The following is a 64,197-nucleotide window of genomic DNA, read 5'->3' as shown; positions in this document are numbered from 1 at the left end:
TTCTAGTCTATAACTTTTGATTGAGAAGTCTGATCGAAAAAATACGAATTGTTTTGGATTCTACGCACCAAAATTAATAAGAAAAAGTGTTTTCCCGAGAAATTTTGGTGCAGTCAATTTTTGGTAAAAAAGGAAGGTTATATACACTGCCTTTTTTTAAACCCCGAAATAAAAATTGTGTTTTCCCGAGAAATTTTGGTGTAGTCGATTTATGGTAAAAAGGGAAGGTTTATACACTGCCTTTTTTTGAGCCCCGAAAAAAAAATTGTTTCAGATCGACCCGGAAAAAAAATTTGCTTATAGAATGTGGCCTGTAGAATCCATAATTTCAAACAGTTCCAAGATTAGGCTACTAGTTCAAAAGTTACAGCCCTTTGAATTTTCTTTCGAAATTGGTTTCTAGTCTATAACTTTTGATTGAGCTGATCGAAAAAGTACGAATTGATTTGGATTCTACGCACCCAAATTAATAAGAAAAAGTGTTTTCCCGAGAAATTTTGGTGTAGTCGATTTTTGGTACATACTTTCCAACGGGCCATTATGATCTACAGGCTAGGTGGCAATCGCCACCCGCCCCCCCGTGCCAGTCCGCCCCTGAATTTCGGTTAAAAAATGCGCTTTATTTGCACAAGAGTTGTGCACAATTTATACTTGTTTCTAATATACGTCGTATATGGAACATATAATCACGTACCTACGTTAAGTTTGGAAAATTGTATAACAATCACCACACGCCCACTAAATACAACGGTTTTTTCATTATTTCAGTTCTTTTTTAAATTTTGGACAAATGTTAGACATTACACCTAGGTTCCTCAGAAATAATAACTATAATAAATAAAATATGAGAGGAGGATGCGGATTTATGATTATGATGAATCCCATTCAACAGTACATAAACCTCTAAAGCAGATCTAAAAAAGCGTCAGAGCATGACCTAGGTGTGACCCTATTTTCAATAGGTAGCATAAGGTCACCTGTGCCGAATTGGCCCAAGCGTTGGGCAGTTATCGTGTTGACGTGTTCACGGACACCATCGACTCCCCTATAAAGCTTCAATCGCTTTGCTCTGCCGCTTAATAAAGCGACAACAAATTCTTTCTTTTCTTTGAGTGTAAACCTGCGTTATAGCACAGTCAGTTATCCCACTCTGGGTATTTTATTACAGTTCATAGGCGTCTTAAGTAACAATTTAAAAAACCAAATTATCGACAAGTGACAATTTTATAATTGCAAATGACCCATTATATCTACGGGACCTTGGGATCCAGGTTCATTAATATTAATATAAATGATCAACAACCTCTATGTATACTAATGATATTAAATTCGTCTATTAATACCTACTACAAGAATAAAATTAGGGATGATTGTTTTAGAAAGTGGAAAATTGGTATCCATCTCAAGATTGTCTTGTTTTAATCGTTGGAATCAAGAAAAAGAAGATTAAAGGTACTATGATTTTTATAATGTCACAATGGAAAAAATACTAAGAAAGACTTAATTTATATCGTACAAATCGACACGCGGTTTAACGGTAAGCGGAAATTTGAGGCGAGGAGCAAGGTTTTAACTTAAACGGTAAGAATTAGATTAGCTAAGAAACAGTCACTTCCATCGGCACTCACTAAGTGCTTCACTGTAAGTTTTTAATACTCCCGTTACATACAACCCTTATATTGAGAAAATATGTCAAACAATTGACACATAAAATAAGACAGGACTTTTCGCGTTTGGCGGATTCAAATGCCAATACTCCGCTCTTTAGTATAATACAAGGCGATGTATCTAACACCATCTACACTTTAGTAACTGAGAAACGGGACCTCCCAAAGAGGTGTTAGATTTCCTTATTAACGAGCTCCTAGCGAGTTTATAATTTTGTTGTGTCTGTCCGTCCGTCCGTCCGTTAGCACGATAACTCATAAACGAATGGACCAATTACGATGAAATTTTGCAGGTGGATTCTTTATCAAATTTGTAGATCGGAGTTCGTGAATTGGCAATGTAGCCCAAAAAATAAAGTAGGCCCTTTTGACATCTCCGTTAGTTATGAACCGAATTGCATGAAATTCAATATGCGCATAGCTTTAGCCATATAAAACACAATTCCAAAAGTTAAACCTAATCGATCAGCATTCACAGTGGCCTTTGCGCATCTCGACCATCTACAGACCGAATTGCAAACTTTCTTATTTATGAAGGTATTTAAATGAAATTTGATACATAGCCACTTGGAATAAAAGCAAATTTAACGCCAGTTTCAAAATTTGGTTTTGCGCATGCGCAGTGCCAACTTTCTTATTTTGTAACGAAGCACCCGGAATTTCTGCATTTAGTTTACCGTTTTCCCTCTTTAGACCACCCTGTATAGTAAGGATTGGTTTGGGCTTCGTTACGCAAGAAGACCGCGATATTTTTGTAACCACCGAAGGATGTTGTCCTGGCGAAGATGAGGGACAATTAATATTCTTTGGTTTCAGCGCCGTTAATTATTTATAAGATGTTTTAGATTCCCATAATAAGTAAAATCAAGGATAGAACGAGTTCAGATTGAGCTGTTTACAAGTTTTGCAGCCCCGTCCGTTATGCCTGCATGTTGCGATAAGAGTGTTAAAGCGATAGCGCCGTTTGAGAAGAAAAAGTCCAAAGGAGCTAGTTGCAGATTGGAGTGATGAGTACTTAGGTTTGATTACGCTTAATTAGGTAAGCGCTGTAACCTTGTCAAAAACCGTCGAGAGAGGTGTCTACAGAGGCGCTGTAATTTTTCTAGTTGTTTGCAAGTTGTCCCAGATTTTTAAGATAATCACAGGAGCCGCAATTAATTAAAAACCGAATTATTTTCTACACCGCTCGGTACGAGCACCGCCCGGCTTTGGAAATTCCATGTTCCACTTCTACCAAAATAGGTTTCCTTTAAAAGGAAAATGCTCATTTTGGGAGGGATCTTTTCTGCTTCATACTTTCGAGTTGTAAGTACGCCTTTTGATTTTTCTAATTTGCGAAACCGTATCATTCCGAATCCACCGAAACCCTTTTGTTTTACCGTTTTCCCTCTTTAGCGACCGTAAGTCAAGCCGTTGTCCTTTCCTTTTCACTACCGTTTTGAGTTTCCCTTGTTTGCACAACCGTAACCTTTTGCCACCGTTCCGCTAAACTTCATTATATTCTGTTTCTTTGCTTTTCCGCTTTCCTTTCCCCTAGACACCGCTAATTGATTTGTGCTTTATTGCTTTATTCCCTTTAGGAAATTAACCGTCCGGGCCGTCGGCCATATTTTGTTTTAGATAAGCCGGAAGTGACCGCCGCCATTTTGTGGTGAACTCTTACCGATCCCTGGTAGATTCCGTTCTCCACTAGAGGATACCCGGAGGCTTTCCACCCCGTCCGACAAGACCGCCCCTTTCCCAAGACTTAGGGGTGCAGATTAAGTCTTGGTGGCGCCCGAGAGACCGACCGACCGTCTACTGTGTGATCATTGAATTGTACAATTATATTATTGTTCGACAATTAAAGGAACTTGAATTAATTGTACTTTCATCATTTAAGCTACCGTTGGTGCACGAGCTAAGGGGGAAGTTCGTCGCAATTTATGGAGGGATTTAAATAAAATTTGATACATAGCCACTTGGAATAAAAGTAAATTTTACGCCAGTTTCAAAATTTGGTTTTGCGCATGCGCAGTGCCAACTTCCTTATTTATGGAGGCAATTAAATCAAATTTGATACATAGGCACTTGGAATAAAACCAAATTTTACGCCAGTTTCAAAATTTGGTTTTGCGTATGCGCAGTGACTACTTTCTGATTTATAGGGGGATTTAAATGAAATTTGGTACATAACCACTTGGAATAAAAGAAAATTTAACATCAGTTTCAAAATTTGGTTTTGCGCATGCGCAGCTAATTTATGGAGGCATTCAAATGAAATTTCATATATATACACTTTAAATAAAATTCAAAATAACATCAGGTTTAAAATTTGGTTTTGCACATGCTATAGCCATACCCACGAGCTCGTTTGCTATATTTGTTTAATTTATTATATTTCCACTTTCAAAATGGACACACTATAATCCATCACGTAAGAAATTATGGAGTTCCGTAAATATCCCGAAAGATCGAGATTGAAATCACGTTCCCCTTTTTGGGGTCAACCTGTTTTGAAACCGATTTTAATTTTAAATTTGTACCGAGAGGTGATGTGGGGAAACTTAAATCGTCGTGTAGTGTAGTGAAACGAAATGAGGCAGAAGAAAGAACCACGGAAAAGCGTGGACAGGGTGTGCAAATATGAATTAAAAATCCGACGCAAGGCAAGCGTTCGTAAAAACAAAATCAAATCTCAACGCGAAAAATGTAAAGAAAAAATAAAATTCAAAGAGAAGAAAATTAAAATGAGGTAAAGGATTTAGATGAAAGAAAGTTAAAAATTCAATTTTTAAATACAAAATTAAGAAACAAACGGCATATGTCAACAGTAGTATGCTACAGAAAAATTGGAGAGCTATAAAAGGAAGGCGCTGGAGGTAAGTACTGAAGGTGATCAAAATGTAGCTAAAAAGTCACCAGATATCGAGATACTCAAAAAGATTTAAAAAAACTCGGCGAAAGAAAAATCTGAGAAGGGATGGTGTTTTAGAGGAGCTCTTCAAAGGGAAAGCGGCGAAAGAACCAGATAAAAAGTGAATTATTTCATTATATACATGGCTCCAATTGATTACAATTGCAATGATAACTTGCTGCCAATATAAAATCACTGTTCACATTTTAATTAAAGAGTAATTAATGTTTCTCAAAACCGCAAAGTAGGCACTGCAACAAATTTTCTTCGTTTCTTGTATTTCCAGCTGGTATCACTTAATTTGTAAGGTTACTTACGAACATTATACATAATAATCGTTGTTGGGTGAACCGAAATTAAAAGTTTCTTTTAAGCGATGTGTTTACAATCACAAGTGTTAACGTCTTTACAGCCAATACGATGTACTTTAGGTACTTTATTAAATGAATTCGCTATTTGTACTTGATTGAAGAGTTTGAAGTAGGTTACTGATATCACAGATGCTTAGTACAAGTTGTTATGATTGAACCAAGTGTTTGATATTAATATTTACATTGGTATTGTGGTAATGGTATTTGATGGTAATGGTGAATGGAAGGGAAGCGGCGACAAAGGCAAATATTTCGCAATCCTACGTCCAAAAAGCGAAGAAGAGGGCTGGATTAAGAAGTTTTAAGGCTCAGATAGTGCCGGAATGCCAACCAGAATTTGGAACACCAGGACGCACTCGAGGAAACTGTGCGCAAATGTGTTCACCAACGAATGTGTGGTAATGGACGACGAAACGTACTGTCTCCAGTTTTCCAACAAATTCCTGGGCAGGAATTTTATACCTCGGTTGACGGGAAGAGATTTACAGTTGTGAACTGAAAAGCAAAATTTTCGGTACTTCTGGGACCATGTATCATCAGGTGGATTGTCTGGATGTAATTGCTTGTTACATTGAACTATGGAAAATAAAACGCATTTTTAAACCCCAATAAGATTTTCGTGTTCGGATTTTTACGTGTTCAACCTTTAGACAGGGTGTAGATCCAATTTATTTAAGATTAATGTACAGGATGTTGATATAATTTGAAGTATCCTGCAGGGGATGAGTGGAACTTTTACACGTTGTAGCATTTGTATAGAAGGGCGACTTTGAATTCAATTACGATGATGTTATCGGCTTGCACGATGGATCGGAGGTTTCTGTTTGTTGTATGTCGGGGCGTCAAATATTTATTGCCATCATCTAGTAATTGATGATACTTTTGGTTGAAATGTAGCATGATTGGTTTTCGAATCAAAAATACCTCTGGCCGCCCTGGTTTGCCTAGTACTGATGCGATTCAGACAAACGAACAGGGTATGTGGGCTGAGAATCGTTCCCCCCTGGGTTGTCGAAGCGACTCACTAGGTTTCTTGGATCATTTTTTTCAGACCCCTCTGTTCGAAAATCTTGACCAGCCGAAAGAAAGCCTCGTCAGAAACTTTAATGGTCTTGATTGACTGATTGAGGCCCATAGAATTTAATACTTCAAGATTGCTTTGTTCTTGTTTATGATTCTATTGTAATTGTACACGATTTGCACCTCACTATGGAACTGCCAACGTCGTCGTCTGTTTGTCTGTTGGTATGTTTTCCAAATATTAAAAATGATCAACATTATATACAAGGTGCGACAGCATAACTTCCTTTTTTCAAAACCCATTGTATGAATCAGGAAATGTTTATTGGTTTTTTATAATGTAAGCGCTTGCCTAAAGTTTTGTTTTGGCTATATACACTGAGTAACCCGATTTCTGGCGTTTGCCAGCACAGCAAGCGTTATATTGGCAATTTCTTCTCAGTTGTTGGTGTTCAAACCTTGTAGGATTGTTGGACGGTTCAAACAAGCACGGGATTTTTAAAAAACCATAGAAAAAAAATTCGCAATGGGCCAAATCGCCCCTAAATGACATGAGGCGCTCTGGGAAGCACTCCCTCAAAACAGCCATCGATGCTCTTGAAGTGTTGTGCGCCTTTGCATCGTCTTGTTGGATCCAAATGTCCCTTAAGCTGTGAGAAAAAATTACTGTAACATGTTTACATACCAGGCCGAATTCACTGTCACTGGGACTTCATTTTCCTCAAAGAACAAGGGACGAATAAGTCCAGCTGAAGAAATTGCACACCACCGTTACCTTAGGTGAATGCAAAGGACTTTGATGTCATTCCAGAGGATTGGTGCTCATCTTTTGTTTGTTTACGGCACCACACACATGAAAATGGGCTTCATTGCTCAAAAGAACAATGCGTTCATCCGAGAATTGAAGTCGTGTTCAAAAACTTACTGCACAATCCTCATCTTGTAGGGATGGAAAGGATGGTAAAGAATTCTCCTCACATAACGATCGGACAGTCCAATGGCAGCCGCATAGTTGCGAGCTTCTGATCGCGACACCGAAGCTCTTGCTGCCTCAATGTTCTCAGGTGTTCTAATGGGCGGAGGGACTCAAGTTCTTCGTTTGGTCGTACTTGCGGTTTGTCCAAACGTCCACATAAGAATTAATTTCTGGTCCAGGTGACGGGCTAACGAAGGGTGCGCTGGGTTGCGATCACAGAAAAATGGGGCGGTGAGGAGAGCAGTTATTTCATTCACCTATAAGATCTACTTACGTGTAAGTATCTGCAGTTTTTTAGAGAAATTTTGCAAACACTATGAATAAACCTAAATATCAACTTATCAGGTTTTTGAGAATAAAAGTATTGTAGAGCTTCCGCATTCCTCATGAATGAAAAGAATGGCGGTTCCGGGAACGTCAAAAGATGATTCAACAAAAATAATTATTTTTGTCAACGAACTATGTTCTTGATAAGTTGATAAGTTTGTTGTCGGTTTTGATCTCTATAAAAATATTGAGAGGTCAAGTATATGGTATTTTTAAAAATGTGATCACTCAACCCCTCTATTATTTAAAGTATAAAAGTATTTAAATTTTTTGAGTTCCGTTAACGGAAAATCAGTCAAAAATGGACACTGCTTTTAGATTTTGTGCAGAATCTGAAGTATTTTGGAGTTACATGTTAAAAGAGAAACACAGTATAATAGGAACCGTAATTAGAAATATAATAAAGCCAGTAATCAGAAATCAAAAACCGTATTCGCGCCAAAGTAGAAAAAAAGAACACAAGCATTAAATTAGTTCACATTTTACCATTTTAAATGGGGTAACATAAATGCATAATGTACTTCAGTACCTGGAATTTTCAAAGCGTGCTGGTTTTGGTTCGAGATTGGTAGCATAAAAGACCAATAGAAAATTTAGACGCCATTTTAAAGATAATTCGCCATTTATGGGTGTGAAAGATTTACTCAATATTGAAAGAGTCAGAGTCAGTCAGTTTTAAAAAATGATAGGGATAAAATCTCTCAGCGAGGAGAGCTCGCAAAAAGTAAACGGGAATTTAGATTTTTCGGTTTGAAAAAAATGGAATTAGTTATATTGTTTCCGGACAGTAGTTTTAAATCATAAGAGATGCTTCAGGAAATGTAAAGTGTCGTGTAAAATTTCGTCGAGTTATAAACCGAAGAGGAAATGCTTCAAGTGTAGAAAATTGCAAACAGATAAAAACGTTATAAAGTGTCGATATTTTTAATAATAAACTTAGTTCAATTGGTCTCATTGTGGGAGCCGTCTTTGGAATCGTATTTTTTGTGCATGTGCATACTGAGGATTTTCTCCAATAGTACAGTAAAAAAGGTCATTCAACGAAGTGTACGCAAAGCACGTTCTTCGAGTAAACTTTCACTTACAACCCCCGAAATCGAGCCAATTGTAATCAAAGAAAAAATGTCCTTTGAAGTAATACCATTACCAGAACCCAAATGTACTACAACCATTCGGCTGTAAATTGATGCTAAGGGCTTCAACCCACTCCATGACCATTGTGTACCTTTAAGATCTAATGTAGAAAACGAATTTTCAATCAATCTTTAAAATTTCTGATATTAAATGTAATTTGCAAGTTGAGGAGCTTATTGAATTTGATGTAGATACAAGATTCGTTTTTTGTTCGGGAATTTAAATTTTATTCCGTAAATTCAATAAATCAATCATCCAAATTCAAGGGTTTATTTATATATCTTCGTTTAGAAAAGCGTATAAACAAACAATCGAACTATAGGGCCTATAAATGTGCAAAAAATTAACTGTCTGCGGCGTACTTGCTTTGAAGTTGAGGGCGAAGGTTAAGGCTTGATATCAAGATGAAAAAATGACAATTTAAATTTGTACCCCGAAGGTATATAAATTCATTCAGTTGTAATTACGTAATAAAGTATTAAAGATAAATCGCCGCTTGTAATTACGTTTATAACCAATTATACAATAAAAATTGAAACTATTAATAGTAAAATTTTTTATTGCTAAATATTTGTTGTAAATAACATTGAAATCAGGTTCAAATAAATCAGGAATTGTTTATGGCAACCGTTAATCTAGTTGGAAAAAAATCTCTTCGCGGTCCTGGTTAAATTTCAACACATTTCATATGATAACAATCAATGTACGCGAAGTGTGAATATTACTTTCATTTTAATGTATATTAGTATAAGACAAACGGTTCCATTAACACGCTTCGATTAAGAGTAATATTGAAGAGACTATAACAATAAAACACACTCTCACACTTACAGTAAAACCATTTAGGTCAGGGCCGTAACTGCATTATATTCTACTATAGGCAAGGTTACTTTTTTGCGCCCCCTAGAGAAAGCGCTACCAAGGGAAGGGTGCGGGGGAGGGGGGGGGGGGAAACATTAATATTTTTTTTAAGAACAAGTTTATTTTTAATAACAAAAAAATGGTAATGTGTAGTTATAAAATCAAATAGGTACTTACTTACGAATAGAAATTCTACGCTCTACTTAAATATTTGAGTAGAAAGATAATTTTACAAACAACATTGTCTGGCTTTTTGTGATGCGAAATCTGATATATATTTATCAAAAGAAATTGATTCTGCAATGATCCTTTCTATGGATAATATGGCAGTATTAGATAATCTTTGTTGGGACATGGTCGATCGTAAATAGTTTTTTAAAAGTTTCAATTTTGAAAAAGTTCTTTCACAAGAAGCACTAGTGACCGGTATTGTTAGAAAAATGTGTAATGCTGTAGCAAAATTGGGATACTCTGCCATTAGATCATATTTATGTAGGTTTTGATAAATTTCCAATGCAGATTGTCCCTGGATATCAAAAAGTTCTTGCGTTTGAAACTTAAAACTTTCTGCTTCTTGAATAAATTCAGTACAATTGAAGTCGTTGGGATATTTATCGCACAAAGCATTGATGCACTTTTCAGTATCAGAAAGACTCATTTTGGACAGAACTGACCCATTAAGAAAACTAAAATCACTGCAAATCTCATGTAAACCTTTATATCTGTTACTTAACTGCGTTATTATTGAATCGATGACTTGAAAAAATAGCTGTTTTTGTTTCGTTTTTGGGTCTAAATAAAAATCGTCAGCAAGCTCACCGCTCATCTTTTTAATTTTTCTTTTTCGAACTTCCTTATATTCCGTTGAAAGAGTGCAATTTTGACAAATCTGCAAAGCATCTCTTTCAGATTTTTCAAAATAACCATCTCTGTTTTCCTTGATTTCTTCTAATAACCCTTTAATGTGTTTGCAAGCGGTATCTAATGTTAAGTCCTTTTTCTGCAGTAAGAGATTTATTTTATTAATTTTATTTAATAGAGATGACCAAAAAACTAAAAGAATTACAAAGTCGAAATTTTTAAGATTTTTTTGAAAATTTTTTGCCCCAATTACTGTTTCACCAGAATATATTGAAACATCAGTCATTTCTTCTAAGAGATCCAAAACCAATTCAAATTGAGTGATAAGTGCATTCAACGCTAATGCTTTGGAAGACCACCTTGTATCACTAAATCCTTTTAGGGTAATATTTAATGCATTTTTTAGTTTAGTCCATCGCACAGTGGAATGCGCAAAAAAATTAAACAAATTTTGAATAATCCCAAAAAAAGTTATTATTTCAGGGCTAATTGAAGCACTGTGTAATGCCACTAAATTTAAACTATGCGCCGAGCATGGGACAAATCTTGCAGTAGGATTTTCTTGCAGTATCCTAGCTTGCACGCCTTGATATTGACCTGCCATATTAGAACCATTGTCATAAGCCTGTCCCCTAATATTTTGAATATCTAGTCCTAGTTCTTGTAACACTTTTTGAAGGATATTGGCCAATGCATAACCGGTTTTTTCTTTTACCTCAATAAACATCAGAAATCGCTCCTCAATTGAACATGTTTTCCCATTTTTCTCTACATACCTTACTACTAATGACAATTGTTCCGATTTCGATACATCAGGGGTTGTATCCAAAATAACACTAAAATATTTTGCCTGTTTTATTCTTGAGACAATTTCATTTCTAACGGCATTACCAGCTATTGCAATTAGTTCGTTTTGGATCTTTGGCGAAAAGTATTTTTTGTGATTTTCGGAGTCTATGTGCTGCTTAAGTATAGGGTCGTAATGACTTATTAACTCTAATGTTTGCAAAAATTTACCAGAATTTGGATGCCCAATTTTTTCTACAGATCCACGCAAAGCTTCGTTGTTTTTGACACAGAATAAAATTGCATCTAAGATACATTTTAGAATATGTTTCCATCTTTCAGTTTCAGACAAAATCATTTTTTGAATTTCATCTGTTAAAAAATGTCTTTTCTTTAAATTAATTTCAAATGTTATTAAATCAATAACACATTTTTTATGGGCCGTAGAATTTTCGTGACTTTTTACCCTTGGACCAATATTATGCCAATCTCTAAATCCAGTTTTCTTTGTAGAAAACTGGCTACTTGCCCCTCCAAATAACAGGCATGGAAAACAATAAATTACATCCCTTTCTATGCAATAAAACAACCATTTACGTTGAATACTATTACCATTTGGCAGAATTTTGGAAAAGTATTTTTTTGAAAATTGCCTAGTATTTGTTACAGGATTAGGATAACAATCTAGGTTATCTCCATATACAGGCCCATTTTTTATCAACTGTTCTAAAAACACTTTATCTCCCTTCCAATTTACCGGATTGTTGTAATTTATTATTTCTAATTCTAATTCACTACTACTATTAATACTACTTATTCCACCTTCCTTTTCCATTGATTTCAAGTCGGAGGTTACCTGAGTGTCCGTGTCTTCTTTGCTATTGTGTGTCGATGTCGATTCAGTTTCCATTCCATTATTTTCTCCCGCCTCAATTTCTTGAATTTGTTCACTTAAAGTTGCGCTGGTATTATTTTCACATTCGTTATCTCGTTCACTGCCGATGATAGTACTTGATGAAAGAGAACGATCTTGATCTCCACTTCTACACATCTCCTCTTCAACACCTTTTTGTCTTGATCCCAATTTAATAAATGTTTGCATAAGTGAAGCACTTTTCTGATTGACATTTAACTTTTTCGCTCTAATCTTTTTAAATTCTGCCCCCGAAAGCTTTTTTTTGGGTAACATCTGTAATAATAGGTATAAAAAATAAAATGGAAATCAGAATAAAAAAGATACCATACCCTTCTCTATGCCTGCTGGCTGCTGGCCTTGTTGCTCTCTATTTATTAAAACAAGAATCACACTAAATTAAGGTCAGTGAGCTCTTTCGCGTCAATAGACTGCTGAATAGTGAAAATTGAAGAATCAGGATGCACCGTGACTGCGACGTTTACTCGCACAGTCGCACATTATATGAATAAACGTCACCAGCACCAGCGTGTCTGTCGCGTAGATCGGTGCTGCAAGTTTTGCTAAACTTGAGCTTGAATTTCAATACAAACACGTGCAAGTATGCGCTTGGCTGGCGAGTGGCGATGATCTTTTAGGATTGCAGGAAGGGCATTTATTTATGATTTTTGCGCCCCTAGCGGCTTGCGCCTATAGGCATGGGCCTACTCTGCCTATAGGTAGGTACGGCCCCCTGGAGGAAGGGCTTTATTACACAGTAAAAAAGATTCAAGGACTTTTTCTTTAAAGGCTTCAGTGAAGCATACAAATATAATTTCCATTAAATCTCAGAGAATTTAAGGACTTTACATAGACTAACAACAGACTTCATAACGACTACAAAGAGAATTTCGCAACAGACTTCGTGACTTTACTGAAACTTCACAAACACTATACGAGATTTCACATGGATTTCGTGACTGCACAGAAACTTCGGTGAACTTTACATAAACTTCAGCAAACTTCACAAAGACTACACCACGTCCGTACACCAGACTACAAGGGTGAATTGCCCCTCGGTGGATAGTTACGAGTATTTGCTTTGAATTTTGCAAGTATAAGCATATGCTCCATTTTATTCATATGGGCCATTGTTATTATTATGAAGACTGTGAAAATTGGGAAATTTAGACGAAATAAATTACATTGCAGAAATAAATATTAGGTTGGGAAAAATAGGTTGGGAAAAAAGAGAACTTACCAAGAAAAAAACCAGCCGGCAAATTAATATTAAATTGTGTAGCAAAATTAATTGTATGTAATGCATAACATATAATAACAACAACAATATTAACAAAATATGTAGCATGTACATAGCCTTCGAGAGGTGACATATAAATTAAAAATTTACAGATTCCGCAATCCATGCAACCATCGGAAACATTGGAAATGATAACAGCACTTTTTATTTTTTAATCGGAATGGGAGGGGGGGGGGGGCGTGAGTAATTTTAGTTTTATGAAAGGGGGCGCCAAGGAAATAAGTTTGAGAACCACTGGTTTACATTATGAGAGTGAAGTGCTCTCTGATAAGTACAAACTTGTGAGAGTTTTACTATCCCGTGTAAATTACGTTTTACACATACGTACGTTTGTATGGGAATTGGCAGAAAATACAAATTCGATATGTAGAGCTGTCAAAACTAATAAATTTTAGATCTGTCATTGGTATGACAACTTTGATTTTTATAAACACTATGCGTCGTTTCCCGTGATGTTGCAATTCGGTCGTAAACTGGTATCTTAATAAAAATCTGCATCGAAAATCGAAATGACTATCATTTAAGTACTGTGGCAAATGTTTAATATATCCCGAATTACGAGCAAAGTCACATATTATGTAAAATGTTGATTTTGGTTGTGGTCATAATATTAAACTATTGTATAGCTAATTTTCACGTTTTGGCTACTTTTTACCGCTGAAAGCCCATTTGCTATAATATCTGTTTGAAAACGGCAAAGTGCATTTCCGCAATGGACCATGAACATGAACGTTGTAGCACTTGTAATAGACTAACCAGTGCGATGCAACAAAATTATTTCTAGAAAAACATTTGCCAATGCATGCAGAATTTCGTCAACCGTCAAGATATTGAAGTCAAAAGGTGAAATAAAAATTTATACAGTAACTGTTTGGTAATTTAGTGTTACCATTTCAAAATTTTGCGGCTTTTTTTGATACAAGGTAACCTTGTACGGTTAAATTCTGAATAACGTTTGCCACAGATATTACCCAAAATTTCCCATCATACTTATTGGACGAGTATATAAAACCAACGGAAATTAAAAGAACTTGTTCTATTATTTCCTATTTTTATATTTTTAAAAAATAGTTTGAACGATAGAACTGCGATTATTGCAAAAGCAAAGGTTACGCACTACAAGTGTTTACAATACAAATGTTTAATGGAGAAAGTCCACTTATTTGCAAAGCCAATTAGCACAGTTTTACTGCTTTACAATAAACTAATAACAGCTAGGTAGTTGTATGTAAGTATGCACTGTAATAATATTTCATTGCTGCTGATTATTATGCTTACAATTTTTCCCCACTGATCTCGCATGTGTTTCATGATTAATAATTGTAAAATGCAAGGCTTTGCAATAATTAAGGGCATCGGTAGGTCAACTGGATATCAGATTATGAGTTATTCTTTGTGATTGCATTTACAAGTTAATTAATTAACACCGTGAAGTAGTTGTATGTGATGAACGCAACAATGTATTTAATTGATAGATTTGTCCGTGCAAGGTGATACAAATTAGTTGATGGCATGACAGGAATTGACCGCTACGAATAAAATATACATAGGTACACTTATTAGTAGACCTCAAAATGTTTGTGAATTTACAAAAATTTGCCATTTTTAACGGGTAAATTTGCGATGCTGATCACGATTTTAAGGTACTTATCCATATAAAAAAACGATATACGAGTATTCAATTCAATAGTAAATGTGGCCTCACCGAGGAGTGTGAAGGGTTCCAGAAATTTATACACCGCTACCTAAAGGTACTTACAGAAATAATTTGATGTTATTTTTGGTTTAGCCTCGGGTTTAGCCCTCGGTTTAGCCAAATTAAGGGAGATAAAGCTGAAAAATCCACGCACAAATGACAGTGCACTTTTCATTTATAGTATGTGTATTAGCCTCATTCAGCGTATTTTGTTCGGTTAAACATGGGAAATATTTAACATGGTTTTCCTAAATATTGAGGCCAAGAATCTTTGGCAGTTTCCTCAAACCAAAAACTGGCAAGCACAGCAAGAGCACAAAATTTAGTTCTCGTATACATCAATGAAATGTGTTGTCGTTTTCTTCACGAAATTGGTATATAAATGAACTCAATCAAAGGAGAACATTAGGGAAGAGAATTATAGGAATTGTGAACAAATTACGAGGTTGGTAAAATCATCCCGATGTAGTCTGTTACATGCTTGAGCACACGCAACCAAATTGCCTTTAACCAGCTCTCACACTGAGGCGAGAAGCAATGAGCAACTGGCAATTGTGCAAATGTACTCTGAAGGGTGAATTGCATTTTTCGAATCTACAATTTATGGTTTTTAAATTATTTTGACTTTTAATTTTAAAAAAATGGCGGATGCAGCCGGTAACTTGAAAACGGTTGTAGTTATAGCAACCTATTTTACCAGTGCATAGAGAAAGAATAAGGCTTTCTTTTAGTGTACTTAATAGTAATTATACACCAAGGTAGAAAAGTTGATTTTCTTAGCCGAGCGGTATTATTTAAATTAAATAAGAAGAAGCGTCTCGGGAAATAAGAAGCGAGGCGATGAAAAGTCTTCTCTACCGTGGTTTATATATTATTTTATTCACTACTAGCAGATGAACTATTTTAACATATATTTAAATGTCATTAAAAAACACGATTTTGGCGATTTTAAGTACCTATAATAGGTAGGTACTTTTACAAGAAGGCTGTGACTTTGACATTACATTATTAGTAAATCGCATTTTGCGTGTTTCGCTAATTTCTGTTAAATAAATATGAATAGTGAATTTTCGTGCACTCCTCCAGACATACGAGAGGCAGCAAAAAGCGTGGCCGCTAACGACCTCTTGCCTGAAAAATCAAAACATTATTACAATAAAATTTATTTAAATTTTAAAGAGTGATGTCAAACAAAATGTGTTTCACAAGTTAGTGAAAATGTTATGTTGGTGTATTTCCAAGAATATCGCGTACAATAATTGTGTGATTAATTATAATTTTCAAAAGTAAGTTCTTTAAGTTCTGTTTGTTCAGTTCAATAAAATCCTTGTTTACTTCGTTAACATAACGTACAACGATAGAGTTATTTATTTATTGCCCCTAATTATAGGCAACCCAAATGTCAAATTCATTATCTCCTACTATAGTCTGTCTAAAATTGACGCGAAGTAATAAATTTACTTGTTAGACAGAGACAGAGAAGCACTTCCATACATTTATTATTTATTACTTCGCGTCAATTTTAGACAGACTATAGGAGAGAAATAATCCACAAGGTAGAGAAAAATAAAATCTAGCATCGAATACCAGCCTACTAATTATACGTTGTAATGCTAGTAGTGAATAACAAAAATTAAGTTGCGTTCGACCGATGGTATAGAGTTCCAAATTTAAGAAATTTCAAAAACTAAAAACTCAGTTTTTTTTAATGAAATGACTATTTTCCTATTGCATTTGATAGAGAGTCAAAATTGGCATATTTTGACATTACATGTTCCTACAGCTGTGTTTAACAGTTTCCGACTTATTTCCATTTCATTGAATTGATACGACCTAAACACCTTTGGAGTTCACATACCCTTCGCACTGACAGTAATGTCATTGTTTATAAATACCAATGAATAAAGAATAATAAATACAATGGCAATATGTTTAGTCACTTTTGAGTACATCAAGCGATTTAGTTCATTTTTGGCTGCCAGCATTGTTTGAGATATCCCCTAAATCAGACTTTTCCTTAACAAATGTGCTAAAAAATCAAACAACTGTGATTTCGATATACTTTGCATTTTATAGTTTTGTGGAGCAATGAAATTAAGATGCAGAAGTGAAAGTTATGTATATTATGATCTATAAAATAATTTTTATGTAGGTATATATACATATCTTTGCACTTTATGCATTCATTTTAAGCAGACATATAAAAACTATAGTCATAATTCTCCGTCTTTCGAATCAAAAGGATTTTCTAATCCAAACACAGTTTTTCCATTTATGATAGATATATAACATTAATTCAGTATATGTGTCTTTATTAACGAGCTCCTAGCGAGTTTATAATTTTGTTGTGTCTGTCCGTCCGTCCGTTAGCACGATAACTCATAAACGAATGGACCGATTACGATGAAATTTTGCAGGTGGATTCTTTATCAAATTTGTAGATCGGAGTTCGTAAATTGGCAATGTAGCCCATAAAGTAAAGTAGGCCCTTTTGACATCTCCGAATTGCATGAAATTCAATATGCGCATAGCTTTAGCCATATAAAACACAATTCCAAAAGTTGAACCTAATCGATCAGCATTCACAGTGCCTTTTGCGCATCTCGACCATTTACAGACCGAATTGCAAATTTTTTTATTTATGAAGGTATTTAAATGAAATTTGATACATAGCCACTTGGAATAAAAGTAAATTTAACGCCAGTTTCAAAATTTGGTTTTGCGCATGCGCAGTGCCAACTTCCTTATTTATAGGGGATTTAAAAGAAATTTGGTACATAACCACTTGGAATAAAAGAAAATTTAACGCCAGTTTCAAAATTTGGTTTTGCGCATGCGCAGCTTATTTATGGAGGCATTCAAATGAAATTTCATACATATACACTTTAAATAAAAGCAAACTAACATCAGGTTTAAAATTTGGTTTTGCACATGCTATAGCCATACCCAGGAGCTCGTTTGCTATATTTGTTTAATTTATTTATTGTACCTTTTGGTACACCACCTACTGAGGCAGTGACATTATACTACTGCGTTAAACTTCTTTTCTTCAGCAACAGCTTTTTGCACTTTCATGTTTTATTATTATACAGGAATTTTAACAATACTATAGTTCGGTGCCTTAAATCGGGGCATGCAGAATTAAATTCCTTGCCTACATTTTTCCAGGTCTTATTTTTCTTATCTGCATTGACTCCATCCTTTTTCTTATTTTCTATGCTTATACTTTATGTATTACGCTTAAATCTGTTAAATAAATATGTAGATATGGTATTGCTATTGTATTCATTGTTTTCACCGTTACTGCAATACAGAATCTACTTCAAAGCTTTACCTGTAACGGTAAGTTAAAAGTGGGCCAAACGTGATGTTAAATAAGTCACCAAATGGAAACAGAATAACTATATTTGATTGCGTTGCCAAAACTAAAATTCATCTTTACTAAGAAATTTTTGAATTGCAATAGTGCAACGTAATAAGACTGTTTTCTTTTACAGTACGGCCGTGTCAATATCGAAGCAACACTTAAACATAGAGGAATTTTGGATGACAGCGACGAAGACGAGGGTTACAGTGAAGAACCAAACAGTCCAGACAATCCGACTCCGCCAGTACAGGTCAATCACATTTCTAGTGACGGTGATAAGCCGAAAAACGGATTTCTACCTCAACAAAATGGAAACTCCGTAATAAGTAGAGATGATAAACTTATTCTCGTACCCGAACCTCCCACTAAGTCAGATGGTAGGGCGGACGATTCAAAATTATCCGATGAAGAGAATAGCAAAAATGTCGATATCGACAATTGTGTAAGTGTTGCTCTGTTTTCAATTTCGTAGCTTCACACAAGTGTTTATATTTGAAGGAGAAATATGGCGACTTTGAATTGTCTAACTGTTTCGATTACCTAAAAGTTGGAGTTGAGGCCATCATTGAGGATCAAGTTACATCTCGTTTTCAAGCGGAAGAATTAAAAAATTGGAATTTACTTACTCGCACGAACACACACTACGAGTTTATCTCGTGGAAATTAACTATTATATGGATGTGTGGTTTTTTCATTAGGTATTTCTTTCTATTTCCATTAAGGGTGTTTATCTGTTTCTTTGGGGTAAGTAATTTCGTTAAGTTCTTGTTTTAGAACCATAATAGTAATAAATATTTAGTAAACGTGAATATATTTTAACAAAGCTTATTATATGCATGGTAAGCACCTACACAGCATTTTGTATCAATTTGTTTCAATTTAAGGAAGTGTAATAAGAACATCTCCGATAATTTATTATACTGTGCAAAGTCCTTGCGCAGTATTTATTTGCAAAAATAACCTTCATTCGCCTATATCAATGAAAGTTTTATTATACTCACCACAGATAGCAAAATATACTGTTTCTCTTTTTTTCACTAAATGAGAAAATCTCAAATCGATCTTCTGAAGATTTCGGCAATAGCACCCATTTCTTTGAAGCACGTCTCTTGATCATCATCGTTAAATAAATATGAAACAAAAATCTTGAATGGGTGTCTTGCTTCATTTGATATATCAAATCAGATGTTTAAAATATATTTACGTTTACTGATTAGTGATTATGATACAATTTAGGATTTTATTTTCTTTTCCCAATGATTCCTAACACAGCACTACGCTTGAGTTTTTAAATAAAGTTATGTTTTTTATTCCTTTTTTATGTAACATGCAAGGTGTATGTAAGCAATTGTAGGATTCAATACCATATAGCTATTATAATGTTCATATGGTCAAAAATGCAGAAATTGCCATTGCATTGGAACTCTTCCTATAATACCATAACTGCAATCTTTATGTGAATTCCCACCACATTTAGATACACTCTGTATGCTATTCTGCCCCCTTTGTATCTATAGTTTTCTTCTTTTTGTCGTTGTGATAGGATATTGTCAAATCTTAAAACTTTTTGCTTTTATCAATACTTGTGCTGTAGTCATAACTTGTACTTAAACAGCCAAGCCAGTGTGGCTAAACACTACTATACAAACACTGGTTTATTTTCCTTTTTGTTTGATTCGCTACAGACCATCTGCATCTAAATATGCAAAGCATAAATTTACTCAATACTTATGATGTCTTTACTTAAGCCACAATATACAAAATTCAATCGGAATTGGTGAATTGGTTCCAAGTTCATGATAAAGTATCTACTTACCTAGTTCAACATAACCTTAATGGTATAGTAAAGTAGCCAATTATACCTATCATTATCTTATATTTAAAATTGGTTATTACCATACATATACATACCTCCTAACTAACAAGGCCAAAGTGGTTGTGCAAATTAGTCTAACGAATTGTTCAAGTGTGACCACAAGATAAATAATTATTACGAAATAATGAAAAATGTGAAACAATTTTTGGAAAATGCTATTCCCACATCTATCATATTTGATATTAGAAACACAAAAAATATACTGAAAAAAGATACAAACGTGGGAAAAATCGTGTTTGGTAGTACACAGTGATACACATCATTTTTAATTATACCTGAATCAAATCTCCGTTTTAAACACTCAAATGCGTGCGAAATCGGTAAAACAAAAGTGCTTTAAAGGTTGCTAAGTAATGTTACTTCAAATATGACTTTTTAAACTGTCATCTGGGGCTGAAATAAAAAAATCTTCCTAAGTCGCTTTTTGTAAATGCAAAAAATGTCTTTGACTGGTACCTATCCTTTGTTTGAAGCTTTCAAAACGCGTGTAAGTTAGGGTATGCTGCCAAATCGGTTCCATTTCTTAATCGCAGCCAACTGTAATGGAAGTAGAAGCCCGTGCACTAACAGACTGCCAACTGGCTTGGCAAGTCATGGACGGCTCTAAACACGTTTTTTGTGGTACACCTACTGTCATTTAAGGGAAATTACCTTTATTAACAAGTGATAAGTCATAAGCTTAAAGGGCCCCATTCACATGCGGATATGTACGGCGGACAGATCCGTGTTGAGCTACACACAGGCGGATATGGCTGTACACAGATCACGGACAAATCTTAATAGACAAGCAGGCGGCGTTCTGTCGCTATTTCAGTTCTGTAGTACTAGCCCTGGGTTGGGTTGTGTTCTTTTGAGTGCTGTGGTAATTGGTATGGATCAGAAACTTACAATAATTGCAGGTTTTATTTGAAGATATGAAAAAAAGAGACTATGGTCAAAACAGTGGTTCATGAAACGAAAAAAGTACTCTCATATGACTTTACTTCAGTTGTGCAATCTCCCCTCAGCTTCTCGGGAAAATTATACCTGAAACTTTCAAATAGGCCACCAGCCTTGGCAGAATATGCTCGGAAATGGCATAAAATAATTTCATTAGTAGTTAGGTGTGCTTGGTTGGTGGAGTAAGGCACTACAATTTTTACCAGTATTTAAATTTTTCCCCAAAAATGCGCATTGTGTTCTGGAATCCAATTTTGCTTGTAAAATTACCCAAAAGATCATTTAAATCTTTAGCACAATTTGCGCCTGCATTATATTCAAAGTAATTTAAACAAAATATTTTTTTAAATGACTGTTTAATTGGAGTAGGTTGAGTCGCATTTCCATTTTGATTTCTTAAATTTCCAAACATATTTTCAAGAATTACGTATTTGATGATTCTATGTCCGGCAAACAAATCCGTGAAACGACTACACACGTGCGTATTTGTCGGGCTCGCTGTCCGTGCTCGTCGTTCTGATCGACGGATGGCGAGCAAGATATGTACGCCGAACACGCGGATACACACATACGAATTGATACAGATCTGTCCCGCGTACATGTCCGCCGTACATATCCGCATGTGAATGGTACCTTTTAGGTACATTTAAATCCATAGCCAAGTTATTATACAATTGTTCTATTCGTAACGTCACACATGCGGCCGAGTGCTTGTTATTTAGGAGGCATTTTTTAAAATTTTGTTTGCTGAAATATTAATTTTGAACTTTGTACTTTTCTCATGTCTATCATAATCTTGATCAAATTTAGTTACGCTTACTTCTCATTGAAATTGAATATCCTTCAATGGTCTTTGTAATGACCAGAGAACAGTACATGTCATTTAGACATATTAGCCTTAACCTAATTGATACATTATAGGCTTAAATAATTTAAAACTAACTATTAAATTACTTAAATTTTTGTTTAAACGCAGGCTTCATTTCTTGTGGTTTCTACCGCTATAATAGGCTTTTTACCAGAGAACTCTATTAGACGATGGATAAACCGTGCAGCCTATATTGTCTCTTTTCGAATAATGGTTCGTGCCTTATCGGGCATCATTACTTTTCATAATAGGCAGTACAAGCCTGCTAACGCGGGAGTATGTGTAGCAAATCATACTTCTCCGATTGATATTATAATTCTTTCTACCGATAACAATTTTTCTTTGGTGAGTTTTTACAGGGTATAATAACGCTTGGAAATTATGTTAAGTGCTCGAGATGCTTACTTGATCTTGTCTCGTATTTGGTTTAGAAAAATAAAAATGTGATTAGTTACGTTTTTATTCTTTTACAAATATTTGCCTGTACGTCCTGTACGAGTCTGCTAGCTTATAAGTTATTACAGGTTATGTGGTTGACTCTCTGCACCGGTTTAGTTGGATACATTCCAAATACGGCGTTCAAGCAGTGGTTAAATCGATATGTCTCCATTATGTGCTTTGGTGTACTATCGGGTGCATTATCGTCTGTTATTACATATCACAATGCTGAGAACAGACCCAAAAATGGAATTTGTGTAGCAAATCACACATCGCCAATTGATGTGTTGGTACTAATGTGTGATAATTGCTACTCGCTGGTATGTTTGTTGTCCTATTTGCTTTCATATTTAGTTCAATTTTTTTTTAATAAGACATTTACATAGCATTTTATATGGAAAGTTGTAGATTGTATAGTATTATAAATACTTTTTTTCTAGTACGTTATATTGATCTGGTTTTCCTGCAATATATGTTATTTGCTAACAATTTTCATGCACTAATCTGAGATTTGCAATGATCACAAATGTGCGACACAGACAAACACTTTGCAACTTTTTATACAATCGTTTCCCAAACATGTATCACAAAGGAGAATCATGCAATACTGTTTATGTAAAATAGGGATTGTTATAAACGGTATTGGAAAAGCATCATCTGGTGTATTGGCGTAGTTATAAACAATCTCATTCATTTAATTCTGTGTTCATGTAAAATTCATTGGGTCATATGTGTATGTGAATAACTTACTCTCCCTGAAGAGTGTAGGTACCAATTTGCAGAAATTATTTGTCACTTTCTTCCGCTGAGAATGTCATTGTTGCTGTTTAAAAAAAATGTTTATTTTACACAATTATCGGGGCCGGGGCAGTTTAAACATGACAAGCGCAAGTCTGTCAATTTTATTGCAGTTTTCCAGTAATCGCTGCTCTGTTGACTCAATCCATTGTAGACTACAATCAAAAAACATCTCTCATTATCATTTTTGTGTTCTAGTTTTTGGGTATTTATAGCACAGTGGTTGAGGTTGTTGAAACAGTCCTTTTCTACAAAACAGTGCCCATTCAAATTTATCCAGTAATAAATTTTACTAGTTTAGTACCACTTACCAGGTGTAATGGATTTATCACTTTCTTATTGTAAATATCGTATTGTGTGGCACAATTGAGTTGAAGCTCGACTGCGGTAAATCTATAGTGGTTTGGGTTGGTAGAGCAGCCTTGGCTGAAACCCCGCCCAAAATAAAGACACAAAATAAATAAATAATTCAAATAGATATTCAAGCTTTTATGTATTGATAGTAAAATACTGATACGATTTTATTTCAGTGAAGAAGACTTACTTATGTTATATAGTTTGTTGTATTTACCTGAGCCCTACAGTCAAGTGTACCATCCAAAAGAGTCACTCGGATTTGAAAACTAAGCCATAGTCGAGTAAGAAATTAAGAGTCCTTTCCAATGATTTGTCACTTACAGTTTATTCAACGTTCAATTTAAAATTATTGAGGAGGTGGCAACCCTGCTTAGGGGCTTGACACCAAGGATGTAAATTTGTAAGTAAAAGATGTCCCCCTTCCAACTAAATTCGACTTGTTTTTGTGTTTTTCCCAAAAACCATTTCCCTTTACGAGTTATTAGTTTGTTTCGTGGCGTGTGGTGCCACCCTGTATATAATCAAAAAAGTGGGAGGTAAATTTTACAGGTCTCCGGATTTTCCCTGCGGTCACCGAGTTAAGAAATAATGAATTTATTCCTTTCATTTGCAGCATACTGTATATATATACAATCTCTTTCATATGTAAGAAATAAATATTAATTTGGATCATCCGTGCTTTTCAATTATCTGTGCTTCGTCCAGTCACGTAGAGCACGGATAATCAGGGTTCTACTGTACTACATTTCTCCTTGCATACCTTTAACAAACAAAAGTTAAATCTATGGTCTTGTTCAGTCATATGATGGGTTAAATGTGCCTAAAATGCTATGTTAATGTCAACTATTAGTACGATAAATTGGTGCTGGGCAGTATGTGGTATGCTTCATATTTGCAAATGTCAAATTTAAAAAAATAATAAAAATGCATTCAGCCGTATTTAAGTGAATGCCTTAAAAATTAGTTCAAAGTAATGTAAATGTTAGCTTGCTGAAATGGTGGTCACAAGCAATGATCGCAGACGTGTGAGATAGATTCTACTGCTATACCAAGCGGTGCTCAAGCAAACAGTAAATGTATGTGCCAGCATAGCACATTAAATGGGGAAGGTTGTTAGTGGATTTTGCATAGAGTCTATCACGATTACTTCCAGAACTTTAACATTTAAATTGCTAACAGTTTTATGCTTAACCTCTTATCTTTCAATTAACATTCTTCTGTACTGCTTCATTGCTAACACCATTGTAATCATATTTCAAGTAGACTAACTTTGGTTCATTTCCGGCAGTGAGTTGACGATTGTAAGTTTGAAAAATCGATAATCATCTCATAAAATAACGAAATAATGGACGATTCAGTCATCATTAATCATATACTCGTACAATTTATTTATTTGATAAAGTAATATTTCATGATTAACAATTTTATAATAGATAATTTAAAACATTGATTAGAGTATTAGACTAGTCTAGTCCATCATCATGTAAATATATTGGAAATGATTTGTGCAACTGTATTTCAACTTAATTATTAGAGGTTCTCACTTATTTTAGTCGAACTTATTATGGCTACTAAGTACATCAAAAATAGTCAAAATAAGTTCTTTTAATATGATATGAAAGGGATAGCATTAATATGCATCTTGCTAATCTCAGTTAAAATAATCATGGGCTTTCATCATACAATAAATGAATTGACTCAACGTCGACACTGTAGCACTGCATTGTTGTTCTACTTGTAATATACATACAAGGCTAGTTAGTACTTAAGATTTTTGGCGTCTAAATATTTTGCATGTGGCTTTATTCACATCTACAATTTTTATGGCATTCACTTATCTTTAGTTCGCTTTTACATTAACTTCTTTAACATGATTAATTCCCTTCCATGAATTGTAGACCGATGAGAAATGATTTTTTTAGATTGGACAAAGTCACGGAGGCTTTTTAGGAATTTTACAAAGAGCATTAGCAAGAGCGTCACCGCATATTTGGTTTGAACGTTCAGAGGTTCGAGATAGACATGCTGTAACGACCAAGTAATACCAATGATTAATTTTTTCATATAACTCATTTATATTTGTAGACTGAAGGAGCATGTATCTAATCCTGAAAATCCCCCAATACTTATATTTCCAGAAGGTACTTGTATAAATAACACATCGGTCATGCAGTTTAAGAAAGGCAGCTTCGAAATTGGAAGTGTGATTTACCCAGTGGCGATTAAATATGATCCGAAATTTGGGGATGCTTTCTGGAACAGCAGTCGTTTTTCCATGATGCAATACTTGTATATGATGATGACAAGTTGGGCAATAGTTTGTGATGTTTGGTATTTACCACCTATGTATATAAATGAAAATGAAAGTGCAATTGATTTTGCAAACAGGGTAAAAGGCGTTATTGCTAAGCAAGGGGGGCTCGTTGATTTAGTGTGGTAAGTACACTTCTATACATCAACTATATAGCTTTTAATAATGCCATTTACACCATAAATTGAAATTTATTACCATTTGGATCATCTCAAATAAATCCTAAATAGCACCACTGATCAAAATCTAATGAAACTAGTGTTACATTTACATACAACAAATGGCATTATTGATTCATATGTCTTATAGTATTTTTTATACTTGCATTATACGTTTTCAATGACCGAAATTATATCAACATTTTTTTAGGGACGGCCAATTAAAGAGGACCAAACCTAAAAAAGAGTGGCGAGAACGGCAGCAAGAAGAATTTAGCAAAAGATTGAAATTAGAGTAATTAATATTGCTTAGCGAAATAAGTTTTAATTTATTCTCTTACAATATGTTTGTACTTGCTACTATCGCACTATTCTATTCCTAGCCGCATTTAGATCTTTATTGTAAAAATATTCTACAACTTAATGAGCTGCCAGATAAATCTGATTGTAACTTAATTTTCGATACTTTGTTATATGACTGCAAAAGGAAGACTGAATATCTATTTCTAATTTTTTAAAAGAGTAGATTTATATGAAGTACCTCTCTCGTAAGCAACATATTGTATTAGATTTTCCTGGTGGTGTGTTGAGGGTGAAATATTTCACAAACTTTAACGCATATGTGATCAATTTCATTTCGAAGCAGTGTTAATTTGGTTACTAAAGAATGCCTAGTCAGATTTGAGCGTAATGAGTATTAGAATGAAGATTTGTATATAAGAGAGATAGTGGCGTGGTTAGGTGTATCTATCGAGTGTATTTATTTTAACGTAAACTCCTAGTCCTAAGTATAGTTACTTTGATTATGCCGTACAATTTCATATAAGAAAAGCTTTTATTTGAAACGCTTTAATTTTTCTAATTTATTTATAACTACCAAATGCTCAGATTCTTAATGTATAGGAATGCACATGTAAATATCTAAAAGGATCAACTTTTGGGCCTAATTATGAAATTAGTTCGTAGATATTTTAGTTAGCAACTTTTATATCAATTAATTACGAAATGGTTTTATTCAAATGTAAGTAATATCACAAAAAAGAGAATTATTTTGTATATAAGAAATTGAAGTATGTTTCTAGATTATTTTTTTTGAGTAGTCTATTGGAATTAAAGATGAAGGTCATGTTGTATTGGTTTTCTTTATTTTAGTTGATGTAGGCATGATTTCCTTGAAGCAAAAAGAGGTTATAATTTTTCGTACCTATTGTTGATTCTATTACTATGGCTACGACCTACGCCAATCTTGAGAAATATTTTTCTCTGATGATAAAATATTAATACAAGACGAATTTGGATAAAATATGCTTCAGTGTTATAAAAAATCTTAAAGATACTTAACACTGTGTTTTATAGTTTAAAGAACTGACCTCGCTCAGATTTAAATATACATCGTCCTTTAAAGTATGCCTACCTATAAAACCTGGTGGACTGTTACCTCGACAGCTGTTACTATAACATTAACTTGTGCATTATTAAGAATTTAAGATAGTAGATATTACTTTAGATAGAAATAAAAGAGGTCCTATTACATGATGAATTGATGACAAAGTACACATTTCAAGGACGGTGAAGAAGGTGGTTGATCGCGTTAGATCTGTACTTTAGAATTTAAAGGAACATTTTTTTATCAAGTCCCAAGATCGGCGTTAAAATTAGATCTGTACTTGGTGACAAAATCACACCGGTCACATTTTAAATTCTTGGCAGGATCCATGTCTTGACGAATGTTAACCCTCCAGTAGTCGCGCCGCGGTCTGTGAGACAAGGCAATTGAAAATTTGCGGATTATTCTCGGTGGAGGTGACGCAGGTCACCAAAATGCTCAATAGCTTCATATTTTAGGGTCCAAAGTATATAGCTTACAAGTTCGGCTTAAAAAGGTGTGCGGAACTGATACAGACCAGAGCAAAAAAATGGGAATCCTGGTAGATGGGCATATTTAGGGTTGCCATCCGTCAGGATTTCCCCGGATTTGTCCTAGTTTAGGGGGCGTCCGGGGAGCGTCCGGGCGGGTTTTCAATGGTAGTCCGGGTTTTGAGGTACTGAGTGGGTGAATTAATAATCTTTCTGTCAAAATTTAAGCCAACAAGATAAACTTTCAAATGCAAATCAGCATTGGGAACAATTTTTTAAAACACCGAATGCTCATTTCATTTATAGGTACTCGGAGTTAATGGAAATGGCGTACTAGGTACTTTTTTTGCATTCCTGCTCATAATGACAACGCTAAAAGAATATTTTCACTAGCGGCACAAGGACAAAATAAAGGAATTTATTGAATATTGAAACAGTCTCGTTAGTGATAAAAATAAAGAACAATTTCAAACATTATAATTGTGTAGATTTTTATAAATTTCTTTTAAGTAAGGAAGGCTATTGGAAAGACGGATAAATACCGAAGACCTGAAAAGTAAATAGTTCCCTAAACATTTTATTTTACTAAAAGACCAAATTTTTGTTTCATTTAAAAATGATTGTTATTATCTTCTAATAACTTGTATTTTATTTTGTTAAAAAAGTATATTATTGCTTCATTGAAAGAATTTAAAAATGCAGATAAGCCGTTGCTGATTCCTAACAGTTAAAGAAGATTTTGTTTCGTGATAGAGTACGCCTTGTTTTATTTAGAAAAATTAATTGTTTGTTTTATTTCTTTAGAAAATATTTTTTATCAAATTCAGTTGATATGTCCGGGTTTATAATCCCTAAATCTGGGGTTTTCACGCTTCCTGTCCTAGTTGGTCGAGTTTTGAAATGGCAACCCTAGGCATATTCACACTATAAAAAGAACAAAAAAACCTTGATTTGTATTATGATCAGATCACAAAGGACAATCCATTTCTTTGTACTTGACTAAATTGTACACAGTTGTCGACAGTTCAAACAACGTCACAAATGTCAACATTTCAGATTAGGTACATTCGTATTCGTACCAAAATTGGTTTTTGCACATCTTTTAGTTTTGGAACAATCTCTACACGGTTTGAAGCACCAGGATTTTGGATCAAACAAAATCTCGATGATGTCGGCCTGTGTGTCTGTACTCTTTTATTTTCAGCTGAACAGTGGAACCTAATTGGAACCAAATTTGGTATACGTATTCTTAGACATGAAAGAGTTAAAAACTTTTGGGCAGAACACGGATGCCCAGGTGTGCTGGTGGTATCTGTGCTTTTCCAAATCAGTAATCCTTTTATAAGGTATGATTAACAAAATTGCATTCAAGGAAGGTCGTGGAAATTGGTGGTCATGTCTAATATTAATTATTAAGTTGGCGGCTCGTGCTCAAAGGTGGCACTTGATGGGTAAGACCAATCTCCCTCTTTCAGGGCTAACTTCTATCCAAAATATCTTGGCTTTTTCACTTTTATCAATTGTTAAAGAAAGGGTAGTAATTAGCAATCAGAGGGTGTTTCGTGTTTAGCACCATTTATCGCCTCAATAACTTGATGTTGCAATGTTGAGTGTGCAGTTAACTTATTTGTAATTAATAATTAAACTGAATCATATGTCGAGAGCAGCCAAACGAAAAATGATGACTTAGCACAGGAAATACAACAAGGCGAGACAATTCCTATTGTTTAAATACTTTACTGCTCGCTTTACTCATCTTACATATGATACACCACCTCCCCTTCCCCAACCCACATGTTATAAGGTGTGATAGAACTCGCTCAAGTTACAGAATTCACTTTTTTCAAAGTACCTTCCAACTAGATACCACAAGTACTAAATTTTGCAGATTACACATAGGTGAACATTTATTATATACTACATTACTAATAGGTACCTACATTATTTACAACAATGTGTTGTTACTCAGACTGTTGCTTTGGTGCATGATCATTTTTTTTCTTTTCAAATAATTCTAAAAGTTGCTCTGTAGCAGTTTTTGGCTGGTTTAACACTTTTGATAAATCTGCATTGGGAAACTTCACTAAATTAAGCATGGGATCTCTGAAGGTGTAAGGCGTCCAAGGACCTTGAATAGAAGGATGTTCTGTGTGCCATAACTTTCGAAGCCTTGTGCCATCGTGATTTCCAGATTGACTGAGCAACAAATTGAGCCACTTTGATATTTCCTCGCGCGAGAAATTCCTGCAGTAGATAGATTGTTGGTCTCCATTTACTAAAAAGAATAAACTAGTACTTTCACTTTAATAGAATTGCACAGTACAATATTCCCCAACGATTACAGGACCTCTGTGTCGTCTGGGTTTTAAATAAACGACTGTACCGGGATTTTCCTTCGAATAATTGATTAAATCGTGTTCTATGAATTCTCTGAAAAGGAACATGGCATTATAACAATAGTCCAGGGAGTATACTTGTCCCATACCGGAGGCCTCTACTGCTTCCATGGTTTTTACAGAATTTAAGTACAACACGCTGCAATTGACAAACATATCTCCCTACCCCGTTTTGCGAAGGGGTTGTAATAAATTTTGGAGTAAGAAATAACTTATTGGACATTATGCATTATTTATTTCACTTGAACAGGTTAAGCATAGAATAGAACACTTACACAGGTTAGGTTAAGTTAAACTAAAAATCATAGATCACTATCACAATCAACTTAATGGACGCCAAGGTCCCTAATAATTACTAGAGGATTTTAGTACCATTGCTTAAATGTACAAGGGGTCATTTTAGAAAACACTCGTGCACGGTACAGCTTAGAGCTCCTCTTTCACTCAAATGGAAAGCCCATTGCTTAAATGTACGGGGTCCGTTCAAAAACACTTATACAATAATACCGCAGAGTAACTACAAGCACAGACAAAAGAGTATTTTAATCTGTGCTACAAGTAAATATATTTTATATTCAAAGCTACAAGTTAATCTGTAATAATACCCATAAGGTATACTCCATTATACGACGTATACTCTCAAGGATTTGTTAGACATATAGCATATACTCCCATTCAAGGCGTCACTGGACATAATAATTATACATCAAGCGAATTGAAGGTCTTTAAATTTGTCAGGGGATGACCCCCCCCCCCCCTCAACTGAGTACAATCAAAGAAATTGTAAGTAGGAACCATAGGAACATAGGGATATAAAATGGGAAATTAGTTATTTATGCAATATCATGCCCTCCTGTACATTTTACAGAAAAAACTGTAGAGTTTAAAGTTGTTCAGAATTAAAAAGTGCATACAACACTGTTTTTACATGTTTTATTAAGCTTTTGGTATACCCGCAAATTTAAAAATAAATTTCAACATTTCTGTTATTAGTAGCAATAGCCATGACTTTTGTTGTTTTATGAACTGCTACTAATAACAGAAATGTTGAAATTTATTTTTAAATTTGCGGGGATACCAAAAGCTTAATAAAACATGTAAAAACAGTGTCGTATGCACATTTTAATTCTGAAAAACTAAACTTTTCTGTAAAATGTACAGGAGGGCATTATATTGCATAAAACTAATTTCCCATGTTAAATCCTTATGTTCCTATTTACAGTGGAGCGTGCACCACCCGGTATACGTTCAGCATGGAATTGGATAGTGCGATTATGTCGGGAAGGAATGCAGATTTAAAAACTCTTTGTTAAAAATTCTAGGGCCATATATTTTGTGATAGTTTTTAAATTAAATGCGTCACCGAATTACATAAATTTTTTACAGGGCGGTCAACATTCCCATCCTAATTTCGATGGTTTCATTAAAAAACCTTAACTAAACATGAAAGGACATTTTATTGGCTCTCATTCAATCTTGACAAAACAAAAATAATCTGTAGTACTAATAAGTAACACAAGTTCCCAGATGGCAGAAGTTAAATGTGGGGTCTCTACTACAGCCCACCCTGTTTTTTTAATGGATCAAGTGTGAATTATTTTTTGCTAAAAGCACAGAATCGAAGACTGCTACTATAAAGTTAGGGTTAGCTGGACAGTTTATGTGCGTACATACTGTATGTCCTATAGACGTTCATTCAAAGTACCTACATTCCATGTATGGTACCTACATACCAGTCGTCTTATTGCACTATATTAACAAATAAAACACCTACTTTCAAAACGATCTCTGTGTTAAAACATCCGGGATATAAAATAATGTAACAAAAAATTCCTTCCTTTACTTTGCCCTTTTGATCCATTTAGAAATTGCTTTTTCCAAACTGTTTTTGAAAATGTTGCACTTGGTCTCTTTTATGAAGCGCCCATCTTGGCGCATATGTAAGATGATTCCAGTATCATTGGCCCGTATGAATAAAAATAAGCAAATGCTTATACTTGAAAAATTCAAAGTAAATACTACACCTTTTCCACTTTTATTCGAGAAGTTGTAAATTGTATTTGAGAATTGTTACTTGTATTTGAGAAAACGTCAAAGTAGATGAGAATAGTCAGTTGGATTTGAGAAAACATCAAATGTATTTGAGAATAGTCAATTGTATTTGAGAAAGTATCATTTAATTTTATTGTGTTTCAGAATGTAATATTGTTCCTAATGAATTATAATTAAGAATCAAATTTTTAGTTCCGCTACTGTATGTAGTCCCGCAACAGCAGCGGCAGCATCAGGCTATGTTATACATATGATTTTGTTTTTCTCATTTTCAATTGATTCTCAAATACTTAATTTTACCATTTCTTGAATACAATTTACTACTCTCAAATTCATTTGATGCCTTCTCAAATACAAATCACTATTCTGAACTAGATTTGTTGTTTTCTCAAATACATTTGACTATTCTCAAATACAATTGATACTTTCTCAAATTAACTTGATACTTTCTCGAATAAAAGTGGAAAAGGTGTAGTAACTGCCCCTTCATACTGGTCTGTTTAGCATGGTTTAGCAGCGCTGTACTGCGTCCTTTCCTTCTGCTTAGAAGCGCTGCTAAGTCGCCCAGTGCGAAGGAGCACTTACGAGTATTTACTTTGAATTTTGCAAGTATAAGCATTTGCTTATTTTTATTTATACGGGCCATTGTGTCATAGTCCATAAAATAGCTTCATTTCTGATGAGCCTTAGGTATCCAGTGTACAATCGGCTCATCCTAATTCGTTGTCCGGTAGTTCCTCCACTACTTCTACAAGCCTTACCTAATGTAATCTGTTCCCCCGTAAACACTTCTATCTCAATGAATAAAACAAAAATATTCGCTCAATTATTTAATGTGTACGATTGGACCTTACTAAAAAACATACATGTGAATGACTCAGGAACTCTGAAACTAGGATATTAATCCGACAACAGTCCCTTAACAAAAAGATTTCTCTCCTCTATATCATTTTTGATTGAACATAACTGTGATAAAAGTTCTTCATCAGATAGGTCCAAATTTAAGTTTTTACAGTTTGCCAAGGCCTCCTTCACGATATTATTACCTTCCTAAAAAAGAACATACTTCAATATTTCCGCAGCAAGTGAAAATAATATCACCTGTACAATTTTACATTTTAAACTGGGTTCAAAATCCTTAATAAATTTCATTTCATTACCTTCCAGCTGTTCAAGATGTTCTGCTGCATTCTAAAACAAAGATATTCCTTGTACCTTCTCAGACAATAACTTCTCAACTACAAAAAAGGTAAAAAGTACTAAAATTCCACTTACTTCAAGAACATCTTTGGGGAACTCTGCCAAACGAGCGCAATGAATTCCATAACTTCTATCACAAGCGCCTTCCCTGACCTGGTACAATGGTGTAATTGTTTTTTCTGTTGTAACTGCTGTCACATGTATATTATGTACTGTTGGATACTTTTCAGATAACTGTGTGATTTCATGGAAATGAGTTGCAAACAATGTGAAGCACATTGTTTTCGTAGCCAAATATCTAAAGAGAACGGGGATAAAGAATCAAACCTTCATAAAATACATACTCTGCAATAGCCCATGCTATACCGCAACCGTCGTAGGTAGATGTGCCCCGCCCTAATTCATCAATTATAACCAATGAATTCGATGTGGCGGTCTGAAAATGTTAATATATTTACACATTTCAATATCAAATTACCCCATTAACCTTTATAATGCTAGAAGTCTCCACCATTTCTAGCATGAAAGTTGACAGGCCTTTTATTTCGGAATCATTAGCACCTACCCTTGCCAATATGCAATCGACAACAGAAATTTCGGCTTCTACACAAGGGACTAAGCTACCTATGTGAGCTAATAAAACTGCAATCCCAACGCTTCTAATATACGTGCTCTTCCCGCCCATATTAGGTCCAGTCATTATATAAAATACAGCTTCATTCGCTTTAAAATTTACATCGTTTGGAATAAATGTTAATCCATCCTGTAGCTCTAAACAAGGGTGTCTAACTTTTGTCAGCGATAGTACACCAGAGCCTTCCTTGTGCATTTTCGGTCTAACAAACTGTATGGGTGAATCGGCAGCGACAGTTGCAAAGGAGACGAGAACGTCTACTTTGGCTACGTGGAGATTCAAATTTCGTACGGTATTTCCATAACCGGCTAAAGGCAGTTTAAGAATGAATGCAACGGTTAGTAATCAACGCACCTGCTACTTCCAAAATTTCTTTGACAACTGATTTTTGTTCTTTTTCATAATTTGTATTCAGCTCCATGTAATCACTGTTTAGCTGCTTCAAGGCGTTGTTTGAAAATCGAACACCTCCCTTGATCGCATCAATGATGATGAAATTTTTATTTTTCCTTAATGCTTGTTCTTCCTTTAAGGTGACTCTGAAAAAGTATCCGTGCTGCTCTGTACATTCTAATTTTATCGATTTTCCGGCTTCAAATCCTAATTCGCTTGCGGCAGAGCGTAAAACTTTTTGCATTTTTTCTTCAATTTTCGTTTTTTTGTTTGTTAATTCTGCAAAATAAGGTATGATCTGATATCACTGAAATATATGGAAGGGGATAAGCCTAGTAAATGAAATAATTTGGGAGTAGATAAACTTATGTTCATTAAGAAAATATTCAGTTGTTTAGGTAATCTCGTTGTGAAAACAACATAGCCAAAAATGTAAAAATTGAAAATAATACCTTGCAGTTGATCATTAAATGATGCTACTACAAAATATTCCCCACGATCTACCAAGTTCAAGTCTAGTGTTTCTTCAATCATACTTTGATACCGCTCCATGTCCAGCAAAACGTCACAGATAGGATCAATAAGTATGGACTTAATACAAGTATTCTCAGCCTTCCTCAAGACATTTACGATCGAAGGTACATTCCCAACAGTCTGATACACTCGATAACAATCTTGTAACGACGCCTTGCAGTTAGTTAACTTTTTGCTCCATAGTAATAAGTCTGGAGTGCGTGTTAAACAGTTACTATGTAGCATATGGCGAAGTTCGGAATTCTGAAGAAGTGTCTCGACTACTTCTAATCTTTCATTAATAACGTTTATGTCCCTTAGAGGCTGTTTAACCCATTTGGCGAGCAGTCGCCGACCTTGTGCTGTACAGCATTTATCCAGAACGCCTAGAAGACTACCATGCACAGCCGTCTTATTGTTATAAGAAGATTGTGACTTAGGAAAAAGATTGAGAGCCGAAATCGCAGCGCTGTCCAGGCGTACAAATCGATCAGCAGTGTAAATACTTATTTTAAATTGATTATAATTGCTTTCCTCAGCCGCTAAGTTTAAATATTTGATTCCCGCTTGTAAACAACTCATTGCTTCTGTTAACCCCATTTCAGGAATGCCACTAGCATTTCTCTCTTGGTCCTTAAGAAAATACAAAAGCCTATTTAAGTCTTGAACTACATCATCTGTTCCAAATTCCGTTTTTTTAAATTTCGTTACTAGAATTTGATTTCTTTGAAGCACCGCGTGTAAAGTGACCAACTCTGGTGCGTCACCACTCTGAATAATACATTCTTTAGGACTAATTTGCGCAATTAAAGCTTCCAACTCGGTGAAAAGTTCATTATCATTAAATTCAGAAACATAAAATTGTCCTTCTGTGGCATCTATACAGCTCAAAGCAACTGCCTGAAAAAAAAACTACTGTATGAAGTATGAAGGGCAGTGAGTAGATAACTTACAAAATTCTTGCCAAGTTTAATGGTCATAACAGCGCTGTTGACGATAACCTCGTTGGTTTCAAATAGCAGTTCTTCAAATTGCGTTAGATTTCCAGGTGATCCTTTGTACTCTAAAGTCCAATCATTATTCTTACTTTGGGAAGGTTTTACAAAAACTTCGACACGATACTGTTTTACCAATAGTAAATCTCGTACAAATTTTTCAAAGTTTCCTCGACTGAGCACCAGATAACTGAGTTTCGGTTGTTCCCCCATGTATTTAACAGTATGGGTGCCGAACAAGTTTTGTGCGGCATATGAGGCGTCATCTCCGTGAACGGTATAAAATTCGGAACGATTAAAAAATCGAATTGTTGTAGCTGGTTTCTGTAACAATAGAATCACTTTTATTTGTTACTCAAATGTAAACGATATCTACGATATACATATTTACAGAATTAATTCAATAAGTTCTGAGGGATTTGTACATCGAATGCACAAAAATAAATCAATTTTAGAGAGAGTCGTGGAAATAATAATAAGTATTGCCTTATAAATATAATTGAATTTCACAAAAACAATAATGGAAGGCAAAGTTGAGAGTAGACAATACCATCTGTCCATCCACTTAAGGGTGTAATCCAGTAGTACAACATTTATGCGAAAATAGTGCGATTTATATTTCGTCTCAATTCTGTAAAACTTGAGATGAAAAACGGGGTTAATTTTTTTCGTATAAATTATACATTTAAAAAGTATGCTACAGAACAAAATTTTAATATTTAAGAAAAAACAATTTTTTAGAGCACTGCCAATAAAAAGTGAACTTTTATAGGTAAATTGGCGTCAACACAAATTATTTTAAAAATCTCCCTGTAGCATACTCAGAAAAAACATTAGCAAACCATAGAGCCATCGACCACCCTTTCACATAAACTACAAAAATTTTTAGACGAAATATTCATTCAAAATTTTTTACATAAACTTGTAGCATTTAGTGAAGTCATTCACCATTTATAAATGTACAGTAGGCAACACATCATACGGCAAGCCTGACTTCATTAGCGGCATTGTTGCGTTTATCGGGACTAATTTACAAAAAGAAACCGGATTCATTAGAACGTATTATAGTTCCATAATATACTGGGTAATATAATTCTCACGTAAATGTAATTTATTTTTGGGCGAATTAAAAGTTTGCGTCATTTCAGACGTTTTTTGTAACACCCCTAAAATTTTAGTGTGAAAAAATTTTGAGATAATTCCCATGTAGCATCCTTCGGAAAGAGATATAATTTGCGTAAAAAGCTTTAGTTCTCATTTATTTTGTGTTGTTCCCGAATTAGACGAAATTTTGTAACACCCCTAAAATTTCAGTGTGATGTAAAATTTGAGATTATTTCCCTGTAGCATCCTTCGGAAAGAGTCATAGTTTGCGTAAAAAGTGTTAGGTCTCATTTATTTTGTGTTGTTCTCGAATTAGACGAAATTTTGAAACACCCCTAAAATTTCAGTGTGATACAAGAGATGTACATTTTTTTAAAGATATCTAATTTATAGGTACTTATTCGCTTACATGCGTTATTTTCCAGATAGGGTCGATACAATTCATGGAGAAAAAAATACAGGGTGTATCATTAATATTGCGAAAAAATTCAGGGTGAGATTCCTTGCATAAAAATAAGAATAAAAGTTCATATAAACATGTTTCCTAAAACGCCTCGTTTCCGAGATACAGGGTGTTGAATATTATGCAATTGAAAATAAAACTTTTTTGTTTCCTTGTCGGATCACTCTATCGAGAGTGCCATTGACTTTTTATATGAAGTTTTTGTATGAAAGATTTGACAGTTGTTAGGTTTCTTTTCAAAATGAATTACGCAAATAGTGAAATGTGCGATATGCATTTTTGTTACATGTTTATATGAACTTTTATTCTTATTTTTATGCAAGGAATCTCACCCTGAATTTTTTCGCAATATTAATGATACACCCTGTATATACGTCTTATTAAAAACTGGGAAAAGTGAAATTATTGAGGATTAGCCGTTGTGGCAATGATTTGCGTTTTCTAATCGATGTTTAATTATGTATGCATATTCGTCACAATTACTAATGACCTGGGTAAATTAGCGTAATTACCTACTTGTTCACTTTATACAATGGTTGGGCAGGTAAATTCTGCAATTTTTGTTTATTCGTTACCATTTCATTACAAGTAAGTATTATGCAACCCATCATACGTCAAATAGAATTAAAATTTAAGTGGAATACACCCTTAACTTTGGTTTATAATTCCCAAATAAGGTAATTGTTTTTATTAGGTATTGACTTTTATAATTAATATACTCTATTTGTAGCCTGATGTTTTTTCCCAAACTAGTAGCGTTGTACGCTTTTTAAAATGTTGTTACTCACCGATAATTTGAATTTTAAAACAATTAAAGTTTTATGGGGAATGGTTTGTGTTTTGGATCTCCTATTTTATTGAGCCCGCAGTTTTTCCTGTTCCCGATTATCATTCAAAGTGGTATAACTTTTTGTTCCTGTTGAACCAGTTATGCGCTAAAATGCGCCGTAAAAATATATCTTTGCGCTATTCTGGTTTTTTATCCTTAAGTGAACATAGCCCGCCATAACGCATTTTGCTATCGGTATCTGTGCCACTCGATACTTGAATTAAACCATTGAATTTATAACTATTATTATAAATTCAATGATTAAACCTTGCGCCGTCACGGTTAAGCCATCAAAAATTTTAAAAAGTGGAGGGCGGGGCTAACGTAACGTTTTGACCGCTCTGTGTACTGTGTTGTACAATACATTGGCAATACGCGGCCGGGTGTTCGAACCTGGGCTGAGGTAAAAATTTTTCATCTGTACTCTAATGGAAGGTCTCAATGAAAGGAACTAATTTCTACCAACCATAGTCCTCCTTCGATCACGATAACTAATCGATTATAATTCCTTATACAGGGTGGTGACTTGGCTAGCGCATCATAGGGATTTCAATGTAAAATTCATAACATGCAATTATTGGCTCCCCAAATTATTTTAGAGCAAAAATGTATTAAGGTTTTTTGTAGAAAACAATTTTTTACGTCAATCAACCGTATTAGTTTTCAATTTTTTGCATAATAAAGACGGAAAATTGGAAAAATAAAACCCCTACCTTTTTCAATAATCTGTGATGCCATGGAAATTTATAATACAAAAACTACGCCAATATCCGTCATGCCATGGAATGTTTGCTATAAAACAAATCAAATTCTATCAAAAAGTATTATATTTAAAACAGCGAATTCAACATAAAGAAAGGCCAAATTACTAAAAACGGTTTTCTAATATAACAATTTACAATAAACGTTCGAATAAGTCAACATTAACTGCAAGACAGTAACCAAGTCGATCATAAACTCCATTTCGAACTGCTACTATAATTGATAACTGGATATCTTTTTGTTTTAGAAAATTCCATGGCATCGCAGATTATTGAAAAAGAAGCGGGTTTTATTTTCCCCATTTTCCGTCTTTATATGATAAAAATTGAAAACTAATACGGCGGTTTGGAGTAAAAAAATTTTTTCTACAAAAAACTTTAATACATTTTTGCTCTAAAATAATTTGGGGAGCCAATAATCGCATGTTATGAATTATACATTAAAATCCCTATGATGCGTTACGCAAGTCACCACCCTGTATATCTTAAGAGCGTATTGTCGGATGAGGGTAGTGACAATGAGACATTGGGAGCCATTGGTGATGTCAAAACTTTAAAAATGAATATCTCGAGGCGAGAATACTCACTAAGGCAAAATGAGTCGTCTGGACGTGAAGTCGAAGCAAATATCTTGTAAACTCTTGTAAAGAGCAAGTGGAACGCTGGGCTAATCACATCTACTGGCGATGTCAAAACTTTCAGTGCAAATATCTGCACAAAATAGTGTCGAAGGGGGGTACCCTCAAAGATCGTCTAGACGAAACGCATCTGCTGCCGATGTAAAATAGTATATTGAAAGACAAGTGTTACAATGCGACCTATTGTAATACGACTATCTTGTGGCACGAGTGGCGACGCGAAGCGTAGCCACGAGTGTCCGCAAGATAGGAGTATTACAATAAAGCATTGTAACACGCGTTTTTCATACTATTTTTTCTATTTCGGTGCTTTAATTTAATTAAAAAAATCATCATCAGAAACTATAGGGAACATTAGAACTAACATGTTTTATGTTGGAAACACTTTTTTCTATTTCGGTGTCACAATGATGATTTTGTACAACTGTTTTCGGCCGAAAACAGTTGTACAAAGACAGTGATTAAAGTCGTTTTTTTTTTGGTAACTCATCTCTTAAGTTGGGAGTTAATAGTTAGTACAAGTAGGTACTTCGTTGGGTACTTCCATAGTTCCATGTTTGAACTTCAAAATGTCAATCTTACTACGCTGCCAACCTAAAACTTAACGGCATAAAAATTGTGAATATGTGTTGGAGGAAGCTACCTACAAAGGGAAAATGTAATGATTTGCGAGCAATTTATAATTGTTTTGTTTTTCATGCTTTTTCTAAGAAAATAAAGAGTTAATTTGAATCTTTAAAGAGGAAGAGTTTGAAACTCGGTCAAATTTAAAAACATTTACAACGGTCATTTGGGATGCGTGAGTTTTAGTTTAAATAGCTGTCGGTGTTCCGTCGCACACTGGATCACGATATATTAGGGTCCGTAGTGAGTATTATCGTGATCGCTTCACTTCCGGTTTTACCGGATGTGGATAGCAACTTTCTTATTCTGAATGGAACACCCTGTATTTTATTACATTCATCAAACAACCGAAAATCTAACAACGCAGTTCACCATGATTTATTACAGAAGCCATAAAATTGCGTCACGCGACAACGAAAACAAACATATCGTAATAATTTCTTTACTGATAATGGAAACAGTTGCAAAAACAGTACAAAATATCAATTAACTTAGACATTTTCTAAGAAGTGGCGAATGAGAGATAAGTTTTTTTTACAGTCACTTAACTTATACCCACGTGAAAACTTCCAATATTTCATATGTAGACTATTTGAACACATATTGTCTATTGACGAACGGCCAAATCTTAAGTTGAAATCACTCTCGCACTCGTTACTATAAGAATAAGAATGAACAAATAACTCTTTTGCTTAACAATTCTTCAACAATAGTAGACATTTGGGTAAAACTTACAAATAATTAAAAATGTGCATTGTGCGTGAAAATCAGTTTACAAGGTTATTTTGTTTGGGAAAACGTCAAAACTCACTTTTTCGAAAGGGTTACATAATATAATTGTCTCTTACGCTATGGTAAGCTTTATTTGCCGAAGAATCTAGTATAGTAACGATAACGACACTAAATAGTAGTATCGGCGTCACCTTCTATATGATGCTTACACTATCGGTAGCAATTCTGATTTAAGAAGACTATGAATATTGGAAAGGTTACATTTTTACTACCCTTTCCTTTGCATAATCAATTAACCCCTTCATAAAGGAGGTTATCTGATTTGTTTACAAACATGCACGTGTATATAAAAACTATTCTGTTTATTATTCATTCCTCGATTTATATTTAGAAATGGTTAGATCTAACCGCAACATCTATTTGCTATAACTGAATCTCAACGTGATGAATAAGACTAATGAGAGTTACGTAAGAAAACAACAGTCTATATCATATATTGATTATACTTATACCTAACAAACCCTGTATACAGCTTTAGTATTGTAATACAATGGTAATCAATAATCATAGACCAGTTTTCGTTTATGAAGCGAAAAGTGATCATTGGAGCATATTTCATATAATTCCCCATTAATTAAAGATAATTTTAAAACATTCAATAAAACTACTTCTGTTACAAAATTGGTTTGTTTTATTAATTTTTTCACGCTATTTGAGTAGAATCATCAATGGCTGCCTGTAACAAATCGTCTTTGAGTGAACTTTAATTATTTTGAAACGGCAAACTTGGCATAAGGTAAGTGACAACATCACTTGACAAATATTTTAATATCGCCAAGATCGGTGGAATTAATTGCCTTTAATTATGCCACTTTCCTCATAGTTTTGTGATAGTAATAAAAGTATTAATTTAAACGTATACGCAAATAAACGTAACAAGTATGAATTGTGCACAACTCTTGTGCAGATAAAGCGCATTTTTTTTAACCGAAATGGCTTTTGTTTTGACATCACGAATGGTTATATTACTTGCAGACGTCTCAATCTCAACCTTTGTGAGTACCCTCTTCCGATAATCCGTTCTTGAGGTATAAGGGAATATACCCGATCACGATAAGAGGTCGAGGAGGAGGGCTATGTTGGTAGAAATTAATTCCTTTCGTTGAGACCTTTCATTAGAGTACCATGCAGGATAAAACTAGTTCCACCTCCCCCCCCCCTTCCCCTCCAACCCGTATTTTGATAAGGGGACAGAAAGAAGGGCAGTAGTTGGTAGAAAACGGCTCCTTTTGTTGAGACCTTTAATTAGAATACTATGAAAGATAAAATTACTTTTTAACCCCCCCCCCCCCGAATTATTTCCTGAGATGCTGTTTTTGAAAGTAAAACGTGCATAACTTTTACATACGACAACCAATTGGTCTCAGACTTCGCATACGCATGTCTTTAGTGGTGCCAAGTTAAACTGAGAGAGAGAACTGAGGAAATGGGGGGGGGGGGATAAACACTGTTCTACCGTTCAAGGTATTCTAATGAAAGGTCTCATCGAAATAAATTGGTACAGATCCTTGAGGAACCCCACAGGGGATTACAACTTCTCCCAATTCACAATTGAACCATATGTTGCTAACTCTATACTTTGGATTTGCGTATGTTCACTTTCTCCGTAAATTTTTTTTTTCTTTGTATCGAGATGCGTTTTTATTTTTATAATATCAATCATTAACCTTTGCTTGGAATGGAAGCTTCGGGGCCAGAACAAGAATCTTAGGGCCAATTTTATAAACACGCAAAAGTCTCCTTTATCTAAAGTCGACTTTAATGAATAATTAATGTTGCTGTTGAAGACAAACAATTTTATGATATTCATTACAAACTACCATATCAATATCATTCATGTTTATAATTTTTAATTCAATATTATTTTCCACTCGAAATGGAGGATTTCGTCCATAACAGACAGCCGACTTAATTTGGACATAAAGTTGCCTTTAGCCTTTGAATATAAAATTAGGATTCAAAGCTTTAGATAAAGGAAACTTTTGCGTGATCAGGAAACTGGTCCTTATAGTTTTGTAGAAAATATGCGACCAAAAGGTAACCCTGCTTTTTATTAGCCATTAAACCGGTAAATGATAAGTTATGTAAATATGATCTGATCTATAGGTAGAGGATTTCCCAAACCATCGTGGTTACCTACTGTCATCTTTAAATAAAGAGCCCCTCCTTGGAATTGGTAATATCCTGTATGTTATGTATGGATAGTAATCACCTAATCACTAATCACATACCTAATTATGTATGTAGGTGTGTGTTACAGTCAAACGTCTTTAATCTGGCGACTATTCGTAATGCCTGGATAATGTGATACATTTTTGGACATTTTGAGTGTATTTCCTATTGAAACTTTGCGGTAATATCACTTAACTCGTAGCTTTCAAAAAAACAAAGAATATATATTTTTTTAAAATAATTGAGTGAAGACACAAAAGGAATTAAGGTATAAGATCCTCACTTTTTCAGCGACAATTCAACTCATGAATAAAAATATCGCATAAGCCGCAGTGAAATTGGTCACTTTGACAGCGGCAAAAGTTACCTGCACTTTTTCCCAGCGACAAAATGCCACTAGTGGTTTTTTCACTTATTCATTTTCGAAAACCAATTATCGCAATTTATCCTTTCCCATAATGACTAGTTGACGTCTGTCAATAATTGATTAATATGGTGAATTTCTTGTTCGTTAAATTGTCCTGCCGAATTACACTCGAAGGTTTGGTATTTAAACCGAGTAAATTTGGGTTGTATGCAATTCCAAATCTGTTTCCTTTAGCAATTGAACTCGAAAACCTGTCAACCCTAAAAATGCTCCACCTGCGGTGTCCGCATTTTATTAGTTGACAGTTTTTCTCGTCTAATTGGCTAGGCAACAGATTTCCATTACCTAAACAACCCAAATTTACTCGGTAAAAAATCAAAACCTCTTTTGTGGGGCAATTATAAGTGACAATTCAACTCATGTATAAAAATCCATAAGCCGCAGTGAAATTGTACTTTGACCGCGGCAAAAGTTACCTGCAACTTTTCACAGACAAATGCAACAGTGGTTTTTTTCACTTATTCATTTCGAACCAATTATCGCATTATCCTTTCATTATGACTAGTTTGAGACGTCTTCAGTAATTGATTACGTAATGTGAATTTTTTGTTCGTTAAATTGTACCTGCCGAATTCACCGAGGTTTGTATTTAAAACCGAGTAATTTGGTTGTTGCATTCAATCTGTTCCTTTTAGCAATGAACTCGAAACTGTCAACCTAAATGCTCACCTGCGGTGTCGCATTTTTATTAGTTGACAGTTTTTCTGTCTAATTGCTAGGCAAAGATTTCTTACCTAAACACCCAATTTACTCGGTAATACAACCTCTTGTGCAATTATAAGTGTTAATACATCCATTAATATCGCCATCAGTTGGTGATGTTTCAAATTCTAACCATCAGATGATTTTATCTGATTAAACGTCTAAGGTATCTTTTTATCAGGGATAAATGCACGTATAATGTAAAATATATATAGTGGTTTGTAATGTAATGTCTTTTTAATCTCCTATAAATAAGTATAAGATATCTGTGCTAAAATACACTCGATCTTGTTTAATCAGGATAATTTTTAATTCACTCAAATTTGTTGCCTCCTGGAAAAAATACTCTCGATCAAAGCACATGATAAAATCGCGACAACTTTAGCTGGAGCGATTTTATCACACTTTTGATCTTAGTTTTTCCATTGCAACAAAACTTTCGTGAAAAAATAAAATTATCCGATAAAATCAAAGCCCTTGTGTATGTACCCCGCAAGCAACTCCTTAATTACCACCCTAATTAAAATTAGTCCTTTCATTTTCCAGTTTTCTCTATAATTACACGTCACTTAAAAGTGAGAAACGTATTTCTGCAATTTTGTGAAAAAAATTCTTCTCTTCAAAATAAGTTCAAAAACAACTGGAGATACGTCAAAATGCCACAGAATCCAATTGAATTTTTTAATTTCAAAACATTTTCCTCGCCGGGAATTTTTTATACGACAAAAATTAAGTGAGATATAGATGTTTAAAGCACTATAGTCAGGGAGACATTTCTGAAAAGTGCATGTCTAACGGCGTTTTGTGCTACAAACTGGCAACAGGCGGTTCTAGACTAATGGCCCCGCCTCTGTTGCGCCGACCCGATTTTGGGCATTTAAGCCCTTAATCCAAAGATGGCGATTGAAATTGCCGTTTTGGGTTATTCGAGCCCACAAGGCACGCCACTGAAAGTTTTGGGTAGTTTAAGGGTAGAATAATCTAGTACACACGTCGACACCGTTAGGCACACTTTCGTATTCATATTAGGGGCCTAAATGCCAAAACTCGTTTAAAAACGTCAAAAATGCAAAAATTCGTAAATTTTTTTTCTGGCCGGTTGTCGGCGTTCAATATGTATTCAATTGATAAAGTTAACATTTAAGTATGTGGGGACCTCCAGCGGCGCCATATGCCTGGGGCCTAAATATCAATATGGCGCCTGGAAGTCCAAAAACCAGTAAAAAAAAGTCATCTCCATCTTGGATTTAAGTGCTTAAATGTCAAAAATCGGGTCTGGCAACAGGGCGCATGGTTTTCAGCGGGGCAAAATTAGTCTAGAACGCCTGTTGCCAGTTTATAGCACAAAACGCCGTTAGACATGATTTAGAGAGCCTTGTTTTAGCCCTATAAGCTCACCCCATTTTTAAAACTAGGAGTTTTAAAGGGAAAACCTACAAAATGTTTTTTTACCGCACTTTGTATCAACAAAAATAAAGGAGTTGTTATTAAAAAACGAATACAATCAAAATTATTAAAAAAGGGATACCATATTCTAATTCCCCATAAAAAAGGGTCTAAATAATGTTTTGGTCTCGGTTTGGTTAGAAATGTCTAGTAGTACCTACGATTAAAACTATTGAAGATATTTTTTCGCGCATTTTTGCAAATTTATTTTGTAAAAAGTAGCTTTTAATCTCACTTTGGCTGGCTGGCTGGCTGGCTGCAGCAAATGTGGGCGCGTAAGAAGAACTCTTGTAGAAAGGCAACGGGTGTACGTGTATCTACAGGGCCGTGAAATTTGTCAACCTTAGGACATGGCTACATGATGTGGGGTTGGCGACATCTGGGCGTCATCCTCGAGGCTAGTATACTAACGTTGAAGGTTTTTCAGTTTTTTCCTATCTTCTACTACAGTTTTGGTCGATTCTTTTTGAAATTGGTGTCGTCGGAAAGATGTTTGTAAACGCGCACAACTCCTGGTGGCGGAATTTTGTTTTTTGTCATAGGGCGAAAATTAACGACCTTTTGCGAGGCGCGCGCGCGCGGTCTTCGAGAAGTAGTCAGGCGCCTTTTACCTTCCGTTGCGAACTCAACGCGGTTTAACGTTTCGTGAATCTCGAATCGCTGTCTCTCTTTCTCGTGTCGCCAATAGAAGTGATTGCGAGTGAACGGACGTCGGAAGTGGGTACCGTAAAAGAATGTGGTAGCCCGCGACACGATCTCACTGATGGTGGAGTCAAATCTTCAAACGCGAATTGCGGGTGAACGGGACGTCGGAAGGGGGTACCGTCAAAGGAAATGTGGTAGCCCCGAACATTTCCTGATGGTGGAGTCAAATCCTTCAAACGCGAATGCTGGTGAACGGGACGTCGAAAGGAGGTACGTCAGGGAATGTGGAGCCCCGGCACGATTTCCTGATGGTGGAGTCAATCTTCAAACGCGAATTGCGGGTGAACGGGACGTCGGAAGTGGGTACCGTAAAGGGAATGTTGGTTAGCCCGCGACACGATCTCACTGATGGTGGAGTCAAATCTTCAATCGCGAATTGCGGTTGAACGGGAACGTCGAGGGGGTAACCGTCAAAGGAAATGTGGTAGCCCCGACACGATTTCCTGATGGTGGAGTCAAATCTTCAAACGCGATTGCTGTGAACGGGAGTCGTGAAGGAGGTACCGTCAAAGGAATGTGGTAGCCCCCGACACGATCTTCCTGATGGTGGAGTCAATCTTCAAACGCGAAATTGTGACGGACGTCGGAATGTACGTAAAGGAATGTGGTGCCCGACAACGATTCCATGATGGTGGGTCAAATCTTCAAACGCGAATTGCGGGTGAACGGGACGTCGGAAGGGGGTACCGTAAAAGGAATGTGGTAGCCGCGACAGATTTCCACTGATGGTGGAGTCAAATCTTCAAACGCGAATTGCGGGTGAACGGGACGTCGGAAGGGGTACCGTCACGGGAATGTGTAGCCCCGACACGATCTTCCTGATGGTGAGTCAATCTTCAACGCGAATTGCGGGTGAACGTGGGACGTCGGAAGGGTACCGTCAAAAGGAATGTGGTAGCCTGCGACACGATTTTCCTGATGGTGGAGTCAAATCTTCAAACGCGAATTGCGGGTGAACGGACGTCGGAAGGGGTACGTCAAAGGGAATGTAGGTAGCCCCCGACACGATCTTCCTGATGGTGGAGTCAAATCTTCAACGCGAATTGCGGGTGAACGACGTCGGAAGTGGGTACGCGTAAAGGGAATGTGGTGCCGCCGACACGATCTCACTGTGGTGGAGTCAAATCTTCAACCGAATTGCGGGTGAACGGGACGTCGGAAGGGGTACGTCAAAGGAATGTGGTAGCCCCCGACACGATCTTCCTGATGGTGGGAGTCAATCTTCAACCGCGAATTGCGGGTGAACCGAACCGTCGGAAGTGGGTACCGTCAAAGGGATGTGGTAGCCCGCGACACGATCTTCCGATGGTGGAGTCAAATTCTTCAAACGACGAATTGCGGATAAACGGGACGTCGGAAGGGGGGTACCGTCAAAGGGAATGGTGGTAGCCCCGACACGATCTTACTGATGTGGAGTCAATCTTTAAAAGCGAATTGCGGGGATGCAGGAGGAAAGTGGGAAGCGGTTAGTGAATGTAGTAGCCTTCGACAAGATCTGTTATGATGGTGAGTCGAAAGTGCTAATAGAATACTGATCTGCCACACAAAAATGCGCTGAAGTCCCTTCGATCTCAACGAGGACTTTGATAATTTTTTATTTAATTTAGATTATTATTTAGCACGAAAAATTTGTAACTTTGCACTCATTAAATCAACTTTCTGCTCTTAAGATAAGCAAGATCCCTATAGTGACACTGGAAAAATGGACACCACGTATACAGGATACGCAAAAAATCCTGAACGATCAATTATTGCCGTTATCTGCAAATCAATCTTTTTCAAATTTGTACCTACATAACTTCCTGGTTGTCGAGTAGACTACTGTAAGAAACCAACGAATTTACTGACAAAATGTCAATTTGTTACTACTTCAGTTTAACCGAATATAATATTGCACCTACTTTTTATTAAATCGAACATCCTGCGTATTCATTTCTTTCTGAATACGCCATTAAATAACTATGAGAAAAATACTAATAACAAATACATAATAGAAAGACGCGAGCAATCCCTCGACAAATTGTCCAATTATGCCGTTAAAGATTCATGATCGATTCGATCATTACCACTTCACTTACCGGACATCATAGAAATTGAAAACACTATATTATCAATTCAATGATCAGTTTTTTGAATGAGGAAACTGATGCTCTTTCCAAAGGGTTTGTGTGCGATACGCGTTGCAATATTATAAAGACAACAAAACGACGTGCACACAACAATAGACGGGCGCCATTTTTTCAATGTTGCGTTTAACACAGTGTCCAAGTTTAGCATAGGTGCTAAATACCTATACTGTCGCTAATAGTTCCATACTGTCACTAATAGTGCTTACAAAATAATTAATTGCTAATTAACTCCACTTTCGAAGTTAATTGATGGTTAATATACAAGTATTACAAAGAAATTACAGTATTTAGATCTTAATAACCTTTTGCAGAAGCCAATCACCTTTACGGCTTCTATCATAAAAAAGAGATCGAAAAAAGTCGCCAAAAAAGGATGTGGCGTGGACAAACAATTTACGAAATTACAAATTCCATTTACGCTCAGGCCATACTTATTCAATCCAGTAGTTAATGATTAAAGTTTGTTCGCTTTGTATCAAAGGTGTTGGGTGAAGCTGAAAATATTTACTATGTAATTTTGTTGTTCAAACATGCAGATTGCCATTTTGATTTTTTACCGGGTTCGTGGAAGTTTGTGTGGTTCAAAATAGTCTTGTGGTTATTGATGCATGGGCAGGAGGTAAAGTTGCGGTAGACATCCAATTATTACGTTTTATAATTAGATTTTGATGGAAGATACCTATATTCCCCGAATAGTCTGGCATATAAATTATTTTTTATAATAGGTGTACGCGGGTGAATATTCTCAAACTGCATAATATTAGATCAATCGAAGAAAATCGGCAATATAACAACACGATAATTTTGCGGTTTCTAGAACCATGGTATTGAAGGTTAGCGTTTATCGAAATTGATAAGTAAATTAGTTCAATAGTGCCTTGACTTTGCGATATTGATGGAACAATTTGTAGTTCCATTGACCTTACGTTTAATGTGTTAACTGAATGTTGCAATTAGTTTAAAATTGAATTTTTTGAAGTAGATAAACTCTTGGCCGATTTAAAACTCTGGTTACCTTCTATAAAATAATTATGGCATACACTCAGCAACAATTATCGCAAAATAACGGATTGTGTCATATCGCTTTAGTACATACAGTGATCCGAACCCACAAATCATCCCTATGTAAATTGTAGTTTATGGCCCCCTGGAACCATTTACTTAACACAGCCTTCACTTGCTGTGGCAATCCGTCTGCCTATAGATTGTTAGGGGCCAAGGTAATTTATCAAAGTATTTCACCAATCGCGCTAAATAACTGATAAGATTGGTATCCCGTAACGTAGGGCCAAGGCAACAATGTAGAAACCTGGATATCAGGATTCCGACGGAGCTAAAAACATAAATGAACAAACTGAAGCTGGAAAATCTAGCATGAAGAAGAATATCTCCTCAAAGGTCATCTTTAATGTCGCCAATCTCAGTGGTTTCCATCAGCATACATTTCCGCAGTGCAGACAAAAAAAATTAGAAATGGATTCCAATAAACATCAATAATTGCTGTGTCGTTCCGCAAAAAGAATACCGAGAATTCGATTAAAGTGAAAGTCACTAGCTACCAGATTACATTATCTACAGAGCTTGTTGTGAAAAAATTTGAATGCTAATGACGATTTTTCAAATAAACAATTTCCTTACCTACTTACAATGCCTGAATACAATTCTGTATACTTCATACCTCAAAAACGGGAGCTCAATTAATGTTTGTGCCTTTCCAGTTTTTTAAAGAATGGAATCCATGGAAACGATCGCTAAATTGAAAGAAGACAGAATCTTGCTTTTTTCCTACAATGGCTACAATATAATATGTAAGTTCCAGCCACCTCATGGGCCCCACAGACTTCCGAATTGTTCGTTCCATGTTTGCGCGACTTGTAAATCGGATGGTATGTCGAATAAGCACGAGAGACTCTACACACCTCGTGTTTGTTCGATCGGAAGGCAAAAAGTCGAACGAACAAGTCGGAAGTCTGGCTCTGGAGAATTCTAACAGGCATTACCTCAGCAAATCTTGCAAAATAGTGGTACAGATTAATCCTGCTTTCTTAGAGGTACATATTGTAGTGCTAGATCCTTTCTAGCAATTACTTCAGAATGTTGTGTTATACCTGGTTTCGTCAATGTTCATCCCCAAACGGCCGCACAGTCAAGTTTGAATCTGGAGGTTTGTCCGATTTGTGATTGCGTCAGGTCAATTGTGACTTAAGGCGCGTATCGGCCTGTTGTGAAATCCGTCTCCACGGTTCCTCCAACTTGTAGGAAGTGAAGGCTAAATGTCCGTCAGTAAAACGAAAGGAAGATGCAATATCCATTTGCTGTTCTTTATATTATCCGCCAGTTTTTTTTGTAAAATTAATGAAAATATCTTTGCGCGTCGTGAGCAATAGTTTCTAAAATTACGCAAACTAAAATTATGCATTACACGACAATTTCGAAGAAAATCTCCTGCTCTTGCTGTGTATATACATGTTTTTCGTTAATAACACATATACAGAGTTATAAGCACACAACTGAAGCAAGCATTAAATGTAGGTTACTCCCTTACAGGGCCGTAACCAGAGGGGGCCAAATCTTCTACAGTTTTATGTGGCGATCCGCCATATTAATTAAGAAAGTGTTTCAGGTTGAAACAGGGATTTAATAGTGTATTTTCTATCATTAAATGAGTTAGGTTTATTGTGTTTCCGTGGTTGCGATTCTCAGGTTGTGGGCGCATAAACAATATACATAATATATTATTATCATTTTATGTATCTTTTTACCACCTGCAATACGTAGTATGTACGTGTATAAGAGAAGTCTTCAAATGCCTCGGGCATCGAACAATCGAGTTTGGTCTTTTTCCTAAGAAAATTGATGCATAATTAAGGATTTAGACTAGTATATCGCTTTTAGGCCATAAAGTGATAGATACCCAAACTAAGGTTTGATAGTATGCACATCTGGAACTGACAAGCTTTCATACAGCGAAAATCTGAAGGCGATACGATGTCTTCTTCCCAAGAAAATCCCTACATAAATAACGATTTTGATACTTTTTTGCCCAAAAAAATGTCACAAAAAATACACATAGACCACTTCTTGAGCATTGAACAATCGAGTTTCCCAAGAAAATGGATGCATAAATACGAACTTTGACATCCTTTGGGTAAAAATATTTAAGTCGCCAAGAAGGAATTTATTCAGCGGGTGGTATCTGCGCCGGAATTATTAATATTTCGCCTGCCCGCTCTTCGTAACTAATCTGGCTAAGGCTTCTGCTCCCTTATTAAAATTTATTGATTGGAATTTCCTTAGATCAGTTTCGAGCATTCGAACGGCTACTCCAAATTAGGTTTTTCTGCAGTTTTTCTAATTCATAAAGTAAATACCGGAGTAATATAGAACAACTTAAGACCTTCTGTGGGAGAACAGAACGAGAAGCATGCGATTGCAATCGTACAAGGCTAGTTTTTAGAGGCATTTTTAAAATATACTCCGCTTATGTGATTCTTTTGTCTGTCCGTCTGTCTCGAGAATGAGAAGAGATAGCGATGTGAAACCTTCACCAATCGATGTCTAGGACTTCAAGGATCAGTGCTATTGAATCTGAGCCGAAAAAGTCGTGTTTCCGAATGCGAGATGAGTTTTAAAAAATGCGATTTTTATTTTGTTTTTTTGTGCACTATAGACTATTCTAGAGACTACACGGTGTCCATTTTTCGAGTACCACTATGGGGCTCTCACTTATCTTAAGAGATAGAAAGTTGGTTAAATGGGGCAAAGTTGCAAATTTCCGTGCTGAATAAGAATATGGAAAGAAATTTAAAAATTATTTTTATCTCTCATTGTATTCTAATTAAAGGTCTCAACGAAAGGAACCGTTTTCTACCAACTACTGCCCTTCTTTCTGTCCTCTTATCAAAGTACGGGGGGAGGGGGGGGGTGGATCTAGTTTTATCCTTCATAGTACTCTAATGAAAGGCCTCAACGACAGGAATTAATTTCTACCAACCATAGCCTTCGTCCTCGACCTCTTATCGCGATCGGGTATATTCCCTTATACCTCAAGAACGGATTGTCGGAAGAGGATACTCACAAAGGGCGATTGAGACGTCTGCAAGAAATATATCCATTGGTGATGTCAAAACAAAAGCTATTTCGGTTAAAAAATGCGCTTTATTTGCACAAGAGTTGTGCACAATTTATACTTGTTTCTGATATTATTTGAACAGATACAAAAAAATAAAAAAACACTTTCTCTGTTCCAGTTTTTAAGCTCTACAAGACACCCGCGCACATCTCTATAATCGTACGAGAATACCTATCGGGCATATTGTCCATTTTCTAGGAAATTTGTCTACCAGTTCCATAATCTTATATTTAAATTTTACTTAATTAGTTTATGTACAGGGTGTCCCATTTATCTTAAGACAAACGATTATTGCAGAAATTAGCGGGGATATCAAAAAATGATTTACCTTAAATATTATTCATACGGAGGGTCGCATTTAATGGCACATTTCCACTGTCCCTTACGCATCAAGTGGCGGGCAACAATTTTTTTCAAATAGAAACCTATACGTTTTATTGTATATTATCAATTCTAGATTCGTAAAATAATAACCTTTCGTGGAAAACGTATTTTCCCTACACGTACCATTTTTTGAAGACACAGGAAGCTGTTCTTTCAATAATTTGTCATATCTTTTTTGAACATTTTGTGCATACATAACGTCATAATTTATAAACGTGAGCTAAGCTCCACAAATTCCAGAAATACCTAAATATTCTAAAGTAGCACTTTTGTTTAAATAAAAGTAGTAGGTACAGGATGCCCAAATTCCTCCGTTATTATTAAAAATATAGCCTTGTGGTTTTAGCGGACCTGTACTGCTCTTTTTTGTAAAACTTAAGATCGCATAATTTTTTGCCTGTCATAGAGGTGGTTAAGAATCCAAGTTTTCGACGTCCCACCTCTTGTGCTTCTCCCGTACCACCCCAAAAAATGAGAAATTGGTTGGTTTCTAAGTTTTTCAATTTTATCCTCGATTTTATCTTTTTAAAGGTTCACTTTAGATAAAAATATTATCGGAAATAATAGACCATAAAATTTTACACAACTTTGATATATATCTACTACTTTTTTGTGAAATTTTTATTTAAAAGATACATAGCTTCAAAGTTACTTATATTGTATACTTGTGCACTGCCTCAGATATTCGACTAAATTTATACTTCATAGAAGAAACACAGGATATTATGATCTGCTGATCATAGGTAGTAAAACGGACTTTTCTGTGTAATTATTTAAATGTTAAAGTACCATAATACCAGTTTGACGTTTGCTCTTTTCAATCACCGCACGATAGAAATAAGTCAATTCCTTTACCCGATTGCCTGTTGTGAATCCTCAAACCACAAACGATTTTGCGGCTTCGATTTTATATGAAAAAGCTTCCCATCGTTATATAATGCGTACTGTTTACTAATTACGAAGAATCAGACATCGCATTCAATTGCAAATTGGTCCTACTAAATCCGAATTTAAAGTCGGAAATAAAATTTAAGTATCTACTACCGGCGCTTTTTTACGCCTTCGATTAAGCAGTGCTTTCGTACCCGATCGGTAACTAAAATCAGGTCGACTATCATTGTGTAATGTCCAGAACCCCCTAAATACACTAGCAAATTTTATTGAACGAGTGAAAAGCAACCCCTCTTGGAATGGTACCGCGGATCATTTTCAAACTTCAAGAGCAGATGAGAGGAGGGTGGATTCGATTAATAAAATAAACATATAACAGTGTCCCAATCCAGCAAAATTAGTCAATTACACTAGATCCCTTTTTAAAGTGAGCATAATTATTAATTTGCCCTTCACCTTCAAATCTGTTGAGGTAGGTTATAAACCTGTGTCAATTAGTAATACGCGAACGTAGGCCGTAAAAGTAATAACCATAATTTTTATTCAATTTTTCGAATAGTTCATACGATTACCTAATGTGTGAGTCAGTATATTGCGGTTGCATATTGATTGTCCTGTTCAGGTACCTACAACAATGATATTTATAACAATTAATGTCACAACTCCATTTCGGAATTAATAACAAATTACGTGATGGAGTAGTTAATAGATTTATAAGATCAGGTTTAGTTTGTGATTCATTTGTCTTAGCTAAACAGGAAATCTCCCAAATAAGGTAAAATACATTAATTAAATAATAAATAAATTTATAACACAGATGACGTAGTTCTTGGTTCTTAAACAGTTCTACTGTACTTTGCGAAAAATAAAAGCTGGATAAATGATGACCTTTTAACACAATATATCGATAAATGTGCCCTACTCCGATGACCTATTAATATACCAAGAATTAGAAACGTTAATGACGACTTCGAGAATTTAAGAAAAATGTATCCTTTGACATAATTCTTTGAATCCTGTTGAAAGCCTTTTTCGCAAAATGTGAGTATTGTGGTTTTCATGAAGGACACTGTCAAACTTGTTTAGCACAGATCCTATTAGCTGCAATACGTAGAGGGGGTTCTATGAATGATATGATAATTTAAGAGTATAAATAAATGATCTCTAACTGAAGGAACTTAGTACTTGGCAAAATTATTTTGTTTTAACATCTATCTGCGTAATTTATCTTTAGTATTGTTATGATTTAATACAAGTGAATTAGTTACGTTTATAAGTTTTTTAAAATTTCCTGTGACTAATTTACACCTGCCCCTTTCACATTGCGGTAACACAGAAGGTATGTGTATTTTTTTTTCATTTTTTTTATTACATTAAAATTTAAATAATCGATTTTTATTAACATTAGGGTATCGCAAATATTTCGTATGCGCCATCCCCAACTTGCCTATTAAGATTTCAGATGGCAATTGTTTTATTTTATTGTACAATTTCTTGGGATGCCACCAAAAAGCAAGTTAGACTGATCCAAAAAAAACGCCGTCTGAGCTTCTAACGAGTTGTTTTAAAACCGAGGTCCCTGAAAATTGTTGACATATAAAGCTCAATTTATCTGTTTATCAAAAAGGTGCCATTCCCGTTCTAAATAGGTACCTGATCATTTATATGCATCTCATTCGAGATCCAATTAATTAACTTAATTAATTTTATCAATTGCGTGTATTATGGAGCGACAGGTAATTACTTGGTCGGTGTATAGCAGGGTGTATAGAGGAACAAAACACGCATTTTTTTCCCAAAAACCCAACTTCGCAAATGGTTCCTGAATGTGCATACGATTTGATTATTGGACATAATACATAAACCACTTTGACATTTTTTTTTAATGAAAATTCGGATGTTAGTTTGGTGACAGTTTTGAACTTGATCAAAGAAAAAATGAAAAGAGTGAAAAAAAGCCTTGAAAATTAAAAACTATGTTTACCTTCTTGGCAGATAATTAATGGGGAGGGGGCTCTTTACACATAAACATTTAAAGGCCGCCTGGCATACGTATTCAAAATCTACGCTATAGAATTCAAGAAGAATCAAGCCATTCGAGAAGTTCTCTGAAATATTGCATTTTTATAGGTATCGTCCTTTCGAGATATTCACAAGTAAATTTTCACTTCGTTAGTAGATGCGTCTCGTCTAGATGATCTTTCCGCCCTTTGAGAGTACATTCCTCCGACACACATATTTGCACTGAACGTTTTGACATCACCAGTAGATATATCTCGTTCAGACGTTCCACTTGCCCTTTATGAGTACTCTCTCCTGACACTTCGTTTTCAACATATTTGCTTCGACTTCACTAATAGATATATCTAGTCCAGACCATTCATTATGCCTTTGTGAGTACTTTCCTGCGACAAACCGTTTTCGAAATATTATTCGCTCTTAACATTTGAACATCGCCAATTATTTTTTCCTCCTCCGCATGTAAAAAAAATAGGGTGATATCAAGACAAGCACCTCTTCCAAATAAACCGAGGGTCCGTGGTGTTTCGTTTGGGAGCCACCCCCAAAGAAGTGGTGAAATTTGGATTTCTTCTCTCATTTTTTTTCTCAGCAACCATAAGAGTTACAAAGATGGGAGACACGTCTTTGCATAGTTTTCGATTTTGAAAAAAACTTTCCAAAATTTCCTACCACGGAAAGCGCCCCCCTACTTGGGGGTGGGAAAAAAATTCTGATTTCGACGAAATTTGGTATTTGGGGGTTTTTGAACATGAACATGATGAATCTGTAATTCTTGGCCGGAGAATTCCCCGAAATTTGTTGTGTAATGTGTACATACTTGATGAGTTAAGGAACAAACTTGTCGAACAATTTTTTTAAATAACTTTTCAAACAAAAGATACTTATTTGAAGATTGGGCCTTCGGGTTACAAAGTGTCCCCCGCCTACTAGTGAGTGATCTAATTTCGCATGTAGTGAATTGAAAATGTCGCAAATAACAAAAAAATAACGATTTAAGTCGATATTACGATACTTGCAATCTTTTTTTTTATGGAAATTACTATTTTCGTGAGGTATGATTAAAGAATGAACTTTTTTTACAATGACTACATAAAAAAACATGTTCACACTAGTAAAATTATGAGATCAAATAACAAACTATTTTCCTTCATTTGAGTTTTTCTCTTAAATTTCATTATGCAATATAATATGTTTTTTATGCTCCTATATCAAAAAAGAAATGTACTCTTTAAGAATATGTAATGAAAATTAGTAGTTGCCATTAAAAAAAATATGCCTCCCTTGACCATGTACAAGTACGCCACTGACCACAAATTTAAAGTAGGTATGTAGATTCGTAGCAAACTTTTTATAATTTTGGATTCTATAGCTTCTTTAAAAAAATGTTGTTTTGAAGATATATCCAATGTTCCAGACAAAATTTTCACCCTCTATTAAGATGCTAGCCGTCGTCTTCGTTCGTTTAATTGTTGTAGGTGCAACGCGGGCGACCCGGGTTCGATTCCCGGTCGATGCAGAATTATTTTATATATTATTTAGCATTCCTACATTTCGCTAGACTACTGTTGAACGTCGACGGAGGATTTCACACATGACCGTGGGGGCTGGTATTTCTAGTAAAATAAATAGGGTATTCAAGTGATTTTGCAATTGTACAATTTTCAGCTTTGCACACTGTATTTTTAAGACAAAATTCCACGTACGCATTTACAAAAATGTGCTATAATGGAATGTCGATATTTTGAGAATGCAAAGCTGTCAATTGTTTTTCTGTTTTCACTATTGTGATCAGCATAAAAAACAGTAGTTCTCTAATTAACCGACCTTGTATCTCTTATTATTACCGAGTTAGCAATAGTGAAGGCCCTGTATACATTTAAAAATAACCTTTACTTATCTCTGGGCAGACTATGTGCTAGAAAAATCTTAAATAATTGTAGCAATTGTGGCACTCTTTCATGGTCCCGAACAAGACGTTTTTGATTCAAAGTTTATTTGATAAAAAAACGAATCTCATCCAGTTCTACCATACTTACCTGTTATCGATTACATAACCCTGGTCTCCATGTCTAAGAAGAGATGTTCATTTTGGGGGTAAAATAGGTTCTTGACCCAAAAAGGAACCAAAAAATTGGAGACGAACAAGTGATCGGTTAAAAATATAGGCTTCCTCTAAAAAACCAATATTTCTGCACTAATTCAGTTTTGCTTACGCACAACCACAACAAAAGTTTTGCAAATAAACCAAACGTAAACCAGGTGTCAAATTCTTGACAGAATAGCTTCCTAGCTGAAACCAAAAATTGCCAACATATGTTTTTTTACGCATGCATTTTGTTTGCTTTTATTAGAGGGACCTACCATGCAAATTTCGTTAAAATTGCTCCATAAATAAGAAAGTTGGATGTTGCACATGCGCAACACTATTTTTTGCGCATGCATTTTGTTAGCTTTTATTAAAAGGACCTACCATCTAAATTTCGTTAAAATTGTTCCATAAATAAGACAGTTGGATTTCTGTGCATGCGCAACACGATTTTTGCGCATGCATTTTGTTTGCTTTTATTAGAGGGACCTACCATCCAATTTTCGTTAAAATTGCTCCATAAATAAGAAAGTTGGATGTTGCACATGCGCAACTCATTTTTTGCGCATGCATTTTGTTAGCTTTTATTAAAAGGACCTACCATCTAAATTTCGTTAAAATTGTTCCATAAATAAGAAAGTTGCATTTCTGCGCATGCGCAACACGATTTTTGCGCATGAATTTTGTTTGCTTTTATTAGGAGGACCCACCATCCAAATTTCGTTATAGTTGTTCCATAAATAAGAAAATTGCATTTCTGCGCATGCGCAACACGATTTTTGCGCATGCATTTTGTTTGCTTTTATTAGAGGGACCTACCATCCAATTTTCGTTAAAATTGCTCCATAAATAAGAAAGTTGGATGTTGCACATGCGCAACTCGATTTTTTGCGCATGCATTTTGTTTTCTTTTATTAGGAGGACCTACCATCCAAATTTCGTTTTAATTGTTCCATAAATAAGAAAATTGCATTTCTGCGCATGCGCAACACGATTTTTGCGCATGAATTTTGTTTGCTTTTATTAAAGGGACTTACCATAGAAATTTCGTTTAAATTGCTTCAGAAACAAGATCGTTGCGTTTTGCACATATGCAACACAATTTTTTGACTTTGACAATTTTTTTCTCCGTTTTTTGATAATATAACCCGGCCCAATTTTTTTAGGTTGTACACAGGAAAATAAGGTCTTCCAAATAATAGAATAAAAATTTTAGGTTGCTATTTGAAAAAAAAAGTTCGATGCCGTTACGGCGCTCCAAAATTTTTTTTTCAAAAATCCGGCCCGTTATTTTTCTGTTCGGTATGCCTAAAACATATATACAAAATTTCAACAAAATCCGTCGAGCCGTTTTCTCAGAAAATTGCCAACAAACGTACGTACGTACATACGTACACGTACAGACGAAAAAAATTTTATTCTTTAAAAGTTGCTTAAAATGGTCTAAAACGTCGACATTTGATGAAATTTTGAAATGTTCAAAAAACGGCTATCGCAATAGCTACCTAGCACATGCTAGGAAGCTAAAAATGATTTTTTTAAGATCTACTCTCCAAAACATCACCTTATTAACGAGCACTAACTGATTAAATTTTGGTCAATTGAACTTCTGTCCGTCTGTCTGTCTTTGTACCTCGTTGCCTATATTGGTTTGAATCAGGTTGTTTAATTTTTTCTTATCGACCAACTTTTTTTTGACATGGTAAGTCCTGTATACAAACAAATTATAGTCGGCAATCGCGACTACGTTGCTTCAAATGTCCATATAAATTTATTATAGTTGAAAAGTTATATAGACGTCTAAGGAAAATGATTAAATTCAGACAAATTATCTCTTTTGGATTGCTTTTTGAAATGCAATAAATTTGTTTTAAATTAGTGCTGATTTGCACGTCCAACCACAGTTATCTTCTATTGCCCACAATCCCTTGTATAAAACCGCTTCAACCCTTTCAAAATAATACTGCAATTGCCATAAATGATTTAAAACTATGATCGATATAAGAAGTTTCGTTGAAATTGAGGTATTGTAGGTCAGAAAAATGGCCTCGTTAGTAATTGCCTTACACATTTCTGATGTAATTAATCAATTTATTGATAGGAATTTTTTATGGCACAGTGGGATTAAAAGCGATTACATTGAGCAATGTGGGAACGACGTTTCTTCCTCAAAGATAAGAAAATTGCCAAAAAACAAACGTCAATTCCCTACTCTACTCACTTTAATGTAGCATGAATTTACAATAAATGAAAATGAAGATATCTTATTTTCCTTAAACGCACATTAATGTTGATTGGGAAACACAAAGCAAAGCAATTTCCAGAGAAAATGAGATATTATCGGTAACTGTACATTGCATTTAAAACGTCAACAAAGGTCAGCAAGATAATATACTTTATATCAATTTATTGAAATGAAAAACGAACAACAGCAATAAAAATAGTTGCAGACATCATACAATTTACAGATAATTTTTTACAAAATGATAAAAAGTTGAACTGTGCTCATTTATTGATAAAGAGGTTCTTCGCCGAATTATCTATTTCAATTACGATTTTTGTTGCAGATGAGGGGCGCAATAGTACTTTGGGCGCTATGCATAGCAAGCTATGCCGAGCCGGACGGATATTTCAAGCAACATTACGAATACAAGAGTTCTTCATCGGCATATAAGAACAACGAACTGCAACACAAAAAGGACGATGAAGGATACTACTCCCGCCATGGAGATTTAGAGGGAAGGGCCGAACCTAAAGTGAACTCGTACAGTCAACATAGCGAATATGTCAACCCCAAATTACAGCACGGTCAAGGACAGAACCAGGCCTTGCAAAACAATGATTTCTATCTCCAACAAACTCATGGGGCCGGCCAAGGGGGGTACAGTACAAATTGTGGTTCAGGATCAGGATGTAATCACAACGCAGGTACTGGTTATAGTACTGGTACTGCAGATTACAGCTCGGGCTCTGGCTATAGTAGCGGATCCAGTTATAATAGCGGCAGTAGCTTCCAACATCAGGCCGGATCTACAAGTGCTATGAGTAACGATCAAGTTAGAGCGTTGAAAGAATTGCAAGATGCCTTAGCAAGACAACTACAACAAGCTCTGTATGACCACCAGAAGCATGCTTCATCTAGTCATTCGCAGGTTACTAGCGCAAATACCGGTACTTATGGATCCAACACTAACTATCAATATTTAGAAGACCAATTAAGAAATAACGTTACACAACAATTTAATGATGCAATACGGCAACAATACCAAGGTCAAATCAGTAACGACAGATACAATCAATACCACCAACAATTGCAAACTGATTTGCTTCGTCAGCTACAAAGTGGTTCACCGACGTATAACTCACAAAGTTCGCAATCATCATATAACACCCAGCATAGCACATCTTACGGACGCCCTGTAACTGGAGACTCTCACACGGTACATCTTACCCCAGGATCACAAAACACTAACTCCTTTGATTCGACAAGGTATGGTACCAATACCCAAACATACAGAATACCACATCCCATACCTCTTACGGACGTTACGACTCGATTAGAAGTCGACCTTCAAAATATTATCAACAAAGCAGTACACAACAAAATAAGTACGTACACAAAGACGTACGGCTATCACTCTCAGCCAGATTACAACACCGAACTGCAACGTTTAACAGAGGAATTGCGAGCAAATATCACAAAACAACTAGACAGTGAACTTGTCCGCACCTACGGACGACAGGAACAGAGGGGTTCACACTTTTATACTCTCACCACTACTGGACCAAATTCTACTCCAAATTATAGAGTGGATGAATTAGATCGCGTTCGTCAAGACTTGTACAATAAATTATCGAGAGAATTGCAAATCCAATTCCAACAGCAATATTCCCAATACACACAAACTGTTAATCAATATGCTGCAAACGCAAATCGGCACTCGTCAACAGAAAACAGTGGCCAAAGTACGAACTATTACGGATCGTCCCATTACCCTTCGGCAAACCCCACCGTTAGCACTTACCCACAACAAGTACACCAATATCAACCTCAACCCACTACCTTCGTGGTCACAGGCAACGCGCCAGCTGAATTAAGGCGAGCGACTGAAACAATCCACTTCGATGTCTTCCGCAATCTGCAAGATGCACTGCTTGAACAACAAAGAAGATACCTCAAACACCACAATACTCAATCAACGCATGTTACTTACAACCCTCAAGAATACCAATCTACTCTACAACAATTAACCAACGAATTGAGACACAACATTACTAAACAAATTGAGAAACAGTTATCGATACAATACGGACACCAAATGCAGCAAGGTTCAAACTATTACTCTGTTCTAAGTGGAGGTGGTTACAGCGCTGCTCCAAATTACAATTCGCAACAACTGAATGATATTACACAACAACTTCAAAATGATCTGGTCAAACAGTTACAGACTGGTTTGTCGAAACAATTCAGCTCATACAGTAGCTATAGTTCCAGTTCGTCTTACAGCGGACAATCCGGCTACTCTACAAATTCACAAGGTGGTATAAAAACGCGCGGTAACTACGGCGGATACATGTCGGATGGTGAAATGATGCAGGGCGACGACAATTTTTATAGAAGTCCTAATAGATACTCTTCACATTATACCAATCATTATAATGCACATGATCAAGATCTCACGCAACAACAGGAATACGGCCAATCTCGTTACGGTTCCTCGTACTACACGAATCGGCAAAAACCCGATAACTTCCCACAAAAACCTTACAGCGGCAAATTATCTAATTATGACTCGTCGCAACAAACAGAAGAAGAATTTGGACAGCTGCAAATTGGGAATCGGCAAATATCGCGTGGGCAAACCCCCTTACAAACAGCTCATAGACCATACGATCAAGAATTAACACAACAGCAACAGTATTTTTCACATCAAAAACCGCAGGGTCGCACGTTCATTCACCAGACACAAGATGTAATTGGACAGAAACAAACAAATGCTTACGATCAAGATATGACTCAACAGGCTGAAGACGAATTTAGTCAGTTACAAATTGGAAGAAATCAAAAACCTTACAACAAAAACATATACGACCAAGATATGACGCAACAAACCGAAGACGGATTTGGCCAATTGCAAATAGGACAACACAAAGTACCGGAGCAGTCTCAGTATAACAAAAAAGACGACCTAGATCAACAAAGCGAAGAAGAATTTGGACAATTACAAGTAGGGCAACACAAAGTAGTAGAACAGTCGCAGTACAACAAAAAAGACGACCAAAATCAACAAAGCGAAGAAGAATTTGGACAATTTCAAGTAGGACAGCAAAAAACAGTTCACGATCAACAAAGTGAGGAAGAGTTTGGGCAGTTACAAGTAGGACAAGAGAAGGCACACGAAAAGCCATACAGAAGCCAGCCGGATATGTTCCAACAAACTGAAGATGTAACTGGGCAACTCCAAATCGGTCAACACAAAGTGGTTGATTTAGAAAAACAGACGCTCAAGCATGATCACGATATGAGTCAACAAACTGAAGACAATTTGAGTCAATTACAAATTGGAGCGCCTGATAAAATAATTGATTCGACTCAACAACACCACCAATCGTACAACCAACAAATAAACGGGAAGGACATGTACCAACAAACTCAAAACCAATACGCACAAAGTGAAGATGAAATTGGACAAGTGCAAGTAGGCCAACACATGGTACCACAGCAAAATCAGAAACCGTACTACCATATGCCTGGACACAGTATGTCGCAACAACCTCAAGAAGAATATGGCCAAGTGCAAGTAGGGCAGGCTCTTGATGCGTACAATCAAAGAACTACGGATCAACAAACCGTAGGACAACAAACAATGGTCATGGCACAGCAAAAACAAAACTATGGACAAGTCGCAGAGGAGCTAGGTCAACAAAAG

The 64,197-nt window shown here is 35.6% G+C and overlaps 4 protein-coding genes across 4 annotated transcripts in view; 2 read left to right on the top strand and 2 right to left on the bottom strand.

The window, feature by feature from the left end:
• Positions 1-16,003: 16,003 nt before the first annotated feature.
• Positions 16,004-27,053, top strand: LOC116163205 (glycerol-3-phosphate acyltransferase 3-like). The gene is made up of 7 exons (XM_031477062.1): positions 16,004-16,016; positions 18,289-18,617; positions 18,674-18,919; positions 22,383-22,616; positions 25,374-25,489; positions 25,537-25,887; positions 26,132-27,053. Exons 1-7 carry the CDS (start codon positions 16,004-16,006, stop codon positions 26,217-26,219), a joined length of 1,377 nt encoding a protein of 458 aa, XP_031332922.1. The 3' UTR covers positions 26,220-27,053.
• Positions 27,054-29,653: 2,600 nt separating this feature from the next.
• Positions 29,654-30,465, bottom strand: LOC116163725 (39S ribosomal protein L43, mitochondrial). Its single transcript, XM_031477817.1, has 3 exons — positions 30,263-30,465; positions 30,101-30,207; positions 29,654-30,052 (listed from the first exon to the last, which is right to left on the bottom strand). Exons 1-3 carry the CDS (start codon positions 30,394-30,396, stop codon positions 29,739-29,741), a joined length of 555 nt encoding a protein of 184 aa, XP_031333677.1. The 5' UTR covers positions 30,397-30,465; the 3' UTR covers positions 29,654-29,738.
• Positions 30,466-33,042: 2,577 nt separating this feature from the next.
• Positions 33,043-36,529, bottom strand: LOC116164748 (DNA mismatch repair protein Msh2). The gene is made up of 9 exons (XM_031478965.1): positions 36,511-36,529; positions 35,919-36,284; positions 34,905-35,865; positions 34,414-34,731; positions 33,913-34,367; positions 33,770-33,861; positions 33,501-33,723; positions 33,327-33,416; positions 33,043-33,275 (listed from the first exon to the last, which is right to left on the bottom strand). The coding sequence occupies exons 1-9, from the start codon at positions 36,511-36,513 to the stop codon at positions 33,126-33,128; spliced, it is 2,658 nt and encodes an 885-aa protein (XP_031334825.1). The 5' UTR covers positions 36,514-36,529; the 3' UTR covers positions 33,043-33,125.
• An 18,804-nt stretch (positions 36,530-55,333) lies between these two features.
• The window catches only part of LOC116164747 (filaggrin-2-like), a 10,462-nt gene continuing 1,598 nt past the window's right edge, over positions 55,334-64,197 (top strand). Inside the window, exons 1-2 of the mRNA XM_031478964.1 lie at positions 55,334-55,498; positions 60,835-64,197. The exon at positions 60,835-64,197 is cut by the window's right edge and continues 1,598 nt beyond it. Coding sequence (XP_031334824.1) covers positions 60,835-64,197 — 3,363 coding nt within the window. The 5' untranslated portion in view covers positions 55,334-55,498. The remainder of the gene's footprint in view (positions 55,499-60,834) is intronic.

Source organism: Photinus pyralis, unplaced genomic scaffold (assembly GCF_008802855.1).
Source record: "Photinus pyralis isolate 1611_PpyrPB1 unplaced genomic scaffold, Ppyr1.3 Ppyr1.4_LG2, whole genome shotgun sequence".
Lineage (NCBI taxonomy): Eukaryota > Metazoa > Arthropoda > Insecta > Coleoptera > Lampyridae > Photinus > Photinus pyralis.
The sequence above is the reverse complement of the archived record's forward strand: the minus strand, read 5'-3'. Positions and strand labels throughout refer to the sequence as shown.

Coding starts and splice junctions, on each gene's coding strand:
- LOC116163205 (XM_031477062.1), top strand. Junction 18,618..18,673: donor ATGTCGATATCGACAATTGT/GTAAGTGTTGCT, acceptor TTATATTTGAAG/GAGAAATATGGCGACTTTGA. Junction 22,617..25,373: donor GTGATAATTGCTACTCGCTG/GTATGTTTGTTG, acceptor TGATTTTTTTAG/ATTGGACAAAGTCACGGAGG.
- LOC116163725 (XM_031477817.1), bottom strand. CDS start 30,396: ATGTCCAATAAGTTATTTCTTACTCCAAAATTTATTACAACCCCTTCG. Junction 30,208..30,262: donor GGAAGCAGTAGAGGCCTCCG/GTATGGGACAAG, acceptor GTTCCTTTTCAG/AGAATTCATAGAACACGATT. Junction 30,053..30,100: donor TGTAATCGTTGGGGAATATT/GTACTGTGCAAT, acceptor TATTCTTTTTAG/TAAATGGAGACCAACAATCT.
- LOC116164748 (XM_031478965.1), bottom strand. Junction 33,862..33,912: donor AGACTTCTAGCATTATAAAG/GTTAATGGGGTA, acceptor TAACATTTTCAG/ACCGCCACATCGAATTCATT. Junction 33,276..33,326: donor TAAAATGTAAAATTGTACAG/GTGATATTATTT, acceptor GTTCTTTTTTAG/GAAGGTAATAATATCGTGAA.